Here is a 54,272-nt window from a genome sequence, read left to right on the forward strand (position 1 = left end):
AGCAGTCCTGCAATGCTAAAATCTCAGTAGTGGGTGCTGCTAGGATGACAACCAGTCCTAAGAAGGAAGGCCTGTCCTGGAGTTAAGTAAGTTGAGGGTATTGGATAGTTTGGGAACAAGTGGGTAGGAAGGAATTGAGGTTGACTCATCTTGCATTTTTGTAAAATATTTATAGATGTGGCTATTTCTAAAATTTTTAAATCCTTAAATGGTTGAATCTGTGTCTGACTAACCCTGAACAAAAGGAGCTGCCTGGCAGTACTGGCGGAAACTTGCATGTTGTTACTTACGGGGAGCAACTACTGACCCCCTGTCGATTGTTGTAAGATCCCATCTGGTTCGCTAAGGGAAGGAAATCTGCTGCCTTTACCCAGTCTGGCCTTCATGCAACTCCAGAGCCACAGTAATTTGGTTGACTGTTAAATGCTAGAACAGCTTTGCTAACCTCAGATTCATCTCATTTTCTAAAATACAGGTTGATTCTCAAAAAAAATTTCTAAAGTGCTGAATTGGCAGGAGAAATGGTCTAAATCACGATTGTTTTTTGTTTGCTGGTCACCTCAATCTTTGGCCAGCCTGGGACCCTTGCACTGCTACCCTCAGCTCCCACAGGCAGTCCCGGGCGAACCAGATTTGTAAAGATGCTATCAGTTACAACCATATGTCTTATATACCAATATTATTTTAAGTATACAGCCAATGTAAATCAATAGGTGATTTACCACCACACACACACACACACAGCACATCCTGCTATCTGACTTAGCTGGCCTTCCCGCTGGTTTCCTGCGTGATCCCGACCATGTCAGACTCTCGGCATTGGGAACACGTGCAAATTCCGCAAATTGGCACACATATGCATCTTCCAACCTGCCAAAAAAATTAGCAAGTCTGAATGAGAGAATCGCCCCCAGGGTATTTCACTGCAGGTGTAAATACATGATGGATGATGGGCAGGATTTTCCAGACTTCCTTGCTCATGGGATCTTCCAGTCCCACCGAAGGTGGATTCCCCAACAGCGGGATAGGAGAGCCATGTAAAACACTGTAGACACCAATGAGACTGGAAGATCTTGCCAGCAAGCAAAAGCGAGCCACCTCTGCCAGTGGAAAACACTCCACGGGAGGGCCAGAAAACCCTGTCCGATGAAACCATTCTTGAAAAGCGTTGACCCCCATTTCTTCTGAGCAGTTCATCCCCATGACAACCCAAGTAATTCTGGGTATTTCTTGGAACCTAACAAAACCAATTAATCCTTGTCAGTACTTCTCAGTTTACTAGGCAGTGATCATCAACCTTTTTAATCACAGGATCGCTTTTAAAATCAAAATAAAGCACCAAATTTACTCAAACTTTGACTTCACTTAACCCCCCCCCCAAAAATGTACTTATGCACAACACTCGCCTATTCTTAGTGTGACACATATGCTTGCACTCAGTGCTGTGAAGTCTGGGTCATAGTCTGAGATGGCCAAGCACATACAATCCGTCAGGTGGGCATTTGCAAGACGAGTGCAATAATTGGATTTGATGATTTTCAACCGGGAAACAGCCACCTCACAGAGTACGTGTAACCAAAGTAGGCATTCACCTTCAATGCACGTAACGTCAGAAGAGGGTACTTCTCTTGGATTACAAGTCCCCAAAAGTTTTTGCCCTTTGATTTAGCTTTCAGCTCTTGACATTTTACACAGTGATTATTCCCAGGTCAAGTCCACCGCTTTATTTGAACACCTGCTGAAAATTTGCTGTTCTTCAGTGTGCATTTAAAGAAAATGATTTGTGACAACCATGATTTGTTCCATCTTGTCAAGCTCCTGAAATCGTCTGTTGAATTCTTTTTCCAATTTGTTCAGGTGGTACAGAATTTGTTTGGATGAAACCCTTTCTGTTTGACCTGTAGGATTTTCTCCAGATTTGGGAAATGCCCAGTGAGCTTGTTCTTTAACTGAGAAGACTGTAGGCTCAGTTTCAACTTGAACACGTTCACTGATCGTGTATGACAAGCTTATGATCTTCTCCAGTTTATGATTCAACTCATTCAATTTTGCACTTACGTGTATAAGAAACAGCAAGTTTAGCAACCATGCATTATCTGACAGCTCAGAGTATCTTGTTTCTTGAGTGAAGGAAAGAAGACAGGGAGCAGATCTAAAAATCTCTGGAGAACTTTTACTTGACTTAACCACCTCACATCTGCATGAAGGATCAGTTCACCATAGGTCATGTCAAGTTGAAGAAGCTCTGGCAGGAATTGAGTTGATGATCTTGACATCAACTGTCACTACATGAGAAAGTCAATAACCTTGCTTGATAGTGCTTGTTGGTGGAAAACAATGGTAACTGACAAAGGAGGGGAATTCAGGATCAGTTTTGCAAAGTGCAACAAAGCCTGCAGCAGTTGTGATTGAAACCAGTTTTTTTGATCAGAATGTTTATCTTTTAAATTAGTTGTAGGCATCCTTGCCTCTTGTCCTCTGTTGTTTGGCAAGAGTTAGAAAGTCTTCCTTTGTTGTTGCATATTTGAATGTTTTAGTTTGCATGGCAATCAGCTGGGTTGTATCCATCGTGTCTACTGGCTCATCAAACCGCAGTGAGAAACATTCATAGCCTGATAAGTCTTGGTATATTTACTGAGATACATCGTTGGGCAACAATTCCACCCTTCTGGCTACTGATAATGGCTGTCAGAATTTCATTTTTCTTTTTAAAGTCTTTGAACAAATTGACGGTAGCAAATATCAGAGCCTCCTTGATAACTTTTTTATGTTCTGCCAGCAGATGACTAATGAGAAAAGACACCTTTTGTTTGCCCTTTCTTTAGCCAAAGGTTTTGAAAAAAGTGATGGTTGATCTTGTAACATTCCCTTTAACTTCCCAAATTTCTCCTTTCTATGGCACTGTTTAAAGGGAAATTTTCTTGAAATGCTGCATGTCCAAATTACCTCGTTTCCTAAGGCTACATTCTGTTGACAAATGAGACAAATGGTCTTGCCTTTGACATTCATAAAAAGAAATTCACTTTCCCATTCCTGGTGGAAATGGTAGGTTTTTGCCCTCTTGGGAGAGAGCTTCTCACTCATCAATTTGTTATCACTCAGCTTGGTGCATGTTTTGGTGCCTGCGATTTGGTAGTCAATGAGCTGATTTATTTGTCATCACAAGAAGCTATATTCCTATGCATTTTCAGCAGCAGCAATCAATGAACTGTTCGCTCATCTTCACAAGAAAACCAAGTGCCACGCAATGACAATCGACTTTAAGACTCCAGGATCAATCTGTTGATTGCAATCAACTATTTGGAAACCACTGCATGAAGGAAACCACTGGGCATCACAGAAATACAAAATACAAGCTTTATATTTATTTAAGTTTACTTATTAGTGTCACAATGCTGTAATTAAGTTACTATGAAAATCCCCTAGTCACTACACTCTGGCGCCTTTTTGGGTACATTGACAGAGAATTTAGCATAGCCAATGCACCTAATCAGCACATCTTTCGGATTGTGGGAGGAAACCCAAGCAGACACAGGGAAAACGTACAGACTCTGCACAGACAAGTGACCCAAGCTGGAAGTTGAACCTTGGTCCCTGGCACTGTGAGGCAGCAGTGCTAACCACTGTGCTACCCCATTCGTCGTGGAAATGTGGTGTTGCTTTTGATAGCATTTAACTTCTGTGACGAGAGCAATGGCTTGATAAATTGTGGCAGGCTCTTGTGACTGACCTTTTCAGTTCATCAGACCCCCGAGATACCCGCAGTCAAGGACTTGATGAATAATGAACTTGTCCTTGGGCTCTATGCTGTATTTCACACACCTTTTGGCATCTCAATACCACCTGGTTGTGCTGCATGTAAATAAAATCAAGACATACTCAGCATCCTAAATACAAAATTGGAAGGTAATAGACTCAGATTAACAATAGATGCTATATGAGTTAATTCAATAATTCGCACTCACTGAATGACAAGTCATTAGCGATGGAGGCAATTTTAATACTGAACCTACTATCATAATGATACACATTTTGTTGAAAGTAACAGTGATGATCAAATGTTTTCAAAAATAATTAGAAGAATGATTGCCTCGCCAGCAGTTCAAGTCTAGCTTTCTGGCTTCTTTGGACTCCTCAGTCTCCACATAGGCCCCCTTATGCCTCTGCTTGGGTGGTGCTGGGGGTATATCGCCTTGCCTGGTCATGTCTGAGATTCTTACTCAAACATGATGAAAAACAATTGGCATTACTTAGCTATAAGTCTTAGGTCATTTTTGTGACTTCAGTTTAATCCACTGCCTGTTTCTGATTACAGTGAAAAGTCTGACAACACTGTGTTGACGCCAGTCCAACGCCGGCATACCCACATCATGTTTCTGATTAGACAGCTGCACTGGTCATAGAGGTGTACTATGTAACATTAAAATAAAAATAGGTGAGATAGAATGTTAACAGTTTGACAATTTTCTCCTGTAGATAAAGGTTCATAGTCTCAGATTCTCCACCTTCTACTGATTATCCACTTTCTGTCAGAGGGCTGCTCTCTCTTCATTAAGGCCCCTGTTTTTATTTCCTCTTCAGTCTGCTCTGCATCCTTTCTAATACAATCACATCCTTCCTACAGAGTGGTGGCCAGAACTGTACACAATATTCTAGCTGTGGCCCACCTACTGTTTTATACAGCTCCATCAGAAACTTTCTGCTCTTATATTCTCTTCCTTGACTAATAAAGGCAAAAATCCCATATGCCTTCTTAACCACCTTATCTGTCTGTCCTGCTGCCTTCAGGGATCTTTGGATGTGCACTCAAGGTCTGTCTGGTCCTCTGTAATTCCTGGCACCCTACTGTTAATTGTGTACCCCTTGATTTGTTAGTCCTTCAAAAATGCATCACTCACACTTTTCAGGCTTAAATTCCATTTGCCACTATTTTGCCCATCTGACCAGTAATCTGTCCTTGTTATTTACCACACCATCAATTTTCATGTAATATACGAGCCTCCCAATTTCATGTTTAAATCATTAATGTACACCACGAACAGCAAAGGACCCCTACACTGATTCTTCTAGTACACCACTGGACACAGGCTTTCACTCACAAAAACCATTGACCATCACCCTCTGCCTCCTGCCACTAAGCCAGTTGAGGATCCAGTTTGCAAAATTGCTCTGAGTCCTCTTACCTTCTTGATCTCATGCTCATGCAGGATCCTGTCAAAAGCCTTATGCTTTACTGGAGTCCATGTAGACTACATCAACTGCACTGACCTCATCTACACACTTAGTTACCTCCTCAAAAAGTTCAATCAAATTTGTTAGGCATGCGCTCTCTGACAAAGCTATGCTGACTATCCTTGATTAATCCTTGCCTGTCCAAGCAGCGATTAGTTCTGTCCGTTAGAATTTTTTCCAGTAAGTTACTACCACTGATATTAGACTCACTGGCCTGTAATTTGTACCTGTTTTTCCCTACTTGAATAATGGTGCCACATTAGCTGTCCTCTGGCACCTCCCTTGTGGCCAGAGAGGATTCCAGAATATGAACATGAAGGATTGCATAGAGGAGTTATGCTCTGCTAAAGAACAACTGATGAGCATATAGAATCAACCTTCAAGCATGAAAGATGAAATTATGAAGGAAAAATGCGAACACTGGAACGTCGCTCACAGTGAGTAGGCTGCTTGAAGTAGGACCTGAAATACTTAAATGACGAAAGTATAGATGCAAAGGAGAAAGAATTGCTAATGTATCAGAATAGTTGCTTAAAAGCAGAATTATCAACCAAACCTGATGAACTTCTTGAATTTCAGTCTGCCTGAACAATATGAAAATGGAGAAACACAATACGTAACAACAAATCCAGACTTTGAAAGCAAATAAGAGAAATCCTACAGAACGGACGATCTAGCAAGTGAATCGATCGAGTCCGAGGAGCAGTCAGTGATCATGGAAGAAAGATTCTGAATACAGTTGAATGGCCAGGTGAAGCTCTCAAGTGTATATAAGCATACAAGTAACTCTAAAACAAAGATAACTCAAATTACCAGACTTATTGCTGAGCTGAATGAAAAAAATTCCTAAGCTTAAAAAACTACTGGAAAGAAGAGTGTTCAAAAATTTGGTTTTGAAACAAGTAGGAACAAGGGTTCTAGTCTCGAAACATAAACTTCCACATATGTCGCAATGGTCCACAGACAGTGGAGATGAGCACAAAAAATGACAGGACATAAACCACTGATCAGCGCAACCGGACCAAACCAGAGCAGTTCAATATGAAACAACAGAAGGTTGAAAAGATAACCAGATGCCAGAACAACCTTCAAATGAACTGAGCAAATCAGCAATGACAGAGCCAATTGCTCCTCTGACAGTAATGGGAATAAGATATTGAAGGGTTCGGTATCTTATTCCCATTACTGGGAAATTCTGGATAAATAATTGGGGGGAAGATGTAAGAGTCTTTTTTTACATAGGGTTAATGTGAGACTGAGATCACATGACCTTCACCCAGTGGAATTGAGTGTTGGACAGAACCATGTGTAGCAGCAAGCACGGAGACAACTCCTAGTTTGTATCCTTTATATTTTCAAATAGTTCACCCACCTATGACTACAAAGAGTTCTTCAGATCTACTGAACTTTAAGCAACACCCCCACAGCAATGAGTGTTGCAGCGTCATGTGTTTCTGCCTCTAATGGCAAATATTCTAGCACACATGACTGTGGAAGTTGTCATCCAATCAAAGCAGCACAGTGGTTAGCACTGCTCCCTCACCATGCTCGGGACCCAGGTTCAATTTCCGGCTTGGGTCACTGTCTATGCAGAGTCTGCATATTCTCTCCATTTCTACATTAGTTTCCTTAAGGTGCTCTAGTTTACTCCCACGAGTCCAAAAGATGTGCTGATTAGGTACAATAGCTTTGCTAAATTCTCCCTCAGTGTACCCAAACAGGTGGTGGAGTGTGGTGATTAGGGAATTTTCACAATAACTTAATTGCAATGTTAATGTAAGCCTACTTGTGACACAAATAAAGCATCAGCCTCAGCCACACGTGACACCATGACTGGATTCAGTCAACCACTGTGCACATGTTCAATGATATCTCTGTGTCCCTCTGAACTGAGCCATACTCAAGCTAAAACATGCTGTTGGTTGGAGATGATTAACCAGATATCCTGCAAGAAAGGCGATATTTTAAGAAAATTGTTTTTTTTTCACAGCAGCAAATTTTCTGAATGAAGACCTCCAAGGACTCTGAAACGTGTTGATTAGGTGCATCGGCTGTACTAAATTCTCCCTCAGCCATTCAAGCCCTGCTGACACTGACAGCAAGCACAGAGAATTTGGCACTTGGCCAAACCTTCTTTCACTACAGCAGGACAGGAGAATCCCAGTTGTGAGCAAAGTTGGAGAATCAAGCCCATTAACTGTTTCTCTGTCCACGGATGTTGCCAGACCTGCTTTTCCAGCATTTTCTGTTTGTATTTCTGTTTTCCAGCATCTGCAGTATTTTTCATTTGTTATACTGGAAATGAGTGGTATGGTTTGAACTGGAACTCCGATGCTGGTTCAGACCAGTACCGGACATTTCAAAGTCTGACCTTTTTCATGACGTGGAGATGCCGGCATTGGACTAGGGTAAACACAGTAAGAAGTCTTATAACACCAGGTTAAAATCCAACAGATTTATTTGGTAGCAAATGCCACTAGCTTTTGGAGCGTTTGCTGCTCCTTCATTAGGTGAGTGGGAGATCTTTTCCCAAACAGGGCATATAAAGACACAAACTCTATTTACAAAATAATGGTTGGAATGCACGTCTTGACAGCTGATCAAACCTTAAACATGATGTGGATGTGCCGGCGTTGGACTGGTTGGACTAAAACCTGGTGTTGTCAGACTTTTTACTGTGTCAAACCTTAAACATACAGACAATGTAAGTGGAGAGAGCATTAAGCACAGGTTAAAGAAATGTGTATTGTCTCCAGTCAGGGCGGTTAATGAGATTTTGCAAGCCCAGGCAAGTCATGGGGGTTACAGATAGTGTAACATGAACCAAAGATCCCAGTTGAGGCCATTCTCATGCAGCCTCTGCTCGACACACGACAGCGCAGAGTCTCTCCACTTACATTGTCTGTACCTTTAAGACTTGATTAGCTGTAAAGACGCGCATTTCAACCATTATTTTGTAAACTGAGTTTGTGCCTTTGCCCTGTTTGTGAAAAGATTTCCCACTCACCTGATGAAGGAGCAGCATTCCAGAAGCTAGTGGATTTTACTACCAAATAAACCTGTTGGACTTTAACCTGGTGTTGTGAGACTTCTTGCTGGGTTTTTTTCCACTTCTGTTTGCGGGCTCTTTCCTGGCTTTAGTTGGAGTAAACAAACGGTTAATGATGGAACAAAGTGGTTTGTTTTTGCAATGCAGCGGTGAATGGCGCAGAGTTTACACTCACTACGTGGGAGTGTTTTTCATTTCCAAACAGAGCAGTGTTTTCCCCATTTCCTAAACGCAGCGATGTGTTTTTTCCTTCTTCACGAGAGTAACCGTCGCGGAATTTGATTTCGCGGTTTATCCCGTATGCGAGGAGGCAGGGCTCTCTGCGCAGGCGCCATGAGGCGTCACCTCCTCCTCCAAGGGCGTGTGCGCAGAGGCTCGCGGGGAGCAGCAGCGGTTGGAGGCTCGAAACCAGGTGGGGCGGTTCGCTTGTGGGGGCAGGGCGGGGGCGACGTGAATCCAAGTGGGAGGGAACGGAGGGTGGGGTGGCTCGAGACCAGTGCCGGGGGAGGGGCGGCTCGAGACCAGTGCCGGGGGAGGGGCGGCTCGGGACCGTTTGGGGGGGCGGGGTGTTTGGTGGGGGGGCGGAGTAGCGGGAGGGGCGGAGTAGCGGGGGGGGGGGGCGGAGTAGCGGGGGGGGGGGGCGGAGTAGCGGGGGGGGGGGGCGGAGTAGCGGGGGGGGGGGGCTGGGCGGGTGGGGGATGTTGGCAGATTGGGAGGTGTGGGGGGAGGGGGGAGGAGGGGTGAAGGGGGAGGGGAGGTTTGGAGGGGGGAGGAGGGGTGAAGGGGGAGGGGAGGTTTGGGGGGGAAGGGGGAGGGGTGGTGGGGGGAAGGGGGAGGGGTGGTGGGGGGAAGGGGGAGGGGATGTGTGGGGGGAGGTGGGGTGAAGGGGAAGGGGAGGGGAGGTTTGCGGGGGAGGGGAGGTGGGGGGGTGAAATGGGGTGAGGGTGGGAGGGAGGTGGGTGCGGTGGGGGAGGGGAGGTGGGGGTGGGGATGTGTGGTGGGGCGGGGTGGGGGAGGGGAGGTGAGGTGAGGGGGAGGGTGGGGGTGGGGTGAGGTGAGGGGGAGGGTGGGGGTGGGGTGAGGTGAGGGGGAGGGTGGGGGTGGGGTGAGGTGAGGGGGAGGGTGGGGGTGGGGTGAGGTGAGGGGGAGGGTGGGGGTGAGGTGAGGGGGAGGGTGGGGGTGAGGTGGGTGAGGGAGGTTGGGGTCTGGGGGAGGGACTGCTCGAGACAGTCGGGGAGGGGTGCTGGGGCAGGCTCAAGACCAGGGCGGCTCGGGATCAGGTGGTGAGGCCGGGGCATGGGCGGCTCAATTCCAGGTGGAGGGGGAGTTGGGTGTTGCGGGGGAGCCAAGGGAGGGGAGCTTGAGACCTGGCGGGGGGCCAGGGAGCGGCGGCTTGTGACCAGATGGGAGAGGGGTTGGGGGTGGCTCCAGATTGCTGGTGGGGGGATGGGGGGGTGGGAGGGACAGAGGAGGGAGACCACGTGGAGGAGGGGCGAGCATGAGACCATGTGGTGTAGGGGGGCATGAGACGAGGTGGGTGAGGCAGGCACGAGGCCAGGTGGGGGGGGACCAGGGAAGGGGTGGGTCAGACACGGCCAGATGGGCGGCCATGAGAGGGTGGGGTGGGGTGGGGCAGGCTGCGGGTGGGGGAGGCATGAGAACTGGTGGGGGGAGGTGGCTAGGGGCCAGGTCAGGGCTGGGGAGGGAGATCTTGGGGCAAAGTTGGTGTGGCTCAGGGCTAAGTGGGGTCCCAGGGGAAAGGGTTCAGAGGAGGGGGAGAGGGAAGGGTTTGGAGGAAGAGGATGGGGAGGGTGTTCAGGGTGGGGATGTTCGGGCAGGGGGGAGGGGGTTTGGAAGGGGAAGGGGAGAGAGTTTGGACGAGGGGGAGGGGAAGGGCATTTGAGGAGGGGGAGGTAGATGGGATTTGAGGTCAGGGGGAGGGGAATGGGGTTTGGAGAAGGAAGAGAGGGTTTGAGGAGGGGAGGGTATTGAGGTTTGGAGGACGGGGAGGGGTTTGGAGGAGGGGGTTCAGAAGAAGGGGAGGGGGTTCGGAAGGGGGGTCGGAGGAGTCAGGGGAGGTGGTTCAGAGGGGGAGGGCGGGTTGGAAGGGGGGGTTTGGAGTGGAGGGGGAGGGAGGTTGGAGGGAAGGGGAGGTGGGGTTCAGAGGGGAGAGGGAGGGCGAGGGGGGGTTGGGATGGGGAGTGGGGGTCGGAGGGAGGGGGAGGAGTGTCAGAGGAAGGGGAGGGGAGGTCAGAGGGAGGAGGAGAGGAAGGGGCGGTCAGAGGGAGGGTTAGGGGAGGGGTAAGGGGTTGCGGGGGGGGTCAGTGGGTCGGAGGGAGGGGGCCGATGGGTGGGAGGGGAAGGGAAAAGGACGGCCGATAGGTGGGAGGGAAGGAAAGGAAAGAGAAGGGAAGGGAAGGTGGGGGGCCGGCCAATGGGTGAGAGGGAAGGGGGGATGATGGGTCGGATGGAGGGGAAGGTGGGGGCCTGATGGGAGGGAGGGGAAGGTGGGGGCCCGATGGGTGGGAGGGAGGGGACCGATGGGTCAGGGGAAGGTGGGGGCCCGATGGGTAGGAGTGAGGGGACCGATGGGTCAGGGGAAGGCGGAGGGGGGCCGATGGGTCAGGAGGGCTCGGTGAGTCGTAATGTACATTAACGATTTGGAAGGAACTGACGGCACTGTTGCTAAGTTTGCAGATGATACAAAGCTATGTAGAGAGACAGATAGTATTGAGGAGGTGGTGGGGGGTGTAGGACTGCAGAAGAATGTGGACAGGTTAGGCGAGTGGGCAAAGAAGTGGGCTGGTTGGGGGGGGCGATGGGTCGGAGGAAGGGGAAGTGGGGCAGTGGGTTGGACAGGAGGGGAAGGCAGTGGAGGAAGGGGAGGGAGGCGATGGGTTGGAGGAAGGGGAGAGGGGGCGATGGATCGGAGGGAGGGGAGGGGGGTGCAGTGGATCGAGGGTGGGTGAGACGATGGGTTGGATGGAGGGAAGGCGGGGTCAGAGGGAACAGTGGTCGATGGGTCATAGGGAAGGGGAGAGGTGAGGGGAGGGCAGATGTGTTGGCTCGTAGCAAGGTGAGGAGGGGAGGCAAGGATAGAGTGGGGAGGGAGAGCATCAGGAGTAGGAAAGTTGGTGGGGAGGTGAAGTAGGAGGAGGTGAGAAAGAAGGGGAGGGACATGGAGGTGAGGTGAATGGAGGGTGGTGTGGAGTGGTGAGGAAATGGGAGGTTAGTGAGGAGGTGCGTCCGGGAATTGAGGAGGTGGGGGGGGGGGGGTCGGGCTGTTAGGGAGGATTGGTGTTATAATTGGGTTTTTGGAAATGGGTTCAGGGTTGAGGAAACAGAAGTTGGGCATTGGAAAAGCAGGAGTTTGAGGAATTGCGGGTTTTGAAGAAGTAGGGAATTGGAGCTGAGGGGGGGTGTTGTGTGAGGAGGCAGGGATTTGGGAGGTGCAGTATAGTTTGGGTGTCGTGGGTGTGTAGAATAAGGAGATAAGGGTCCAGACCTCTGGAGAAGTTGGTGATCTGCATGTCCATTTTCCATTGGGATTTCCACTATAGATGTTGATTCAATACAGAGTTGATTGCGTGGAATAATAATGCCAGCTTATAAAATGCTTTTTTGTTTAGAACATCGAACATTACAGTGCAGTACAGGCCCTTTGGCCCTCGATGTTGCGCCGACCAGTGGAACCAATCTAATGACCCTCCAACCTAAACTATTCCAATGTTATCCATATGCCTATCCACTGACTATTTGAATGCCCTTAAAGTTGGCGAGTCCACAATTGCTGCAGGCAGGGCATTCCACGACCTTACTACCCTCTGAGTAAAGAACCTACCTCTGACATCCGTCCTATAATTACCACCCCTTAATTTAAAGCTATGTCCCCTCGTGTTAGCCGTCACCATCCAAGGTAAAAGGCTCTCACTGTCCACCCTATCCAATCCTTTGATCATCTTGTATGCCTCAATTAGGTCACCTCGTAACCTTCTTCTCCAATGAAAATAACCTCAAGTCTCTCAGCCTTTCCTCATAAGACCTTCCCACCATACCAGGCAACATCCTGGTAAACCTCCTCTGCACCCTTTCGAATGCCTCCACATCTTTCTTATAATGTGGCGACCAGAACTGTATGCAATACTCCAAGTGCGGCCACACCAGAGTTTTGTACAGTAGTAACATGACCTCATGGCTCTGAAATTCAATCCCTCTACCAATAAAAGCTAACACACCGTACGCCTTCTAAACAACCTTATCAACCTGGGTGCCAACTTTCAGGGAGCTGTGCACATGTACCCTGAGATCTCTCTGCTCATCAACACTACTAAGAGTCCTTCCATTAGCCCTATATTCTGTACTCCTGTTACTCTTGCCAAAGTGAATCACCTTACACTTTTCCGCATTAAACTCCATCTGCCACCTCTCAGCCCAGCTCTGCAGCTTATCTATGTCCCTCTGCAAAGTGTAACATCCATCCTCGCTGTCTACAACTCCTCCAACTTTGGTGTCGTCAGCAAATTTACTAATCCATCCTTCTACACCCTCATCTAGGTCATTTATAAAAATGACAAACAGCAGTGGCCCCAAAACAGATCCTTGAGGCACACCACTTGTAACTGAACTCCAGCTTGAATATTTCCCATCAACCACCACCCTATCAGCTAGCCAATTCCTGATCCAAACTGCTAAATCACCCTCAATCCCGTGCATCTGCATTTTCGGCAATATCCTACCATGGGGAACCTTATCAAACGCTTTGCTAAAATCCATATACACCACGTCAACTGCCTTACCCTTATCCATCTCTTTGGTCACCTTTTTAAAAAACTTGATAAAGTTTGTGAGGCACGACCTACCCTTCACAAAACCGTGTTGACTATCACTAATCAATTTATTTCCCTCTAGATGATTATAAATCCTATCCCTTATAATTCTTTCCAAAACTTTGCCCACAACAGAAGTTAGGCTCACTGGTCTATAATTCCCAGGATGGTTTCTACACCCCTTCTTGAACAAGGGGACAACATTTACTATCCTCCAGTCTTCCGGTACTATACCTGAAGCCAATAACGACATGAAGATCAAAGCCAAAGGCTCTGCAATCTCCTCCCTAGCCTCCCAGAGAATCCTAGGGTAAATCCCATCCGGCCCAGGGGACTTATCTATTTTCCTACTCTCAAGAACTGCCAACACCACCTCCTTACGTACCTCAATCCCGTCTAGTCTACTACCTGGTATCGCAGTATTCTCCTCGACTACACTGATTTTCTCCTGCATGAATACTGACGAAAAATACTCATTCAGTGCCTCTGCAATCTGTTCAGGCTCCACGCACAACTTCCCACTGCTGTCTCTGACTGGCCCTAATCTTGCCCTAACCAATCTTTTATTCTTGACATACCTGTAGAAAGCTTTAGGATTTTACTTGACCTTATCCGCCAAAGTCTTCTCATGTCCTCTTCTAGCTCTTCTTAACTCTCTCTTTAGCTCCTTCCTGGCTAATTTATAACCCTCCAGTGCCCTAACTGAGCCTTCATGTCTCATCTTTACATAAGCCTCCTTCTTCCTCTTCACCAGAGATTCAACTTCCTTAGTACACCACGGTTCCCTCGCTCGACCACTTCCTCCCTGCCTGACAGGTACATATTTATCAAGGACTCGCAGTAGCTGCTCCTTGAATAAGCTCCACATTTCAGATGTTCCCAGCCCCTGCAATTTCCTATTCCACCCTATGTATCCCAAATCTCGCCTGATAGCTTCATAATTACCTTTCCCCCAGCTATAACTTCTGGCCTTTGGTATTTGCCTATCCCTTTCCATCACTAAGGTAAACATAACCGAATTGTGGTCACTATCACCAAAGTGCTCACCTACCTCCAAGTCTAACACCTGGTCTGGTTCATTACCCAGTACCAAATCCAATGTAGCCTCACCTCTTGTTGGCCTATCTACATACTGTGTCATGAAACCTTTCTGCACACATTACACTTCACCAGAAGTGTAAACCATAAAAATAAATTTCAGGTTCTGGTAGTGACTAGGATTGCTCCAACAGTGGAATGATTTTGAGTCTTCATGTTGACATCTGTTACTTGAGGATAAGTTATGTAGATCATATTGTGGCTTCATGCCATACCAATAGTGTTTGCACTAACCATACTTTCATGAGATGGAGGAATGAATCTGTGTAGTAAACACACAGTGTTGTTTTGAGGCTATGCCAAATGGCTTTGCTTGAATAAGCCACTGTCTAGATAAGAAAGTGCCTTTTATTTTGAATAAAAATTGACCTGAAGTAAACTTGCACAATGGTTCAGACTGATTACTTTATGACTGACTGCATCCAAAAGTTCCAAACTGAAGGATTCTAATAGTTGAGACATCGCAATGTCTCCAAGCCATCAATTCCATCCTTCTGCAGCAGCTGCCTAAGGCTGAAGCAGACAGTCTGCAACCTTGGTGTTAAATTTAATGCAGAGATGTGTTTCCGTCTACAAAACTGCGCACTCGACTGCCTACTTTCATTTCATGACTCTGCCGTCTCAGCCCATTCCCCACTGAAACACCCAGTTACATTTAACTATTTCACCATTCTCTTGGCCAGAATCCCAACCTTGACTGTCCATAAATTTGAACTCATCCAAAACTGCTGCATGTGTTCTAACTCATACCAAGTTCCATTCGCCAATCAGCCATGTGTTCAGTAACATACATTGGCTCCGTGGCTGGCAATATGTCAATTTTTAAATTCTCACCTTTGTTTTCAAATCCCTCCATGTTGCCCCTATCTCTTTAAAGTAAAAGTTTATTTATTAGTCACAAGTAGGCTTACATTCACACTGCAATAAAGTTACTGTGAAAATTCCCCAGTTGCCACACTCCGACGCCAGTTCGGGTACACTGAAGGAGAATTTAGCATGGCCAATCCACCTAACCTTCACATCTTTGGACTGTGGGAGGAAACCAGAGCACCTGGAGGAAACCCACACAGACACAGAGAGAAAGTGCAAACTTCAAACAGCCAGTAACCTAAACCAGGAATTGAACCCAGGTCCCAGGCACTGTGAGACAGCAATGCTAACCTCTGTGCCACTTCTGTAACCTCTGCCAGCCTTACAACCCTCCAAGATCACAGCATTCCTCTCACTCTGGTGTCGTGAACATCCACAATTTTATTTGTTCCACTCCTGAGCTGCCTAGACTCTAAGCTCTGGACTTCTCTCCTCAGCCCCTTTGTTTCTCTACCTCTCTTCCTTTAAGATGTAATTATAAAAACAGTAATAATGTACAAAATTGTAAGTAGGATATCCATGTTTTGAGACCTTGGTGTTCTGATCCAAAATATTGTTTCAAACTCCATATCCATGATCAAGAGCACACATTTCAATCCTCTACCTCAGCTCTGATAACTCTGAAATACTGATCTGTGGTTTTGTAACTCTTGGCTTGATTTTTCTGGTGCTTACATTGCCAGCAGCCTATGTTTTAATTTGCAATTACATTCTGTTTTGTACTTCATCCCACTCACCCATCATCGCCATCCTCTCTCGCCTGCATTAGTTCCCAGTCTACTAACACCTTAAATTTTAAATCTTCAACTTTATTTCTGTGATATCTTGTAAGTTTGTATTCTTTTCTTCACCCCAAAGTTCACTGACTCTGGCTCTTTGCTTACCATTGAAGAAGATTGATCTTACTTGCTGAAGTTCCCTCACTACTCCTTTCTACCATTTCTTTATTAGGTATGCATAAAAATTCTGACATGCGAACTGGCCTTTGGCCTAATCAGCCTGATTATAAACAAGTTGTTTAACTCATATTTACATGCCATGTTCCCATATTCCTTAATTCCTTTTTCATGTATCCAACCTGATCTTGAATTTTCAGGGTGTACGTCAATACCAGTACCAGTCCACGGACACTCAATTTGTATGAAGCAGCTTGTCCTACTTCCTATCTAAATCTTTACATTTAATCTTGCATTTTTAGGTTTTTGATTAAGGCTTCTCTATTACTGAATGCAGTTTACTTTTATTTGAAGCCCTAATAAACTTACCAAAGCCTTAGCTTTTGGACTAAGTTTTCAGTTATTCCTTCTAATATTTCTTTGCTTTAGAAATATTGCAGTTCAGAGGGGTAATACGGTTTATTACATGAATAACCCATGCTACTATAAGGAAAAATAAATGTTTATTAATTTTATGAAGTATTATTCAGCCGAATCTATAGTGTTCCTGTAACATTAATATCCTCCCTGTTTCTCCTTAAGGATTCCCGCAATGTGGTCAGCAGATGAAATTGCCAGTCTTTGCTATAAACACTATTCTACCAAGCTACCAAAGACGGGTCTGCCAGATTTTCGACGGGAATGGACACTACTTGCAGCAGTGGTAAAAGTTGAGGGAAAGCTAAGCTCAAAATCATGTTCTAATAGTGAGAGAAATGATGGTAAGGAAGCAGGAGATACTGTTGCTTATCGTAGCACATGATTCTAACAAGCATATTTTAAACCGTAGTTTTGACTGGTCCCATAGGAAAGCTGATAAGCTAATAGAATAAGCTAATTATTTTTGGAATTCTGACTGAAAGTGCTGATTTCAATGATGTCCCACTGTCACGTTTCATCAGTTTCTTGACATATGATTGGAAAGGGGAACAAAGCCACTATTTGCTAAATGCTCTGAATTCAAATCATCTCTTTGTGCACTACTAGAAGAAGTCGATAATGTGAATTGACTCGAGCGCGGCATCCGAATAAAGCTATCATATTTGGAATCCCTACACCTGATTCAATGCACTTGGCTGGAGGTTCAAAACAATTAATTATTTTGTATTTCAGTAATTTTTCCTGCTGAACAACATTAAAGAATTGGGTCATGGAGCATGGAATACATTTTTATATTTGGAAAGGGTACAAAAAAGGAAATTCTATTTAAACCATCAGCCATTTTTTTAATAAAATTAACAATGGGAGATATTTCAGCCTAAATATGTTGAGTGTTATGATTAAGAACTTCAGATTAGCAGCAGAAAATTGTTTTCCACTCTTCTTGTGTACCATAACCACAGCCTTCAAATCCTGGCTGCGCTAGGAAGACATGATCTAGTTTCATGTAGCAACCATTGTTCTAAGCTGTTTGACACTGCCACTTTATTCATCATTTTTGTGTTTTGGAATTGCAGCTACTCTAAACTATGGTGGAATTGTCTAAATTAATTTTATTGACAGTAGTTTATTTAGCTATTGTATGCTGCTGCTCATTGCAGCCTGACTGGCAATTAACAGAAACTAATAGATAATGTTGACAATTTTGAATAATTTATTAATTTGTTTGATGTAAAGCTCATGAATTTCAGTACTGGAACCCATGGAACTTCTAGTTTAGTGTTTTTCTTTAAAAGTACAGATGTCCAGGTGTAACATCTCATATGGTCCTGAACCATACCAATCAGCAAAGCGCAGTTTTCTTCACCAGTGTGTGGTGAGTTTGTTAATCCCAGCTGAACTGATCATAATGTACAAGAAAATAATGTGGAAACAAAAACAGAAAATGCTGAAAAATCTCAGCAGATCTGACAGTATCTGTGAAGAGAGAATAGAGCCAACATTCTCAGTTTGGATGGCACTTTGTTAGCTCTGACGAAGGGTCATCCAGACTTGAAACATTGGTTCTATTCTCTCTCCACAGATGTTGTCAGACTTGCTGAGATTTTCCAGCATTTTCTGTTTTTGATCATAATATACTACTGGGTTTGTATGGGGTTAAACAGACAGCATTCCTTGTTTCTTTTTGCTGGTCCTCCTTATGAGTGCCCATGGTTGAACATCAGGTGAGGGCATTCAGTGTCCCCATGATTGCAAAGAGCATGGTGAGATTTGCTGCCTTAGACTTGTACATGGTGGGTGGTCCTTACATGAGCTTATAATAAGGAAAAAATGTTTTGCAGATGAGATGAAAGAATGCTAATGCCAGGTTTAATTGTCTTGCAGCAGTGACATTTGCATATGGCATTCACAGAGCTAGTGTATTATCCCATCACTTTATAGCGTATGATTGACATTAGTGCTAATCTTTTTTGTTGAGCACACACTTTAATGTTTGGGCATATGAGATGCTATAAGAACCTGTGTTTTTTGCAGTGGCCCTGGAAGTTGTTGCAATGGGAACTGGATCAAAATGCATTGGACAGATAAAAATGAGCAAAGATGGTATGTATTAATGATGATGAATCAACAATATTATGGTTCGTCTCTTTGTAACAACATTTAAACAGTACTCTTGTTTGTCACAGTGTAAAAATAGTGTTTCATTACTAAGTTATTTTTTATACATCAGTGACATTTTCCACACTTATTGTAGTATCCTGAAGTTAAATCATAATTTTACTCACATGCTTACATTTCATAGCTGAAATTTACTTGTGCTGAAGGATAATGAAATGGTGATCTATTGTTTTCATATGCTAACAAGGTCTAATTTTTAAGAAATCACTCTCCAATTTTCATAGGAATGGTTAGGAACAAAGAAAAATAGGGAGAAGAGAAAGTCGGTTGTTCTGCCAATGAATCAGAGCGTTGTGATCTGTAACTTAGCTCGCAACCTTTGTTTCATATGCCATGGTACCCTTTTTACAAATATATAAAGAGGAGGAGGCTGGCTAGAGTGAATGTTGGACCCTTAGAGGATGAGAGGGGGGATTTAGTGGTGGGAGATGAGGAAATGGCTGAGGCCTTAAATAAGTTTTTTGCCTCGGTCTTCACGGAGGGGGACGTGAATAGTTTGCCGGGTATTAAAGGTAGAGGGATGGTAGGAGTTGAGGACCTGAATGCGATTACTGTCACTAGAGAGGTAGTGCTTGATCGACTATTGGGACTGATGGTGGACGAGTCCCAAGGACCGGATGGAATGCATCCCAGGGTTCTGAAAGAAATGGCAGAGGTGATAGTAGACGCCTTAGTGATTATTTATCAAACTTCGCTGGATTCCGGAGAAGTGATTGGAAAACGGCTAATGTTACACTGCTGTTTAAAAAAGGTAGCAGGCAAAAGGCAGAGAATTATAGGCCAGTCAGTTTAACGTCTGTAGTTGGAAAAATGCTTGAATCCGTCATCAAAGAAGAAATAACGAGGCACCTAGAAAAGAATGGTTTGATAGAGCAGACGCAGTACGGATTCGTTAAGGGGAAGTTGTGTTTGACAAATTTATTGGATTTCTATGAGGATGTGACTAGTGCGGTAGACAGAGGGGAACCGGTGGATGTGGTGTTTCTCGATTTTTCAGAAGGCGTTTGATAAGGTGACGCACAAAAGATTGCTTCAGAAGGTTAGGGGGCATGGAGTTGGGGGTAAGGTGTTAGCATGGATAGAGGATTGGTTGCCTAATAGGAGGCAGAGAGTTGGTATCAATGGGTGCTATTCTGATTGGCGGTTGGTAACTAGTGGAGTGCCGCAGGGATCGGTGCTGGGGCCTCAGCTATTTACCATTTATATAGATGATCTGGAGGAGGGGGCTGAGTGTAGGGTGTCGAAATTTGCTGATGACACAAAGATGAGTGGAAAAGCAAATTGTGCGGAGGGTGTGGAAAGTCTGCAGAGGGATCTGGATAGGCTGAGCGAGTGGGTGAGGACCTGACAGATGCAGTACAATGTTAGCAAGTGTGAGGTTATCCACTTTGGCAGGAATAATAGTAGGAGGGATTACTATTTAAAGGGCGAAAAGCTGCAGCATGCTACGGTGCAGAGGGACCTGGGGGTCCTTGTGCATGAGTTGCAAAACCCAGTCTGCAGGTGCAGCAGGTGATCAAGAAGGCGAATGGGATGCTGGCCTTTATAGCGAGGGGGATAGAATATAAAAGCAGGGAGGTCTTGCTGCAACTGTACAGGGCACTGGTGAGGCCGCAGCTGGAGTACTGTGTGCAGTTTTGGTCGCCGCACTTGCGCAAGGATATATTGGCCTTGGAGGGAGTGCAGAGGAGGTTCACTAAGCTGATACCGGAGATGAGGGGGTTGGCCTATGAAGAGAGACTGAATAGACTGGGTCTGTACTCGTTGGAGTTTAGAAGGATGAGGGGGTTTCTTATAGAAACGTATAAGATAATGAAGGGGCTGGATAGGGTAGAGGTAGAGAGATTCTTCCCGCTCGGAAAGGACAACGGGACTAGAGGGCACAGCCTCAAGATAAGGGGGGGGAGCAGTTTAGAACGGAGTTGAGGAGGAATTTCTTCACTCAAAGGATGGTGAATCTCTGGAATTCTCTGCCCGTTGAAGTGGTTGAGGCTTCCTCGCTAAATATATTTAAGACATGGGTAGATAGGTTTTTGGTAGGCAAGGGAATTAAGGGTTATGGGGAGAAAGCGGGAAAGTGAAACTGAGCCACTTCAGATCAGCCATGATCTTATTGAATGGTGGGGCAGGCTCGAAGGACTGGATGGCCTACTCCTGCTCCTATTTCTTATGTTCCCTACCCTTTTGAAAGCTTCAATTATCCCAGAGTTTTTCCAGAGATAATTTCAGATTTCTGATTGCTAAGAGATGAGGCTTTCTTCAAACATTTTTTTGTGTAAAAGTCTTGATGACTTTTTTCACAAGCAGACTAGATCTCTTAGGGAGTGAAATGTGTCTCTTTATCTGACATACTTTTGTTAGGATAGCCCAAGTCTAAGAATTAACTTTGGTAATGGTAAATTGCCAGTGTGGTTGCCCACCATGTGCTCTTGCCTCTTTGGATAGCAAGAAATTGTATGTGACAAAATCATTTTTATGTACACTGTGTAATGTTCTGAATCTTGTTTACAGATACACAGAAGCTAGGTACTCAAAACAATGCAGAAAGAGCAATTTCCATTTTAATTTTTGATTTGCAGTTTAAAACTTAAGTTTTCCATTTGATGACAGTGATGGTTTTCACTTGTTATTAATGCAAAACATATTTTTAAAAATTACACAAAACCTTTTATTTATATAATGCTTTTAGTGCAATGAATTGTTCCAAGGTGCTTCACAGGAGCATTATAAACCAAAATATTACACCAAGCCACATGAGGAGAATTCGGTCAGATGGTCAAAAACTTGGTTCCCAAGATAGGTTTTAAGGAGTTTCTTAAAGAAGGAAAACAGAGAGGTGTACAGAAAACATTTCAGAACTAGGGGACAAGGAATTGAAGGCATGACCACCAATGATGAAAACAAGGATGAGAATTTTGAAATCAAGGCATTGCTTGACTGGAAGCCAATGTGGGTCAGTGAGCAGAGGGGTGATAGGGAACAAAACTCATTTTTCTTTGTTTTAGTTGAGCTATATATACAATATTCTTTAGCAAAGTTAATTTCAATGACATCTTTTATAGGAAGTGTTGAACAATACCCAGATGTTGAGAAGACATTCCAAAGCTCTTTTGTATAGTAAAGAATTAGATATATGGTCAAATTTAAGAACCCTTTTAAAGGTGGGAAAGGAAGGAACAAGAATATAGATCTCTACATCAGGTGTTCTTGAATACTAGAAGATTTATCACCAAGTGAGAGATGCTAGGAGCAGAAAGGCAAGGGGAGATTGTAGAATTAAGGTGGAGTTATTGGAGATAAGATGAAGTTGTGTGCAGCAAGTGGAGAACCATGGCACCAGGTAGAACGTGGACATTGCAAAGAAGTGGGAGATTTCACCATTGAGTTAATCCACCATTATGAAACACAAGACCAACATCTTGGAACAGTTTGACAACTGGCACATTCTCCACCCTAATTTATATAACAAATTAATGCAACCAATAAAAAGGTTTTGAATTCAACTCAGTTGGATAGTGGAAGCCAGTGGAAGTTAACCAGCATGGAGTGATGGATGAAGTGGAAATTTCTGCAATGCAGGATTTGGGCTGTGGAAGTTTCAGCAAAGCCCTCGAGGGAAAAGCTTCTACTTTTTTACATTTTATGGGATTTTAGGATGCTGAACAAATGCTGGCAGAGCATGTTAATCAATCTATATGCAAGCCAAGACCTCAACACTTACTGGAATCTAAATGGAGTGTAATTTCCTTGAGGGTTTATCTTTTAAAAGATAAATTATTCTTGCTTGCCTGCCATGCCAAGTATGCCTTTTACAGCGAAATTGCATGTCAATCTCAAATGATAAGAAATTCAGTTATGTTGAAGCCAACCATTCTCTACAGCAGAATAGAGAATCATATAGAATGGTGCCTGTGATAAGCTGAACTTCCACACTAGTAACTCCGGATTTTCTGAATTTGTCTAAGCTTGTCATGTGACTGCACTGACCAGAATGAAGTTAGATCATACAAATATACAAAATCCTGTTGTACTGGGCAAGCCATCATTTGACATCGAGATCTCCCTGTGAAAGGATGCACTAAACCATCAAGTATGGTTGAACCTGTTAAGAATGTTGCAGATTAAGGAGAAGGTGAGGTTGGTGCAGCAAGTGGAAAAATGTGGTGTGAAGTTGATAGCAGAATTTGCAAAGGGATGGGAGGTTCCGCATTGAGTTTGATCACCATTATGGAACACAAGACAAACGTCTTGAAACACTTTGACAAACCGGCACTTTTTCCAGCATGGAAGAAGATGCATATAATGCCTTTCCCAACATTGAAGCTCTGCTAATCAGAGAACATTTCCATCTCTGGTTCAGTCCTGCAGAAAAGGGTGTTGCCCTAGCAAAGAAATTGGACCACATGAATGATGGATGGCTGGACCAATTCAAATCCAGGCATGGCACTGTCTTCTGCACACTTAGACAGTGAGAGTACAGCGGTCATCGAGAGACATTCTTAATGTGGATTAAACTAACTATATTTTCCCAGAATACTCTTTGATGTTTGAAGGTGAAATATGTAATGGTGGAAAGTGGACAAGGAATGTGTCACTACTATGGTCTACACCAGCATGAACGGCACCAAAAGTTCCCACTTCCTGTGACAGGAAAGTCCAAGAAGCCACATTGTTTTGTGAATGTCAAGACATTACCTATGAGGCTAACAATACCACCTAGTTGATCTTCAACATTTTTAATGCATTTTTTGAAACTGTTCTTGGCTCTCTACACCATGGCTAAGCCCTGAATGTCCAGTCGCTCACCAGCTGGGTTTCCTAGTCAATGCTGCAAAGGCAGTAGGGATGCACTGTGATTTCACTGCAGGACGAAAACACCAAAAACATGTTTGAGTGTATTGAAGTTATGGCAGACTGTGTCATGAATATCCAAAAATAGCATGCTAAGTAGAAAAAGATTATGGAGTTTTCTGGAGCTAACTCCAGCCTTTTGCAATGTCAGTTAATTATGAGGTGTGAACAAATGCTTTAAGACTTCACATATTTACTACTTTACTGTTACTTCATTTGGCATTTGAATCTGTTGTTTTTTGAAGATATCAGGTTACAAAGTGCGTTCATATGGCAATGGGGCACTCTCAACTATTAGGAAGCCCTGCTTAACAGTAATTTGGAGGCGAATCTCCTGGGATTCGACGCCTCGTGAATGTTACTATCATTTATGTAAGTGTTTGTGAGAGGCTCCCACACCAACTGCAATGCCATTAAATATAAGAACAGTACCAATCATACTTCCTTCTCCCCTTCTCTAAAAGAGCCCAGGTGCAATAGCCCAAAGCAGTCTTGCTACTGGAATGACAAGGAGTAGCAAATCCGATAAAAGGCGAAGGAGGACCGGGTGGCATGGTGGTTAGCACTGAGGCCTCACAGTGCCAGGGACCCGGGTTCAGTTCTGGCCTAGGGTCACTGTCTATGTGGAGTTTGCACTTTTGCCCCATGTCTGTGTGGGTTTCCTCGGGTGCTCTGGTTTCCTTCCACAGTCCAAAGAAGATAAAGGGGAGGCGGTTTAGAACGGAGTTGAGGAGGAACTTCTTCACTCAAAGGGTGGTGAATCTCTGGAATTCTCTGCCCGTTGAAGTGGTGGAGGCTACCTCGCTAAATATTTTTAAGAAGCGGGTTGATGGGTTCTTGATAAGAGAGGGGATTAAGGGTTATGGGGAGAGGGCGGGAAAGTGGAACTGAGCCACAACAGATCAGCCATGATCTTATTGAATGGCGGGGCAGGCTCGAAGGGCTAGATGGCCTACTCCTGCTCCTATTTCTTATGTTCTTATGTTCTTATGTGCGAGTTATGTTGACTGGCCGTGCTAAATTGCTCCTGAGTATCATGGGGATTAGCAGGGTAAATACGTGGGGTAACAGGGATAGGGCCTGGGTAGAATTGATGTTGTTGCAAACTCAGTGGTCTAAATGACTTCCTACATTGTAGGATATATATGATTCTACAAGTGTAGAATGGGAGGCCAATGAGTGAGTAGTCGATTATGCTCTGAAATTGTAATGGAAGGTAAGGCAGAAGCAATTGGTGTTTAATGATAATTCTATTTAGATATCATTGCATTTGCCAAGCACATTTTTAACTCCAACCAATTCGGACCAAGCAATAAATTCTGACCATTTGGCTCAGACTCGATGGTAACATATCCAAAGGTTAAACATAGCATCCAAAACTGATTTTTTAAATATAAAAATATACTGATTTTTGCTGCATTGCAGCACAGTAGGAGATTTTCACAGTAACTTTATTGCAGTGACACTAATAAACTTTAACTTGTTCCTCCACATTGTTTCGTATTTTCTGCATTTTTTTTAGGTAATGTAGTTAATGACAGCCATGCTGAGGTGACTGCTCGACGTGGGTTCCTGAGGTGAGATTTCTAGTTACAGAGTGTCCATAAAATAACCAGAGTTCTGGTTATTTAATTAAAAAAAAAATCAGAGTACTGAGTTCTTCGTAAGTTATTCTACTTATAATTTTATTAAACTGCATGATTGAATATACCTATTACAGGAGAATACATCTAGAGGAGATACCTTTTAATCAGATTGTTTCCTGTATCCAAATGAACTTGCTCTTAATTTGTCTTCAAAAATACTAAATTTTTATCTAAATGATGCCCATCAGGATACATAATCCTAACTGGTAACCCACTCTGTTAGAAGGCCTTTTGAACGCATGTGGTGAATGCTGTAGAATTTATCTAGAACATACAAAAATACAAATTAGGAGCAGGAATAGAGCACTTGGCCTCTTGAGTCTGCTTAACCATTCAATAAAATTGTGGCTAATCTAATTTTAACCCCAACTGCCTGCTCCTGATGACCTTTCACGCCCTTGCTTACAAACAACATATTTATTTACATCTTAAAGATATTCAAAGATTCTGCTTTAACATCTTTTAAGGAAGAGAATTCCAAAATCTCATAACCCTCTGGAGGCAAAAATGTTCTTCATCTCTGTCTCATAAGGGACACTCCTTATTTTTAAACAGTGACCACTAGTTTTAGATTCTCCCACAAGAAGAAACATCCTTTCCACATTCACGCTGCCAAGACCCCTCAGGATTTTAAATAATTCAATGAAGTAGCCTCTTACCCTTCTAAACTACAGGGGATAAAAAAAACTAGCCTGTGTACCCTTTCCTTATAAGACAACCCAGTTATTAATCTGGCAAATCTTCTCTGAGCTGCTAATGCATATACGTTTTTTCTTAAATAAGGAGATCAATACTGTACACGGTACTCCAGATGTTGTCGCTTCAGTGCCATGTCTAACTGAAGCATAAACTCCCTACTTTTGTATTCAATTCTCTTTGCAATAAAAGGTAACATTCATTGGCCACATACTCATATCAGATGTTAAGCATGTATAAGGGTAAGTAAAAGTGAATTTATTTGTTACATTTGTCATTTGCTATTCATTTCTCTTTCTTTTCCTGTACTGCAGGTATTTGTATTATCAACTAAAAGAGGCATTTAAAGAGAAAGATAGCATCCTGGCTGCAAGCAGACAAAAAGGAAAATGGAGTCTGAAGCCAGGCATCTCCTTTGTGTTTTTTATGAGTCACACGCCATGTGAGTAAATCTAATTAATCTGACATCTTGTGATTATTTAAATTTGAGCAGTCTTGTGGAAAGGATTTGGATATTTGAAACAAATGTGCTTTTCTACATAAACATGCAACTCATTTCACCATTTGTTAACTGGTTGCACAGTGATTCCACTTCAGTGATTCAGTCATCCAGACACTTGTTTGGTGTTGCCATTAAATCTAGTTTGCTGTTGACTATGTAATTTTACAGGAGCTGAGGTTGAAAATTCTGTCATCCCACTCAATTTCACCCCACAAAAGCTGTTACCTGTTAACAGATCATTGGAACACTGTTGACATTTTCTAATGCTAAGTACAAAGGCCTCTTGGTTTAAGCAGAATACTTGCGGATATCAACAAAATAATTAAAATGAAGCTTATGGAGGCATTTTGGTAGGTCCAGGTGTCAGATCCTGGAATCCCAACTGGGAGATCAGTTTTTGTCCCAATCTTACAATTAAATACTGGGTGATTTTGCAAAAACCCAGCTTGCAGGTGCAGCAGGTGGTCAGGAAGGCAAATGGGATGCTGGCCTTCATAGCGAGGGGGATTGAATATAAAAGTAGGGAGGTCTTGCTGCAGCTGTATAGGGTATTGGTGAGGCCGCAGCTGGAGTACTGTGTGCAGTTTTGGGCGCCGCACCTGCGCAAGGATATTTTGGCCCTGGAGGGAGTGCAGAGGAGGTTTACTAGGCTGATACCGGAGTTGAGGGGATCGAGCTATGAGGAGAGGCTGAATAAACTAGGCTTGTACTCGTTAGAGTTTAGAAGAATGAGGGGAGATCTCATTGAGACGTATAAGATGATGAATGGGATGGATAGGATAGAGGTGGAGAGACTCTTCCCGCTCAAAAAAGACAGTAGGACTAGGGGGCACAGCCTCAAGATAAAGGGGAGGCGGTTTAGAACGGAGTTGAGGAGGAACTTCTTCACTCAAAGGGTGGTGAATCTCTGGAATTCTCTGCCCGTTGAAATGGTGGAGGCTGCCTCGCTAAATATTTTTAAGAAGCAGGTTGATGGGTTCTTGATAAGAGAGGGGATTAAGGGTTATGGGGAGAGGGCGGGAAAGTGGAACTGAGCCACGACAGATCAGCCATGATCTTATTGAATGGCGGGGCAGGCTCGAGGGGCTAGATGGCCTACTCCTGCTCCTATTTCTTATGTTCTTATGTTCTTATGATTTTTGCTAATTCTTCATTAGATGGTTAGCTGGGAGTGTCACACATGATAAAATGCCCAACTATCAGACATTGCGCAATAAATTGAACTTTTTTTGTATGTGTCTGACATAAGTCAGGGTCTGTCGCCTTGTGGTGCTTCACTTTACCCATTAGTCTTGTAGAAAGCCAGGTAAGTGGTCTTATGTGATGAGCATTATCTATCTGCCATTTAATAAGATCATGGCTGATCTTTTCACGGATTCAGCTCCACTTACCTGCCTGTCACCATTACCCTTAATCCCTTTACTGTTCAAAAACCTATCTATCTTTGCCTTAAAAACATTCAACGAGGTAGCCTCAACCGTTTCACTAGGAGGTAATTCCACAAATTCACAAACAACCCTTTGGATGAAGAAGTTCCTCTTCAACTCAGTCCCTGATCTGCTCCCCCTTATTTTGAGGCTATGCTTCCCAGTTCTGGTTTCACCCACCAGTAGAATCAACCTCCCTGTTTCTGTCTTATCTATTCCCTTCATAATTGTATATGTTTCTGTAAGATCCCCCCTCTTCTAAATTCCAATGAGTATAGTCCCAGTCTACTCAGTCTCTCCTCATAAGCCACCCTGCTCAACTCTGGAATCAACCTAGTGAATCTCCTCTGCACCCCTTCTAGTGCCATTATATGCTTTTTCAAGTAAGGAGATCAAAAGTGTACACGGTACTCCAGGTGTGGCCACACCAGCACCTTAGACAGCTGCAACATAAACTCTCTGTTCTTAAACTCCATCCCTGTAGCAATGAAGGACAAAATTCCATTTGCCTTCTTAATTACCTAATGCAACTGCAAACCAGGCATGCATTATGTGATCCATGCATAAGGACACCCAGATCTCACTGTACAACAGCATGCTGCAATTTTTTACCATTTAAACAATAGTTCATTTTGCTGTTATTCCTACCAAAATGGATGATCTCACATTCACCAACATTGTACTCCATCTGCCAGACCCTTGCCCACTCACTTAAACTATCTATATCCCTTTGCAGACTTTGAATGTCCTCTGCAAACTTTGCACACCACCCCCTGCCTTCACCCTCTCCTGGCCATTATGGGTATTCTTCTCCTGTGGGGACTGAAGGAGCCATGTAAAATCTGGTGGCATGAATCCTGCAGAGCCCTCAGTGGGCAAGGGTTCTGATACTCTTTAGTGGGAGAAGGGAGGTGCTTGGGGGTCACGGGCTGGGGTGGAGGGATCTGAGGGTCATGCAGGGGGAAGATGCCAGATGAGGTAAAACACTTACCCTTGCTGTCCAGAAGCGGTCATTCAGTTTCTTGTGGCACTGCTTCCCAGTCCTCTTGGCCAATGCCCTGGCTCTAATGCATGCTGCCACCACATCCCAGGCTGCATTTCTGCTCCTTTATATGGGACAGGGTAATGCGTCTGTTAGAGCATTCTAGTGAGTTTAATGCAGTTTGCCTTGGTACTGTAGAGAGGAAGCCAAGTCAGCACTTGCAGGTGTGCTGATGGAGTGGGGCGGGATTTGTGTCTCTGATAATTAGAGGCAGAGGAGAGAGAGAAAGAGGGTCATGTCAGTCAGCTATCAGCGCCAGGGTGGATGATGAGGGGACTATGCAGAAGGGAGTTCAAGGTGGAGGTGGGGTAAAGGGGTCTGTAATGTTGGGGGGGTGGTCTCCGTTGTTCCTGGGGGTGGTGGGGGAGGCTGTATGTGGCCTGGGGGGTTTCTGTTAGTAGAGCTAATTTTTTTTTCCAGTTTTCTTGTGCGCGCATAATTTTGTCCTTCATTGTGGCTCCAATCTGAACTGTTGGCTACCTGGTGAATTAGGCCCCACCCACTATCTAGCCCGTATCTTCAAAGACTGAATTCATAAAATTGGGTGTGAAAACTCAACTGAAAACCGGATCAGCAACTCTCCCGTTTTTACGCTAGTTGGAGGTTTCTGAGTTCTTAAGTAATTATTCCTGTAGGATTGTAAAGATAATTTTGCCAGTTAAAAGCTTTTAAGTGATTTGAATAGAAATCTCTGTGTTGCTTTTGCAGGTGGTGATGCTTCCATTATCCCAAAAGCAGAGCATGAGATCAGACCTTCTCCAAAACTGAGAACAAAGGAGACTGGTGAATGGAAAGATGTCACTGTTCAAAATAATAAAAGTGCTGAAGATGTACAATTATCAAATAATGAAGAGCACACACAGGACAGAAAACGGAAATGTGATACAAGTGCCACAGGGGTTTCTGTAAAAAGAGTAAAAAGTATTCGTGGGAGTGGAGACTGTGTATTTGGAGACAGCAATATCCCTGAAGCAAAACTCAGTCATCCATCTGTAGAAGGAAGTATTGATGTCAGGGTCAATAATGATCACATTTGTGCTGCAAAAACAGTACATCTTAGCAGTCATGATACTGCTGTAACTCATAACGATGGTGCAGTGGATGCAGATGAAACCAGGCAGATACAAATTGAAGTTTCCGACATACACCGAACTGGAGCTAAATGTGTACCAGGTGGCCTTCAAGATCCCCTTAAGTCTGGAATTAATTACCATTGCGTGGGATCATTGAGGATGAAGCCAGGAAGAGGCGACAGAACATTATCGATGTCCTGTAGTGATAAACTTGCTCGTTGGAACATTCTTGGCTGCCAAGGAGCACTTCTCATGCATTTCTTTGAAGAGCCTGTGTATTTCTCTTCTATTGTAGTGGGACAGTGTCCATATAGTGAGGAGGCCATGAAAAGAGCTATACTGAATAGGTAACAATAATTTACTTTTGTAAAGTACATATAAAATTTTTTTGGCTTGTCTGAAGAAGTGATAATACAGTCTCCTCCAAATAATTAGAAATTTGTTAAACTGGTGTAATGATTCAATTTGTACCACTTGCTGGATGGTTTTTTTTTATTTGGGCTGAACTCCATTAAATCATTGTACAGACAGCATTTAACTCCAAATGTAGCTGTATTCAGTCAAATGTGACGAGTTGTAGCTCTGTGTGCAGGGCTGGTATGTTGAATGTATTTTGATCTGATTCTGTTAGCTAAATTCAATCTACTTTTCACTTTACAAATCTGTGGAGCATGTGCCATGCTTGGCTATCATCCCAACCGTAGTAGTATTGTGTCATGGTAAAACAGGAAATACAATCCATCATTAAAAAAGTAAATATCACTCTTGAGACTTGGTAACTTGAGTCTAGGAGACTATTTTTTCTCTAGCTGTCTTATTTCAAATCTAAACCAAATAGATGGATGAAAGTCTCTTTTCTCTGAGTTTGGTAAAGATCCAGAACTGAGCTGTTTTGGCCATCTCAATTCTTTCCCAGAGGACATGAGTCAACAACACAAAACTGCCCTCAAATTTGCTGCTTTCAAGTTTAATTTGGCAGCCTGTGATTATTGGCAATGAGAAGTTGTAGTTTTTTTTGTAGCCATCTGTTCTTTAGAGTTTTATCCTAAGTTCCGCAGCTAAAAGTAACGTAAATGACGGCCTCTTTAAATCAGACTAATATTCCATATTCACTGCACTACAGCAGCTTTACTTTCCCTTTGTTGAAAGATTGTTAACTGTGCATCAAAATATTTAAAATATTTTCCCTCTTAACTTGCCACCATTGGTATACTGTATGCACAAGATACCAAGAAACTCAGGAAAAGGTTGAGCTGCTTCAAAGTGAAGAGGAGTATAATGAACCAGGGATTGTAATGAAGTTTGAGAGAATTCCACCTCCTATCCTGCCAAATATGTGGAATAACTAAACTGTTAGAAGAATAGGTAGTTTGAGAAGTGAACAGGGCAAAAGGCGACAGTTAGGCTGGTTTTACTTAGTGATGGAGTCTCTCAAATATTAATGGGTACAAACATTAATCAGGATAAAGTTTTGGAGGGGATTGGAATTGATCTTTGCAGCAGTTCACAGGCGAGACTTGCAATCAAAATCTAAACAAAAAGAAGGAACAATGTGGGTAAAGCTATGACTGTAATTTTAACTCAACTTCACTTTCTTCTTGAATCTGCTGATACAGATATCTCAGCACAGTGGTGACACAGACTCTTGATTTCTGCCATTATTTAATATTGATTTGATTCGGCGTACAATTGTACCATTAATGAAAGTATTGTTTTTATAAGCTTTCTATCGTCTGTAAACCATTGTACATTACCGATATTCCGTGATTGAGCTGTCTACATCATCTGTTTTGTAACAGTGCCATGACTGACTGTTGGCAGCAGAAAGACATTGTTCAGATTGGAAAAAGAGAAAGGCAGTGAATGCAGATTTGTAATGCACTGAAATGTATAGAACTGTATTTTGTCTTTACTGTGAGATTTATAAAGTTTCACATTTACGCAATTAGTTGCAGAATTGTTAACATTCAGGACATGTTGATTTTTTGTGATAGTTTCTTTTAAACTTTATTCGTAAAATCATGTATTGGTGAAAGGTCTGTAAGACTAAAAGTTAAAAAAGATAGGTAGAACTCATATTTTTCTTCAAAAATTAAAAGGAATCAAATTATCCCACGTTCTGTTTTTTGGGAATTACATAAACTTCACTATGTATACAAAATAGAAAATTTGGCATCGGACACTCTATACAGTGAAGTCATCTATTACAAGTTAAAAGAGATTACTTAAGGAGTGTTGTAATGTTGAAGATACAGTCGTTTTAAGACGCGGGTTGATGGGTTTTTGATAAGAGAGGGGATTAAGGGTTATGGGGAGAGGGCGGGAATGTGGAACTGAGCCACGACAGATCAGCCATGATCTTATTGAATGGCGGGGCAGGCTCGAAGGGCTAGATGGCCTACTCCTGCTCCTATTTCTTATGAAACTTATAATTATGAAACTTATTAAACCAAGGTCTCATCTGCCCTCTACAGTAGATGTAAGACACTATTCATGAGAAGGGAGGTTATATCAGTGATCAGCCAATATTTATTCTTTCAATCAACATTGTGAAAAATGTACCTCAATATTGTTTGTGTAACATTGCTGTATGCAAATTGGCTGGCACATTTCCTTCTATAACAGTGACTACTTTTCAAAAAATAATGAATTGGCTGTGAAACACTTTGGAATATTCTGAAGTCATGTATAGAGCTATGTAAACGCAAGTTTAATCTTTGTGCAGAAATCTGTTCCAATTTCCCTACTTCAATGATTCCTTCCCAGTCAGTATGAATGATGACAATCACTGGGACAAAAATCTGCTGCAGTTTTATTTTTGCATGGTTTTCAGGAACAAACTAGCTAGTTAACATCTTTTAATAGTGTGAAAACTATTAAGCGCTAAAAGCTACAACATGGTCATATTATGTTTCATTAGCCTGCCAATCTATGGTTTAACTTTTGCTTTACTTGCATCAAGAATCCTGCATGCACAGTGGCCCCAAACTGTCTCCCATTTGTGGTCGGTTCAGTCACTGGCTAGCCCGCAGTGCTGCTTCCCACCCCCAGCCGCCCAAAAAGGAGGCAGACCCTGTCTGCAGAGTGACAGCTGTACTGCCCCGCACCATGCCTGGTGGACAGTGACAAGATGTCCCCTGGGCAAGGGCACTTTGCACCTTGGGTAGTGTCTTGGGGCCACGGGCTGTCACTGCCAGGTGCCCATGACCTGCCCGCCTGACCCCATAGAGACCCCTTCACTCCAGCGGGGTCTCCCTCAAGTTCCCCAAAAGTGAGGAGCTATTCTAAAGCTCGCTGCATGAATTTGTACTGGCGGGGTGGGAGATGCTATCGGTCCTGGAGAATTCAGTCCCGTGCCCGATCATTGCATTTAAATCACATTAAAATAAGATTTAAAGTACTTACCTGCTGGTCCCACCTGTTTCCTGCATGGTCCCGACCGCCAGATATCCAACAGTGGGAGATGAGCATGCATTGGGAACACGTGCGAATCTCCCAGCCCAACCCGCCAAAAATCTAGCAGGTTGGAATGGGAGAATCACCCCCTTTATCGTAACTACATGCAGGTTAAGATATCATTATGTTGTAACAAAGACTTTTTTATTGTTCAATAAAATGTAATTAAAGTACTTTACAAAGACTGCTGAGTTTCATGTGCTCTACATATGAAAATAAAAGTTGTTTATGGATATAATCTACTGAACTGTGATAAAAGTAACACAGCAAAGGATTCTGCATCTAAAGAAAACATTGAGTTAATGTTTATTTTCTCCTTGTGTTCCAACAGATGTCGCCACATTACCTCACTCCCACAAGAATTCCGAGTTCACAATGTAATACTGCTGCAGTCACAATTAGAGTTTGTGCACAGTCGTCATTCAATACAAAGCAGCGATGAGCCCAGCAAAGAGAAACTTGTACCTTGTGCAGCAGGTAGAGCACAATTTTGAAAAAATTTTTTTTACAAATGTTGTTACAAATTTCAGATCGAGTATTTGCAACTCTTAACCTTTAAGACTCAATATTTTTGTGATAAGATTAGAAATACACAATTTATATATGTCTCAAATGCAGTCATCATGTTTCATATGTCCATTCTTTGTTTGTGCTATATCGATTGCATTCCACATTATGGCCCAGGTCATGCAAAAGCACTGCAAGAACAGTAACAACTGTTCACCTCACTGACAGCTGCCCACAAGGGTTTTGTGGGCTTTCTTTAACCTAGTATCAGATCCAGTATACTGTCCACTGCAATGAATCAATGGCATGTGTGAACAAGGCAGGAAACAGCAAAATAGTCCAATCAGTTAATTGGGGGAGCCTGTGGGAAGGCAAAGGGACGCCTGGTAAGTGGGAAGCTTTTAGAAGTGTGTTAATGTTCAGGGTAAGCACATTCCTCTTAGAGTGAAGAGCAAGGCTGGTAGAAGTAGGGAACCCTGGATGACTCGTGATGTTGAGACCCTGGTCAAGAGGAAGAAGGAGGCACATGACATGCATAAGCAGCTGGCATCAAGTGAATCCCTTGAAGAGTATAGAGGTGTAGGAGTAGAGTTAAGAGAGAAAAGAGGACACAAGATTGTTTTGGCAGATAAGGCAAAGGAGAATCCAAAGAGCTTCTACAAATACATAGGCTTGTACTCGTTAGAGTTTAGAAGAATGAGGGGAGATCTCATTGAGACGTATAAGATGATGAACGGGATGGATAGGATAGAGGTGGAGAGACTCTTCCCGCTCAAAAAAGACAGTAGGACTAGGGGGCACAGCCTCAAGATAAAGGGGGGGGCGGTTTAGAACAGAGTTGAGGAGGAATTTCTTCACTCAAAGGGTGGTGAATCTCTGGAATTCTCTGCCCGTTGAAGTGGTGGAGGCTACCTCGCTAAATATTTTTAAGACGCGGGTTGATGGGTTTTTGATAAGAGAGGGGATTAAGGGTTATGGGGAGAGGGCGGGAAGGTGGAACTGAGCCGCGACAGATCAGCCATGATCTTATTGAATGGCGGGGCAGGCTCGAGGGGCTAGATGGCCTACTCCTGCTCCTATTTCTTATGTTCTTATAAAGCCAAAAGAGTAACTAGGGAGAGAGTAGGGCCTCTTAAGCATCAACAAGATCATTTATGTGCGGATCCACAAGAATTGGGTGAGATCCTAAATGAATATTTCTCATCAGTATTTACTGTTGAGAAAAGCATGGATGTCATGGAACTTGGGGAAATAGATAGTGATGTCTTGAGTGTACATATTACAGAGAAGGAGATGCTGGAGGCCTTAAAATGCGTCAAGGTAGATAAATCCCTGGGACCTGATGAATTGTATTCCAGAACATTGTGGGAGGCCAGGGAGGAAATTGCAGGTCCCCTAGCAGAGATATTTGAATCATCGATAGTCACAGAAATGCCTGAAGATTGGAGGGTGGCAAATGTCGTACTTCTGTATAAAAACGGCTTCAGAGAAAAACCTGGGAACTACAGGCTGGTGTGCTTCACATCTGTGGTGGTTAAATTGTTGGAAGGTATTTTGAGAGACAGGATCTACAGGCATTTAGAGATGCAAGGACTGATTAGGGACAGTCAGCATAGCTTTGTGAGTGGAAAATCATGTTTCACAAATTTGATTGAGTTTTTTGAAGGGGTAACCAATAAGGTAGATGAGGGCAGTGCAGTTGATGTTGTCTACATGGACTTTAGCAAAGCCTTTGACAAGGTACCGCATGATAGATTGTTTGCATAAGGTTAAATCTCATAGGATCCAGGGCGAGGTAGCTAAAGGGGTACAAAGTTGGCTTGATGACAGAAATCAGAGGGTGGTTGTAGAGGGTCGTTTTTCAAACTGGAGCCCTGTGACTAGCAGTGTGCCGCAGGGATCAGTGCTGGGCTCACTGTTACTTGTCATTTATATTAATGATTTGGATGAGAATATAGAAGGCATGGGTGGTAAATTTGCAGATAACACCAAGCTTGGTGGCGCAGTGGACAGTGAAGAAGGTTATTTCGGATTGCAATGGGATCTTGGTCAATTCGGGCAGCGAGCGGACAAATGGCAGATGGAGTTTAATTTAGACAAATGCGAAGTAATGCATTTTGGTAAATTGAACCAGGGTAGGACTTACTCAGTTAATGGTAGGGTGCTGGGGGGAGTTACAGAACAAAGAGATCTAAGGGTACATGTTCATAGCTCTTTAATAGTGGAGTCAGAGGTGGACAGAATGTTGAAGAAGGCATTCAACATGCTTGGTTTCATTGGTCAGAATATTGAATACAGGAGTTGGGACATCTTGTTGAAATTGTACAAGACCTTGGTATTCCACACTTGGAATACTATATACAGTTCTGGTCACCCTATTATAGAAAGGATATTATTAAACTAGAAAGAGGGAAGAAAAGATTTACTAGGGTGCTACTGGGACATGGATTGATATGTAATGAGAGGTTGAATAGACTGGGACTTTTTTCTCTGGAGCGTAGAAGGTCGAGGGGTGATCTTATAGAGGTATATAAAGTAATGAGGGGCATAAATTAGCTAAATAGTCAATATCTTTTCCCAAAGGTAGGGGAGTCTAAAACTAGAGGGCATAGGTTTAAGGTGAGAGGGGAGAGGTACAAAAGTGTCCAGAAGGGCAATTTTTTCACACAGAGGATGGTGAGTGTCTGGAACAAGCTGCCAGAGGTAGTAGTATGGGCAGGTACAATCTTGTCTTCTAAAATGTGTTTAAACAGTTACATGGATAAGATAGATATAGAGGGATATGAGCCAAATGTGGGCAATTGGGACTAGCTTAGGGGTTTAAATGAAAAGGGCCAGCATGGACTAGTTGGGCCGAAGAGTTTGTTTCCATGCTGTAAACCTCTATGACACTCAACTCAGTCAGATTATGGAATCCCCGTTGAAGCATATAGAGTTTAAACCAGGAAGTAGACAACTGGAAATGTAAGCAAGAATTAAATCCATGTAGAAAAATAATGATTAGGAAAGACAGATGGGTGCAAGACAGGTAAAAGACAAAGCAAAACAAAAACATCTCTACAACTAACTACTGAAGGATTTACCTGCAAATCTTGTAAAAGTAACATTCAGAGCTAGAGAGATTGTTTGGCAAAGATGATCACATATCACGACATTACAAATTCAGTCCCTCTAACGTTTTCTGCTGTTTTTGGTGGAAAACTAGTGGATAAGTACTCCAAATTCAGCCATTGTATGTAATAGGAACATAGGAATTAGGAGCAGAAGTAGTTAAATTCAGTTCTTCATGCCTACTCGGTTATTCAAATCAGATCATAGCTGATCCCTCCTTGGTCTCAAATCCAGCTCCCCATATTCCTTTATCCCCTTTTTATTAGAAGTGTATCTCCTTCTTGAAACCAGTCAACAATTTGGATTCCACTACGAGTTTCACAAATTCACCACCCTCTGCAAGAAGTTGTTCCTCCTCATCTCAGTGTTAAATCTACTGCCTCTCAATTTATACCTGTGACCTCTTGTCCTAGATTGCTCCATAAGAGGAAATATTTGTCTACATTTACTTTTATCAATTTCTTTCAATACTGTGATCAGATCCCCTCTAATTCTTCTAAACTTATGTGAGTATAAGTCCAGACTGTTTAATCTCTTCTCATACATCAACCCTTTAATCCTCGGAATCAATTTGGTGAATCTCCTCTGAACTGCCTCCAATGCCCCACATCCTTCCTCAAATAAGGAGACCAAAACTGGACACTATACTCCAGTCGTGGTCTCACCAACACCTATATAATTGCAACAACTTTCAATGCCAATTCCATTGGCAAGGGCTGTTATCATGTAGCCTGAAGAGGTGATGAATATCCCTGACAGAAACTTCAGCATTTGAATGCAGCTGTGCAGATGCCAGGAACTGTCACCCTATTTGTTCCATCATTGTGCTGTTAGCTTTACATTAATGCAAAAGCCATGCTATTCTCTTCAGAATATTAAATGCTGGAAAAAGTATATAGAGCATTTTTAATTGGCATTAATGATAATTTTGAATCAGCCTGTTAATTATGAAACAAAAGGAAAACTTAGTATACAGCACTTTTCATGTCTTTATAATAATATCTAACAGCACTTCACAGCTGTAATAAATTCCCTTCTGAAGTATAATCACTGGTGTAAATAAGCAAATTGCTGTAATTATTGCCCCTTATTGAAACCATCTACAAAAAGGACCCAAGTGGTATTGCCATGGACGTCTGAACTCTCTTCAAGTAAGAGTTAGTTGCTTCTAATGAAAGGTCAGATGATAACTATAAAATTATAGTGCAGTACAGGAGGAGGTCATGCAACCCTTTATGGTAATGCTAGCCCTTGCAGCTTTGTGTCAGCCCCCCAGCCATTCCATTATGAAAACTTGACATGGTAATTAGAAGGAGGAGGATAGGAGTCTATTTACAAATAATTCCCTTGAATCAAAAAAAATGAAGCTTTGATCATAAATTCACATATTTTCCTTTTCAGATTGCAGTATTTTAATCTTGGTCTGTTTTTTAAGACAAGTCATAAGAACATAAGAACTAGGAGCAGGAGTAGGCCATCTGGCCCTTCACCATTTAATAAGATCACGGCTGATCTTTTTGTGGACTCAGCTCCACTTACCTGTCCGCTCACCATAACTCTTAATTCCTTTACTGTTTAGAAATTTATCTATCCTTGCTTTTAAAACATTCAATGAAGTAGCCTCAACTGCTTCACTGGAGAGGGAATTCCGTAGAATCACAACTCTTGTGTTAAGAAGTTCCTCCTCAACTCAGTATTAAATCTGCTTCCCCTTATTTTAAGGCTATGCTCCCTAGTCCTGTTTTCACTTGCCAGAAGAAACAACTTCCCTGCTTCAATCTTATCTATTCCCTTCATAATCTTGTATGTTTCTATAAGATCTCCCCTTATAGTTCTGAATTCCAATGAGTATAACCCCAATCTACTCAGTCTCTCCTCATAAACCAACCCTCTCAATTTTGGAATCAATCTAGTGAATCTCCTGTGCACCCTCTCCAGTGCCAGTGTATCCTTTCTCAAGTTAGAAGACCAAAACTGTACACAGTACTCCAGGTGTGGCCTCACCAGCACCTTGTACAGCTGCAACATAACCTCACTGTTTTTAAACTCTATCCCTCTAGCAATAAAGGACAAAATTCCATTTGCCATCTTAATTACCTGCTGCACCTGCAAACCAACTCCTTGTGACTCGCACCCGGTCAACTTACTGTGCACAGTCAACTACATCATTGATTCTAGATGATCTCAGTAGATAGTAAATTATATGTAAACAATGCACATAGTTATTGACTATTATAACCAAAGATACTGTGACGATGTTAAGCAGAAGTGATTATTTTTAATCTCTTACAGCAATAAGTTGGTGTGCTGTCCCACACCAGCCACTAGATGTCTCTGTAAATGGCTTTAAACAAGGAGCAACAAAGAAGATCCTTGGGACCCCACAAGCCAGGTACTGAATTATGCATTTTTAATTAGATGAAATAACGTCCTTTGATTATAACTGAATTCCTGACTTTTGAGTATGGTATATTTTAAACATAGAATTATACATTTTTAGTACAATAAACTAACATTTATAATTTCCACCAAATTAAAGCATTTCAAATTCATACTTTCACATTATGTAGATTGCTTGATGTATCCAATTATCTGGAGAATAAATAGACTAATAGAGTGGACAAAAAGATATCAGGTGAAAATTAGCGCAGAAAAATGTGAGGTGGTGCATTTTGAGATGAATAACCTCAACAAATTGCACTTAATACTTTTAAAATGGAAGTCCCATTTCTTCACAATGATAAGGAAAATTTGGATGCTGAGTCAAGGAAGATGATAGGAAGGTGTCAAAAAGTTTCATCAAAGAGGTTGGTTTTAAGGAGGACATTTTAGAAGGAGAACAAAATGGACAGGTTCCAGGGAGGGGAACCTGAGAGCCCAGGCGATGGGTCTGGAAACTCTACTGGGTCAAATATGAGTTTGCAAACAGTGATAGTGACTATGGAAAGTGGCAAAATCAGATGCAGTTGTGCAAAATTTGTAATAATACTGAAAGAAATAGATATTGAATGGTGACATTTTAAAAGTTAGAGGAGAACAGAAACATAAGAATTCAGTAATACAATCTTCCATAGAGCTGAGGTATCCCTGAGTTGTAGCCAGATTTTGGGATAGTCAGGAAATGTGACTGTATCATGTTGCCAGCTCTTAGAATGACAGCATGTCTGCGTTCTCACACCAACCCCTGAATCGTTATTCACTTGGATGCCAGGTAACCAGCTGGGCCAAACATTCTTGGAAGCTGTCACTTTTGTGCAGTCTGCACCTGTGCCCTCTCAAGTCTGAGCACCTATAGATTGCAGATCATAAGCTCTCAAAAGTCCTTGGCTTACCCACAACGGCATTCCGTCTTCGAGGTCATAGAGAATTTTTCATAGGGGAATTAGATTAAGTAAGAGAGCAGTTAAGATGGGCACAGTGGGTTTACACCAGGATAACAATTCATAGGTATGCATTTGAATAAGTAATTAAAATTATGTTCTTGTAGGATTTAGTAACGGCCAAAGTTAATTAACATGTAGAGGAGTTAGCAGCATGATGTAGCTAAAGAGAAAATGACACTCTCGAATGGGGGATTCCTACAATGTCTTGTATTGGATGGCTTTTTTCCTGTATACCCCGGATCTGGTGTTCTAATTTGCTGCTTCTTGTTGTCCACTTCATGAAAGTGATTCAAATGTTTGCTCTAGCAAGTGTGACATTGTTCATGTGCATAATAAAATCTTATACAGTGTATTGGCAGAAGTTGCTTAAATCCTGTGGTAGCCAGTGTGGAACCATAGCAAAAGAAGCTCAAAATTACAATGACCTTGACCACAAGATAATATAGTAAGAGTTGGTTTTAGGCCTTGGTACTGGAATTGACAATTATGTGTGACGTTAGTGTACCTTTAAGAGTTTTTTTAAATCATGTTCTCTGTAGCTCTCAGCTCTCATTGTGGCACCCAGTTGTGTACTAGAAACCCTTTTATTGCTCCTTCAGTGGTTTGAATCGGGGTTGTTTATTTTTAGCTTTGCGAATTAATTTTATGACCCTGCATTGTCAAGAGGAAGAATGGTTGCAGGTCAGGTGACAGGAGCTCTTTTTCAGTTCTGAGCTGCAACTTTTAATTTTAGAAGGGACATCAAGCTGGAAAGAAATGTCTCTCTCTCGCTCTGTCTCTTTCTTGCTCTGGTATGGAGAAATTCTGCTGGTTAGCTGAAAGCCTTCTTGGAGTGGAAAATCTGCTGTTGGTGGCTTGACCAGAGTCTTGCCCTGGTGTTCTGGGAAGCTGTTCAGACTTCAAACTGAGTGTTTCAAGAGAACTGCACCATTCACCCAAAGGACTCAGTTCCAGTATCATGTGAACATTAGTCTTTGCTGTGTTAAACTTGTGAAAAGCGTTTTTTTTAAGGCTAAAATAAGTTTTTGTTTGATTGGAACATCTTAGATAGTTTGTTAAGGGGTATAGGTTGGACAAATAACATTAGGGAACAAAACAATGGCAAAGGAACTGAATAGTTAATTTGCATCAGTCTTCATGGTGGAAGACACCAGTGGGATACCAGAGCTCCGGGCGAATCAGAGGGCACAGGTGAGTGCAATGGCCATCACTAAGGAGAAGGTTCTGGGGAAACTGAAAGGTCTGAAGATGGATAAATCACCTGGACCGGATGGACTACACCCCAGAGCTCTGAAAGAGATAGCTGAGGAAATTGTGAAGGCATTGGTGGCGATCTCTGAGGCATCACCGGAGGCAGGGAGGGTCATAATGTGGAGATGCTGGTGTTGGACTGGGATAAACACAGTAAAAAGTCTCACAACACCAGGTTAAATGGGAGGGTACCAGAGGACTGGAAAGCAGTTAATGTAACACCGCTGTTTAAGAAGGAAGGGAGGCAGCAGACAGGGAATTATAGGCCAGTTAGCCTGACTTTGGTCATTGACAAGATTTTAGAGCCCATTATTAAAGATGAGTTCGCAGAGTACTTGGAAGTGTGTGATAAAATAGGACTGAGTCAGCACGGCTTTGTCAAGGGGAGGCCATGTCTGACAAATCTGTTAGAGTAATTTGAGGGGGTAACAGGGAAGTTAAATAAAGGAACATGATTTATTTAGATTTCCAGGAGACCTTTGACAAGATGCCGCATAGGAGACTGTTAAATAAGTTAAGTGTCCATGGTGTTAAGGGTAAGATCCTAGCATGGATAGAGGATTGGCTGACTGGCAGAAGACAGAGAGTGGGAATAAAGATCTTTTTCAGGATGGCAGCCGGTGACTAGTGGTGTGCCTCGGGTCAGTGTTAGAATCACAACTTTTTGCAATATACATTAATGATTTGGAGGAAGGAACTGAAGGCACTGTTGCTAAGTTTGTAGATGATACAAAGATGTGTAGAGGGACAGGTAATATTGAGGAAGCAGGGGGGCTGCAGAAGGATTAATACAAGTTAGGAGATTGGGCAAAGAAGTGGCAGATAGAATGCAATGTAGAGAAGTGTAAGGTTTGGAATGGAGACTATTTTCTAAATGGGAAAATGCTTAGGAAATCAGAAACAGAAAGGGACTTGGGAGTCATTGTTCAAGTTTTTCTTAAGGTTAATGTGCAGGTTCGGTTGGCAGTTAGGAAGGCAAATGTAATGTTAGCATTCATGTCGAGAGGGCTAGAATACAAGAGCAGGGATGTACTTCTGAGGCTGTGTAAGGCTCTGATCAGAACCCCATTTGGAGTATTGTGAGCAGTTTTGGGCCTGTATCTAAGGAAGGATCCAGAGGAGGATCACAAGAATGATCCCTCGAATGAAGAGCTTGTCATATGAGGAATGGTTGAGGACTCTGGGTCTGTACTCACTGGAGCTTAGAAGGAAGAGGGGGTATCTTATTAAAACTTACAGGATACTACGAGGTCTGGATAGAGTGGACGTGGAGCAGATGTTTCCACTAGTAGGGAAAACTAGAACTAGGGCATAACCTCAGGCTAAAGGGACGATCCTTTAAAACAGAGATAAGGAGTAATTTCTTCTGCCAGAGAGTGGTGAATATGTGGAACTCTTTGCTGTAGAAAGCTATGGAGGTCAGGTCATTGAGTATCTTTAAGACGAGATAGATAGGTTCTTGATTAATAAGGGATTCAGGGGTTATAGGGAAAAGGTGGGAAAATGGGGATGAGAAAAAAATCAGCCTTGATTGAATGACGGAGCAGACTCGATGGGCCGAGTGGCCTAGTTCTGCTCCCATGTCTTATGGTCTTATATGTTATTTGTAGTTGTTTTGTTTTTGTTTGTAATTGATAAAAGTTATTGCTAATTTTCTTTCCTTACATGTTAACCATGTACTTCAATAAATTTTATTTGATAAAATCTCCCTGGTGGGCCTTTTGAATCATACCTGAAGTGAAACATATCATGCTTCTCTGAGCCAAATTCAGGGTGCAAAACATATGATCCAGGTGGGCACCGTAAAACACTTTGGAGTTTCTGGCCTGAACCATTACATATGACAATGTTTCTTTAGAAACGCAACTCTTTTTTTCTCATTCCTTATGGAACTGGTGAGGTGTTGCACTCTGTTGGGAGGATAAGGACTTTAGCAAATCTTCTATTTGTCCTCCTTTCAGTTTAGTAGGCTTCTCTAGTGAGGGTGAAATTACCTCTAATCAGAAGAAAAGTGCACTCTGAGAAGCCCCTGAACAACTTAGAATGTTATACTGTCACCACAAGTATGTTAACATCAACACAGCAGCAAAAAAGAGCATCTAGTACAATCAAATTGTAATGTGTATCTTTGCAGCATTTGAGCTGACTGCAAACTCAGGTCCCTTTAAATATCGCTGGAAACAATTGCCGCTTAATTTTTGTGGCCCATGCTTTCTGGATGGGTTTAGGAACTGACAGTAACAATGTAAGTAGAGGTGATGTTTAAGTTTATTTATTGTTGTCATAAATAGGCTTACAATAACACTGCAATGACATTACTGTGAAAATCCTCTAGCCGCCACACTCCGGCGCCTGTTTGGGTACACTGAGGGAGAATTTAGCATGGGTAATGCACCTAACTAGCACGTCTTTTGGACTGTGGGAGGAAACCAGAGCACCTGGAGGAAACCCATGGGGAGAACGTGAATAAACTTTGTGTTTTTAACACTGTACTAAATTTGGTTCTTTATTTGCAGGTCTAGAATCTGCAAGGCTGAGCTTTTCAAGACATTCAGAGAACTGCTTGCTTTCCTTTCTGAAGAAGACCGTCCAATAACCCTTCGGTAGGTCACAGCCTTAACGTTAACATAGAGAAATAGTCATAAAACTGAATCAAACGTGACTGTTGTCCAAGTAAATTTTGGACATATTCAGTAGGTGCCTGTTTAACAATAAGTTGTAGTTTTTATTCTTGTGTAGATTAATAATGAAAGCATAGGGTATAATAAAAGATTACTTATCTGAGACCACTGTACCAATTGTATTGTTATGGCTTGTTTAAATGCCAACTTTTGGGTATGTCTCAGTGAGGATTAGCAGATTTACCACAGGAACTTTGATGTGAGGGGTACAAATGGATGCATCTACAATGGTTGAAGGGCACTCTGTTTAATTATGCACTTATTTTTTATTTTTATCCATGAACAACGTTGCACTGGACAATAATCCCAATGGCAAAGGACTCGATGCAATTGACATGGATTTAGGGCCAGAGGCGCAAGTCATTGGAAGTTAGATGACACCATCAAAAAAGTATTGTTGTATTAGAATGATAGCGGGAATGAACATAAGAACATAAGAAATAGGAGCAGGAGTAGGCCATCTGGCCCTTCGAGCCTGCCCCGCCATTCAATAAGATCATGGCTGATCTGTCATGGCTCAGTTCCACTTTCCCGCCCTCTCCCCATAACCCTTAATCCCCTCTCTTATCAAAAACCCATCAACCCGCTTCTTAAAAATATTTAGCGAGGCAGCCTCCACCACTTCAACGGGCAGAGAATTCCAGAGATTCACCACCCTTTGAGTGAAGAAGTTCCTCCTCAACTCCGTTCCAAACCGCCCCCCCTTTATCTTGAGGCTTTGCCCCCTAGTCCTACTGTCTTTTTTGAGTGGGAAGAGTCTCTCCACCTCTATCCTATCCATCCCATTCATCATCCTATACGTCTCAATGAGATCTCCCCTCATTCTTCTAAACTCTAACGAGTACAAGCCTAGTTTATTCAGCCTCTCCTCATAGCTCAACCCCCTCAACTCCGGTAGCAGCCTAGTAAACCTCCTCTGCACTCCCTCCTGAAGAGACTTAAGTTCTGGTGAATGAACTGAGGTGTTGAAAGTTAAAGGGAAACAACAGGGAAATGATTCTCCTCTTGTAGGGAATCCAGAACAAAGGAGTACTATCTTAGAATTTAGTTTGAACGTGATTATAAACAAATCCAGGAAAAAAGACTTTGCACATTTGTTATTCTGCGGTCTGGCAGAGAGTCCATATAGCTTATTTATTTAAGGCACAATAAATAATTCGTCTGTTTTCTTTTGTGGTTGACATTGTCACTATGCCTGTGCAGTAAATGCATAACAGATTATCTAATTTTGTCTTTGGGACTATGGAATAAAACATGAACCAACATTCTTCAAACCAGGAAAAGAGTTGTGCCGGTTTGCATTGCATAGTTTTGCTAACTGGACCCAAAGCAGCTAGAAGTATGTGTCTGTTATGTGTTATCTACTACTGTTTACTTTACAAAACGGTTAGGTAAAGCTGCAAACAGAAAAATTAGTTTCCACATACTCTTATATAGCCTGGGGTAGTTTTATGTCCTATTGTGTACAAAGACTTCCTTTTAAAGGAAATTAATAAGCCTGAAGGAAAGATAGATATTAATTGTTCATTTGTTCCAAATGAATTCGTTTCTGACATGTGACCTGGAAAGAAAGAACTTGAATGTATTTATAGTGTATCTCTTTTCCTCAGGACATTGCAGTGAACTATTGTGAAGTATAGTCACTGTACATAGGCAAACTTAATAGATAGCATGCTCAGTTTAAACTTCGTAAGTCATAGCCATTGATCTCTTCATACTTCTTTCTTTCATAGCATGAGGGCTTTGCTGGCAAGACCAGCATTTGTTCACCAACCTTAATTGCCTCCGCAAAGGTGATAATAAGCCACTTTTTGAACTACTGCAGTCCATCTGGTGCAGTCCAGGTATTTTGTTCCCATGACAGTGAAGGATTAGTGATATAGTTACAAGTCAGGATGGTGTGTGGCTTTGAAGGGAACTTACAGCTGGTGGTGTTCTCATGTGCCTGCTGCCCTTGTCCACCAAAGGGGAGAGGTTACTGATTTGGAAGGTATTGTCTAAGGAGCTTTAGCGAGTTTTTGCAGTGTATTTCGTATATAGTATGCACGTGTTGGCATTGGAGAGAATGCCAATCAAACAGGCTGTTTTGTCCTGGATCATGTGGAACTTTCTGAGTATTGTTGGAGCCATATTCATCCAAGTAAGTGGCAGGTTGACAGCAGGCAATGTTGCAGATTTGGAAGTAAGCAGTTCTGGTGATGAACATAATGTATGAAACTCAGTTCTGGTTGAAAGGGATTCTCAAAGGTTGAAACGCACGCTCCTAAGTTGTGCCTTGTAGATAGTGGACAGTCTGTGGGAAGTCATGAGAAGAGTTATTAACCGCAGAATTCCCAGCCTCTGATCTGCTGTTGTAGCCACAGTATTTATATGACTAGTCCAGTTTTGTTCCTGATCAATGGTACCACCAGAATGCTGCTCATGGGGATACAGTAGTGGTAATGCCATTGAATGTCAAGAGGAGCTGGTTAGACTCTCTTGTTGAAGATGGTCATTGGCTAGTACTTGTGTGATGAAAATGTTGCTTTCCACTTATGTTTCATGTTGAAGTTTCATTTTTCACTTATTTCTCAAGATATTTGTTTATAGTTTAAGAGACAAAGCTATTCTTTCTCATCCTTCCCCAAAACTAGATTAGTACAGCTTTAATATTGCATTACAAAGTAGCCTAGTTAATAACTGACCAGCCAGTAAGGCACTCACAATTGCAAACTGCTGCCATCATTCTTAAAGCTTAGATCATGACTTAGCTAGTTTCCTCAAGCAGATCTGACGTCATTGTTTTAAAGTATTGATTACCAAATTCTGTTTCCTTTCCATGGTCACTGTACAGGGTAAGGATTATCCTAGACTCTCCCTTTGCAACAATCAAACTATCCTTCTGCATCTTTCCACCATCATCATCAAAGCCACTTTTTTTCTCACTAAGACCAAATTTCCCCCAATTGAACAATCAGACAGACAAAACTGTATGATTTGGCCCAGGTGAAATACTCCATATCTTTTGTTCTGACTTTCTTGCCTACCTGCTGGCCTTGGTTAACCCAAATGAGAGCAACTTTGGACACCCCTTTCAACCACAGCTGAATTTTGTACATTATATTCACAGGCAGAACCATTTGGAGAATAAAGGGACATAGCCTTCCGACACAGCATAAATTGGAATGATACTGAAGAAACAGTTTTGATTTTTGAAGATTAAAATGTGTTCTGCCAAAATTTAAACTATCAAATGGAGCACTAATGAATGCATGCTTATTTTTGTTAATTTATTGGTGGGCACATCAACTTCTGAATTTTCTTTGAAGCAAATTTTTAAATGAGTCAATAGTTGGATCGTTAACCATTCACAAATAAACAAGTAATGAGTCTTGCAAGGCAAGGCAATGCAGTGGTAAATTGAGTCACATTCAGCAATATGTTTAGCCTTTCGAAACAAGAAGGCTTTGTAGAAGTTGTGGGCTAGTTTTGATGTGTTGATGTAAAAAGGCTTTGCTGTGAGCATTTATTTAATTTAGAAAAATTGCGATTTGGAAGTTTGAGAGTAATGTGCATCATGTGATATTGCAACACAGAACTTTATTGATCATAACAATAATGGTATGTTTAAACAACATGAGAACATTTTTTTTAATGTCTCACACTTTAAAGACCGACCTTCACAAAAGGTATGCATTTTGACCAGCTATATGTTCCCAGGATGTTCTTTTCTAATTTGGACTTCTGGTGAAACCTGGCCACCTGTCAGTGTGATCCTACCAGAGGTGGCCAGTCAAGAGGCCAATTCGGGTAGCAATTAAGGATAACAAGAGGGACAGGTACGCTAGTCATCCAATCTGTGAGATCTGCTGGCAGCTTCACCTGGAGAGGTGGGGACTGTTGCAGCAGGAAGGAGCATCAAGGGCAGCTCATGATAATGGAGTCCTCAAAAGTTGTGTAAAGTTTTAAAACTGCTATTTGTTGTCACAATTGCTGGGCTATCATTATGATAAAGAAAGTGTCCCTGGATCCTTTGCTTGCCATCTGGATGGACCTTCAAGGATCTGCTTGGCTTTGCCTGTGATTTGGTGTCCACCCACTGCCAATAACGTCCTGTTGTGTCTTCAATCTAGTTCCAAGGCCCTTGCCACAAATTGGCTATTCGCCATTGCTGGGCAGGTAGCCGCTTTTTTTTTTGTTTCCTATCTCCAGTGAGATTGCCCAGAGGAAGTAATGCACTAAGTGGTCAAACTAATGTACTGTTCTGAAAATTCTCCCCCCACCCCCAAAACTGTCTGCTTCAGAGAGTAACATTCACACCACACAAATGACAAGCAAGTGATTAACATTCATACCACACAAGTGGCAAGCAATGACACCTCCAACAACAGAGAATCTAACATCTCCCCTTGACATTCAAGAGCACTACCATCACTGAATACCCCACTATCAATATTATGGGTTTACCATTGACCAAAAACTTACCTGGACCAGCCATAACTGTGGCTACAAGAGTACTTCATTATGATAAGAGAAAGGAATCAGATTGGAATCTATGGAGCAGGTCTTCAAAAATCTATATTTTGCACATTCCTAAAACTTTGTCCTCCTCCAACTCTTGTGCCTCTTCCACTTAATCTGTCTTTGGAAGCCATAGTTTCAACTAATTCATTCTGAACTCCAGAATTTCCTACCCTAAAACTCCCATTTCCCTCTCCTACTTTAATTCCTTAAAACTCATTTCTTTGACCAAACTTTTGTCACTTCTAATAATTCCTTCTTCACCTTGTTAGTTGATTTTTGGCTGATTACCATCTGTCAAATGTCTTGAGGCAATTTTGTACGTCAAAAGTACTGTGTAAATGCAAGTTGTTGACATTATTATAGCTTAACATGTTTGAAATTTTAGTCAGTAAGTGACATTCAAATTTGATGCAACAGTAGTCAGTGATCTTATTCAGCTTAACTAGCTTAATACCTCAATCTATAACATTATCACTATGTAAACTGCAGACACAAGGGAAAAGCTTATCAGCAGTGTGTTGAGATATTGTGCCTTATTGTGCCTTTTCTTTGCAGATAAATCCTGGCTAATGCTTAGCAATCAATCAAAACCAGTAAAATGAGTTATCTGGTCATTATCCCATTCTTATTTGTGGATATTTGGGGGGCAGCATGGTGACACAGTGGTTAGCACTGTTGCCCCACAGCACCAGGGACCCGGGTTCGATTCTTGGCTTGGGTCACTGTTTGTGTGGATTTTGCCCGTTCTCCCCGTGTCTGGGTGGGTTTCCTCCAGGTGCTCCAGTTTCCTCCCACAATCCAAAGATGTGCGGGTTAGGTGCATTCGTCATGCTAAATTGCCCCTTTTTGTAAGGGGGACCAGCTAGGGTAAATGCCTGGGGTTATGGGGATAGGGCCTGGCTGGGATTGTAGTTGGTATAGATTTAATTGGCCAAATGGCCTCCATCTGCACTGTAGGATTCTATATATGCAACTTCCCTGTTGTATTTCCTATAGTATAGTGATGACTGCAGTTCAAAAGTGTTTAATTCACTGTAAAACATTAAAGGGAGTCCTGAGGTTATGAAAAACACAATGTCCTTCATTGTCACTGGTTGAAGTTCTGAAACTCCCCTGCAACACTCAGTTTATCCTCAGTAAGCAACACATTGGTGGGAAAACTGAAAAAAAATTGAAGGAATTGAAATTGGAGATGAAAAAGAATGAAGCAAAAACAAAAACCCAAAAGATCCCTCAATGTGTCTCAGATCATTTTTGTTTGTTTCTTTTCTAAGTATTTAATGTTTGAAGTAGTTGGAGATATTGGGCTTTTCCATTGAATGTTCTAAATCTTTCCCTTTCATATTCTGAGAGGTGATAATTTGAAACAAGAAGTATTGGGTACAAAATAAATAACTCAAATCAACCAGCATTATAACTAGTTTTGCCATTTTCAGCAGTCCTTATGCACTTCTGTCATTAGCAAATTTGTTCTCTTAGGATTGCTCTTCATTGGAAGTCCAAAAATTTAACGAGTTTTCTCAGTTTAAGCTGAAAACAGAAGCTTTTAATTATAACGCTGCAATAAAATGAGAATAGTTGCCAGCATGTCATACTAGTTTCATCACAGCATGCAACAGTTATTTACAAGAAAAAGCAAAGGACAAGACAGTGAGATGCTAGCATTCTAGGTCTGTATGTACCCACGTAGCTGCAGGAGACAAGTTGCTGATGTATATAATGTATCAGTTGCCATAGCATAAAAACACTATAAATTGCACAAATGTAAAACTAAATGAAGAAAAATGATCATTAAAGAGTTGAGTCAACCATGAAGAACATCTAATGTACCTTTCTTCCATTTTGTTATTTTAAATTATTTATAACAACAGTTTTTTTCATTGTTGAAAATTGCACTTTTTTTTAACAGAAATAATACATTAAAAACCTACTGGGAATTCAAAGAAGCAGCAACAAATTATCAGGAAGCGTGGAATGAAATACAGAAGCAAGCATTCGTCACTTGGATCAGAAGCCCAAGGGACTTTCTGCAATTTCAATAGAGAGCAAACGGCAGAGTAATGTAACAAAAATAATTGAAACAGTTCTGTGGATATAATCACAATGGATCTCAGTAGATCTGAATTTGTTTTCTGATTTAAGATTAACTTCGTTAACTTGCATCAGATAAAATGTAAGTAACAATTATTTGTTTTAAATTATTAGACTATTAGACTTTAACATTACTAAGCCTGGACTTCTACATCTGGCTAAACAGACTTGGATAATAGCCAGTGTTTACTCAAAAACTGAGAAGATACAATCAGCAAACAAAGACAAAATAGTAACAATTAAGTTCGATGGAAAGTGGGAAAGCATCACTTGTTTCTATCACAATTGCTTATCCTTTTTTTTGGCTTTCCAATTCAGGAAAGTTTTTCTCTAAAGTTGGTTCGAGTGCACACCTCAATGAAGCCCAAGGTCCGAATGAAGTCTTCATTAAATTCTTGTTAGATTTTTGATTTGTCTGTCATACGCTTCAAATCCAGATCTATATTCTATTAAAGAAGATTTTTAAAGTTGCTTATAAAAAGAATGAATATGCAGTTCTAAGTACTTTGACACCAGCTGCTGTTGATAAATTAATTAGTCCCTTCTTGTTGCATAATAGTAAATGGAAAATAGCCTGCTCCCTAGCTTGTTCCTCAACCTATTGCTCTAGAAAACTATCTCATACACTTCCAACATTAATACTCACTAGACTTACCCAGTCTATATGTTGATTGAAGTCACCTATGATTATTACATTAACTTGTTACATGCACCCCTAATTTCCTGATTAATGCCATGCCCTACATTAACAGTCCCGTTCGGTGGCCTATAAATAGCTCCTACCTATGTTTGTTGCTCTTGTTTCTTAACTCAGATGTAAGTATGAATATGCTGTTTTAAAATTTGGAAGGATGTTGAATTTTGGACTTTTGGTTGAAAACACCTGGCCTGGGAGAAGTTCTCTCTGAGCATTTTGTTTTGGACTCAGTGTGCTGTGCCTTGGAAGCAGATTGAAGTAAGATTGTGTACCTCTCTCCCTCTTTGTTCTCTAACTGATCCCCCCCACCCACTGCATCCCTGTGTATTACCTGCAGTCCAAAGTGAGTTAACTTTTAGCCAGAAAATTCTCTTCTTAGAGTAACTCATCAATGTTTTGAAATCCTGCAAAGTTGTGACAAACAAGAGTTTCACCAACAATCCATCTGAAAGAACTTCCATATCAATGGTGACCAGCGCTCAGTCAGTTCAACAGTGTCAAGACCTTTTCGAGCTTTATCTTTTTTACAGTATGCCCTTATTCCAACTTCTGCAATGACCCCATTTGTTTTGTCTTTGTTTTAGTTATATGTGGGTGTACACATATGTTGGGATTTCAGAACGGTGGTAAATCGTTATACTTCTAAATTACCAGTTGAACGTAAACCAGTTTTGCAACATTTAAAGAAGTTTAATTTTATAATAAATCAATTATTTTGTGTTTATTGAGAAAGGCCTGGTTAAAGTCTCTTTTATGCTGGTTTCAGCAGTAGAAAAGGTAAATAATGGGTCTTTTTGGTGAGTGGGTTAAACATTTACACTATATTGTGACTGTGGAACTGTGGGGCTAGAATTAACTGTGCACTCCTCCCATCCTAGTCTCATAACACTAAGATCCTCTCTCACTAATGTACTGATCTCATCACTTAATATCAGCACAACCCTGCCTCCTTTTTTGTAGACTAGCCATGAATATTCAGTTTCCAGCCCAGCTCACCCTGCAGCTATGCCTCCCTAATGCTGATTAGATAATATCCACTTACGTCTATTTATACAGTCAATTCAACTACTTTGTTGCGAATGCTGTGCACATTCAGATAGCGTACCTTTAATTCTGGCTTTTTAACATTATACTGTATTTTGACTCATATTTCATGCAGGCATTTGTTTCCACAGCCTTTCACTTTCATTTGCTGCTTTTCTACTTCCAATTATCAGCTTTGTTTTTCTCTGATATAAGGGCGAAATACTGCGAATGCTGGAATCTGAAACAAGAACAGAAAATACTGGAGAAATTCAGCAGGTCTGACAGCATCTGTGCAGAGACAATAGAGCCAACGTTTTGTATCTGGATGACCCTTCGTTAGAGCTGAGAGCAAAGAAAATCAGACAAGATTTATACTATGAGAGTGAGGGAGGAGCTGTAATTGGACAAAGGAAATGTCAATAGTGATGATAAAGGCTGAGAAAGGTGCTAACAGCGTCCATTAAGTGATCGGAATGTGTGAATGGGAGAACAGAGGTGCAGATTGTTAAAAGACTCCTTGAGGAATGTGGCAGTTGGCCCTGGAGTGAGAGGGGCAGTGGAGACAAGACAGAGAGTGAGATTTCGGCAGTGGAAAAATAGAAGTAAGAATGAAAAGTGATTAAAAAAAAATTGATGAATGAGATGAAAAGAAGAAATAATAAATGGAAATGGGGTAAAGATGGAGGGGAGAGTTCATGCTCTAAAGTTGTCTCTGTGTTCACTCTGGAAGGCTGTAAAATGCCCAATGAAAAGATGAGGTGCTGTTTTTCCAGTTTGCATTGGGGTTCACTAGAACATTGCAAAAAGCCAAGGATGGACATGTGGACAAGAGAGCCGGGTGGTGTGTTGAAATGGCAAGCGACAGGACAGACTGAAGGTATTCTGCAAAGGGTCACCCAGTCTGGGTTTGGTCTTTCTAACGTAGAGTAGACCACATTGGGAGCAGTGAATGCAGTAGACCAGATTGAAAGAGGTGCATGTGAAGTGCTGCTTCACCTAAAAAGAGTGTTTGAGTCCTGGGATGGTGAGCAGGGGGAAGGTGTTGCACCTTCTGTGATTGCATGGAAACATGCCGTGGGCAGGGGGTGAGGTGTTGGGTATGATGGAGCAATGGACGAGTATGTCCTGGAGAGAACGTTCCCTGTGGAATGCTGCAAGTGGGAGTGAGGGGAAGATGTGTTGAGTTCTTTGAATGCCAAGGCTGGTGGGATGAAAAGTGAGGACAAGGAGCACCCTATCCTGGTTCTGGGAAGAAAGGAGGGGGTGAGAACAGTGGTCCATGTCACAGTCGATGTTAAGCGTGGTGAGACAATTCAATCACTCTTGCCCCATAGATGAACAGTGATAGTTTTTTTACCTGCTTCAACGTGTTGAAAGTGTTTTCACCTGAAGCCACTGATGCAGGCAAACTGACAAAACTATGCAATGCAATTGCGATATTAGGAAACACCCCAGAGAGCCCACGTTTTTGTGTTTCTTGAAGCGATAAAGTCCTTTGACTGAGGACTTCAAATTGAAAACGTATCCATTATAAAGAGTTAGTGTGAACAAATAGTACGACAACTTCATCCGTGTGTAAGCTTTGCAGACTTAGGGTGGGGAGGATCATCCGCAATTAGACCCCCCTGGGAGGCAGGCCTCCCAGCATACAGCCCCCCGCCCCCTGGGAGGCAGGCACCTCCTTGGCAGAGCACACCCCCAACCTACCTTGATTGCTGCTGTCCCTCCACCATTCTTCTGACCTACACTTGTTGATGTGG

General features: G+C 42.3%; 1 protein-coding gene across 5 annotated transcripts; it reads left to right on the forward strand.

Moving 5' to 3' along the window:
• Window positions 1-13,015: 13,015 nt before the first annotated feature.
• On the forward strand, window positions 13,016-52,212 carry adat1 (adenosine deaminase tRNA specific 1). Of its 5 annotated transcripts, none has more exons than XM_080186810.1 (10): window positions 13,016-13,417; window positions 16,554-16,732; window positions 18,426-18,494; window positions 24,943-24,997; window positions 26,077-26,204; window positions 29,442-30,153; window positions 33,594-33,739; window positions 39,173-39,272; window positions 44,031-44,117; window positions 50,608-52,212. In XM_080186810.1, the coding sequence occupies exons 1-10, from the start codon at window positions 13,359-13,361 to the stop codon at window positions 50,738-50,740; spliced, it is 1,668 nt and encodes a 555-aa protein (XP_080042936.1). In that variant the 5' UTR covers window positions 13,016-13,358; the 3' UTR covers window positions 50,741-52,212. The 5 variants fall into 5 exon arrangements, with proteins under 5 accessions (XP_080042936.1, XP_080042934.1, XP_080042937.1 ...); XM_080186808.1 differs by lacking the exon at window positions 13,016-13,417 and adding an exon at window positions 13,438-13,923; XM_080186811.1 differs by lacking the exon at window positions 13,016-13,417 and adding an exon at window positions 13,933-16,026.
• Window positions 52,213-54,272: the final 2,060 nt, after the last annotated feature.

This window comes from Carcharhinus amblyrhynchos, chromosome 4 (genome assembly GCF_965287045.1).
Source record: "Carcharhinus amblyrhynchos chromosome 4, sCarAmb.v2.hapA, whole genome shotgun sequence".
NCBI lineage: Eukaryota > Metazoa > Chordata > Chondrichthyes > Carcharhiniformes > Carcharhinidae > Carcharhinus > Carcharhinus amblyrhynchos.

Excerpts from the sequence above, each read along its gene's own strand:
- adat1 (XM_080186808.1), top strand. The coding sequence starts at position 13,820 with ATGTCTCATCTTTACATAAGCCTCCTTCTTCCTCTTCACCAGAGATTC. Across the intron at positions 26,205-29,441 it reads TTTTATGAGTCACACGCCAT|GTGGTGATGCTTCCATTATC; the intron begins GTGAGTAAATCT and ends TTGCTTTTGCAG. Across the intron at positions 44,118-50,607 it reads GACCGTCCAATAACCCTTCG|AAATAATACATTAAAAACCT; the intron begins GTAGGTCACAGC and ends TTTTTTTAACAG.